The sequence below is a fragment of the Ursus maritimus genome, unplaced genomic scaffold, assembly GCF_017311325.1.
Source record: "Ursus maritimus isolate PB19 unplaced genomic scaffold, ASM1731132v1 scaffold_4, whole genome shotgun sequence".
Classification (NCBI taxonomy): Eukaryota; Metazoa; Chordata; class Mammalia; order Carnivora; family Ursidae; genus Ursus; species Ursus maritimus.
Window position 1 is genome coordinate 80,317,075 of NW_024426552.1, and position 72,089 is coordinate 80,389,163.

Sequence of the window (72,089 nt, forward strand, 5' to 3'; positions counted from 1 at the left end):
AGAACCTCCTAGAAGTGCAAATTCCCAGTCTGCACGTAATGAATCAGAAACGCTGGGGTGCAACCCAGCAATCTGTTTTAACAAGGTCTCCAGGTGAGATTTTAATGCATTGGAAAATTCAAGAACCACAGACCTATAGTTATGCTTGGCCCCTTCTTACTGCTTCTGATCGGAAAGTTATTTCATTTGAGATGAACCATTGCGCATTTCTGATGTGATTCACGTTGTCTGCCTTTAGAAAAGTTAACTGCATTTGGGGTGATACCTTACGAGCTCCTTTGTCAAGTGTTTGGGAAATGTTGGCAAGAAACTCCTCTTCTACTATTTGGGGGGAACTTAGTCCTTGTTATCTTTAATTTGTATTAATACAAGCTAATTGGTCAGAGCAGCGCTCACAAATGCTTTAAAGGACCAAACACTCCGAGAAGTCCTTGAAGTGAAGTGGCAGGGTTTCGGCCAGGAGGTCTGGCTTCAGAAAGCAGCCGGGCCTCGCCTCTACCCAGCAGGCGCCAGGCCAGACGGGAATGTGGGTCCAAAGGAGTCACATCTTCCAATTGCTTACAAGAAGCCAGAAAGCCAACTTTTCACAGGAGATCTCATGATTTTTAAATGTTGGCAAACTCCTTGGATTTGTTGTAAATATTCTGCGCGCCTAACAAGCGAGGCTTCTGTTAGCAACTCCACGTTGTAGGGACTAGTTCGGGAGGTCATCGATTCACCGGCCTGGCTCATAAAGAAGAGAAAGCTGGCTCTGGAGGTCCACTGCTGGGAGACCCAAACCCAAGCCATTTACTATCCTCGGGGGAGAGGCCAGTCAATTCTTCTAAGTAGCTCCTGGAGCAGACACAGGTTTGAGCTCCTAGAAACCTATGGAATATTTTGGAATGTTTTTCATTGGAAAATGGACAGTGTCACATCGTGTGATCCATCCGGAAGCAAAGAATATCTAATAGTCAGGATGGCTCTGCCTAGGGACAGATCCAGATTTCATGAGTCCTGAGGCTTATACGATTTGGTGGGACCCTATTTAAGAAAAATATGTGAAGTTCTGAATACAAAGTTATTTACGAAAGTACAGAGAAATCTTAACCAAGTGTGGGAAATGTTTACTTTTACAAATTTTACAAAGAGCAAATGCCCACTCCCTTGGAAGGGCCCACACAAACAAGGGCCCTGGAGCGTCCTGGGTGTCCCCACATGCCTGCGCTGTCCTGATGACCCCTGGGATGCAGGCAGGGCTTGGGATGGGACTGGAGGGGCTGGCATTCTGGGTGCTGGTGATGTTCCACTTCTTGACCTGGGTGGGAAGGTGGATACCAGGGGTTTATTTTATAGCAATTTGTTAAGCTGTTCCCTTACATTTTTTATTGTTTTATGTGTATTTCATAATTTGAAAAAACATTTGGTCCTTTTCTAAGTCAGCAAAAATACACATTTCATTGGGTACAGTAGTTCTTCAATAAACATTTCTTGAATGAATGCACAAATAAATGAACGATTTCAAATCTATTCAGCCCCTATATATCAAGGGCCTAAACGTGTAAGGATCTTTGCTAGGTATCGCATTATTAAATACATTATAATATTTACTATTTAAGTAGAAGAAGTTAAATTTTTTTTTTTTTTTTAAGGAGAGAGAGAGAGAAAGCTTGTGCATGCACCAGGGTTGGGATGGGGGGTTGGGGGGAGAGGAAGAGAGAATCCTGAGCAGGCTCCGTGCCCAGAGACTCAATCTCATGACCCCGAAATCATGACTTGAGCCAAAGTCAAGAGTCGGATGCTTAACTGAGCCACCCAGGTCCCCCTAAGTAAAATTTAATGAAAGAAATTAAATAGGGGCACCTGGTTGAGTCAGTCAGTAGACCATGTGACTCTTTTTTTTTTTTTTAAATGATTTTTTATTATATTATGTTAGTCACCATACAGTACATCCCCGGTTTCCGATGTAAGGCTCGATGATTCATTAGTTGTGTATAACACCCAGTGCACCATGCAATACGTGCCCTCCTTACTACCCATCACCGGTCTATCCCATTCCCCCACCCCCCCTCCCCTCTGAAGTCCTCAGTTTGTTTCTCATAGTCCATAGTCTCTCATGTTTCATTCCCCCTTCTGATTACCCCCCCTTTCTTTATCCCTTTCTTCCCCTACCGATCATCCTAGTTCTTATGTTCCATAGATGAGAGAAATCATATGATAGTTGTCTTTCTCTGCTTGACTTATTTCACTTAGCATTATCTCCTCCAGTGCTGTCCATGTTGTAGCAAATGTTGAGAACTCGTTCTTTCTGATAGCTGAGTAATATTCCATCGTATATATGGACCACAACTTCTTAATCCAGTCATCTGTTGAAGGGCATCTCGGCTCCTTCCACAATTTAGCTATTGTGGACATTGCTGCTATGAACATTGGGGTGCATATGGCCCTTCTCTTCACTACGTCTGTATCTTTGGGGTAAATACCCAGTAGTGCAATGGCTGGATCATAGGGTAGCTCAATTTTTAACTTTTTAAGGGACCTCCACACTGTTTTCCAGAGTGGCTGTACCAACTTGCATTCCCACCAACAATGTAGGAGGGATCCCCTTTCTCCACATCCTCTCCAACAATTGTTGTTTCTTGCCTTGTCTATTTTTGCCATTCTAACTGGCGTAAGGTGGTATCTCAGTGTGGTTTTGATTTGAATTTCCTTGATGGCTAATGATTTTGAACATTTTTTCATGTGTCTGTTAGCCATTTGTATGTCTTCATTGGAAAAGTGTCTGTTCATATCTTCTGCCCATTTTTTGATTTGTTTATTTGTTTCTCGTGTATTGAGTTTGAGAAGTTCTTTGTAGATCTTGGATACCAGTCCTTTATCTGTAGTGTCATTTGCAAATATATTCTCCCATTCCGTGGGCTGCCTCTTAGTTTTTCTGACTGTTTCCTTGGCTGTGCAGAAACTTTTAATCTTGATGAAGTCCCATAAATTCATTTTATCTTTTGTTTCTCTTGCCTTTGGGGATGTGTCATGAAAAAGGTTGCTTTGGCCGATGTCGTAGAGGTTGCTGCCTATGTTCTCCTCTAGAATTTTGATGGATTCCTGTCTCACATCGAGGTCTTTCATCCATTTGGAGTTTATTTTTGTGTATGGTGTGAGAGAGTGGTCAAGTTTCATTCTTTTGCATGTAGCTGTCCAATTTTCCCAGCACCATTTATTGAAGAGACTGTCTTTTTCCCACCGGATGTTTTTTCCTGCTTTATCAAATATTAGTTGCCCAAAGAGCCGAGGGTCCATTTCTGGGCTCTCTATTCTGTTCCATTGGTCTATGTGTCTGTTTTTGTGCCAGTACCATGCTGTCTTTGTGATCACAGCTTTGTAGTACAGCTCGAAATCCGGCATTGTGATGCCCCCAGCTTTGTTTTTCCTTTTCAACAGTTCCTTGGAGATTCGGGGCCTTTTCTGTTTCCATACAAATTTAAGGACTATTTGTTCCAGTTCTTTGAAAAATGTCCTCGGTATTTTGATCGGGATAGCATTGAAAGTGTAGATTGCTCTGGGTAGCATGGACATTTTAACTATGTTAATTCTTCCAATCCATGAGCATGGAATATCTTTCCATCTTTTTATGTCTTCCTCAATGTCTTTCAAGAGTGATTTATAGTTTCTAGAATATAGGTCCTTTACGTCTCTGGTTAAGTTAATTCCAAGGTAACGTATGGTTTTTGGTGCTATTGTAAATGGGATGGATTCCCTAATTTCTCTTTCTTCGGTCTCGTTATTCGTGTATAGAAATGCAACTGATTTCTGAGCATTGATTTTGTATCCCGCCACGTTACTGAATTGCTCTATAACTTCTAATAGTTTGGGAGTGGCTTCTTTTGGGTTTTCCATATAGAGTATCATGTCATCTGCAAAGAGAGACATTTTGACTTCTTCTTTGCCAATTTGAATACCTTTGATCCCTTTTTGTCGTCTGATTGCTGTTGCAAGGACTTCTAGTACTATGTTGAATAATAGTGGCGAGAGTGGGCATCCTTGTCGAGTTCCTGATCTTAAGGGAAAGGCTTCCAGCTTTTCCCCATTGAGAATAATATTTGCAGTAGGCTTTTCATAGATGGCTTTTATGAGATTGAGAAATGTACCTTCTATTCCTACACTCTGAAGGGTTTTAATCAGGAAAGGATGCTGTATTTTGTCAAATGCTTTTTCGGCATCGATTGAGAGGATCATATGGTTCCTGAGTCTTTTCTTGTTGATATGATGTATCACGCTGATTGATTTGCGAATATTGAACCACGCTTGCATCCCAGGTATGAATCCCACTTGATCGTGATGGATAATCCTTTTAATGTACTGTTGGATTCTATTAGCAAGTATCTTGTTGAGGATTTTGGCGTCCATATTCATTAGGGAAATCGGTCTGTAATTCTCCTTTTTGAGGGGGTCTTTGCCTGGTTTGGGGATCAAGGTAATATTGGCCTCATAGAATGAGTTTGGTAGCTTTCCTTCTGTTTCTATTTTTTGAAATAGCTTTAGGAGAATAGGTATTATTTCTTCTTTGAATGTTTGGTAGAATTCCCCAGGAAAACCGTCCGGGCCTGGAGTTTTGTTATTTGGAAGGTTGTTTATCACTGACTCAATTTCTTCATAATTAATTGGCCTGTTTAAGGAATCAATTTCTTCCGGTTTCAATCTTGGTAGTTTATAGGTTTCCAGGAAGGATTCCATCTCTTCCAGATTGCTTAGTTTATTGGCATATAGCTGTTGATAAAAATTTCTAATAATCCTTCCAATTTCAATGGTGTTCGTCGTGACCTCTCCTTTTTCATTCATAATTTTAATAATCTGGGTCCTTTCTCTTTTCTTTTGGATAAGTCTTGCCAGTGGTCTGTCAATTTTATTGATTCTCTCAAAGAACCAGCTTCTAGTCCTGTTGATCTGCTCTACTGTACTTCTGGTTTCTGCTTGATTGATTTCAGCTCTAATTTTGGTCAACTGCTTCCTCGTGCGTGGATTAGGCCTGTCCCTCTGTTGCTGTTCCAGCTTCTTGAGGTGAGAATATAAAAACTGCATTTTAGATTTTTCTATTCTTTTGAGTGAGGCTTGGATGGCTATGTATTTCCCCCTTAGGACTGCCTTTGCAGTATCCCATAGGTTTTGGACTGTTGTATTTTCATTCTCATTGGTCTCCATAAATTGTTTAATTTGATTTTTGATTTCCTGGTTTATCGAGTCATTCCTGAGCAGGATGGTTCTTAGTCTCCAAGTGTTTGAGTTTCTTCCAAATTTTTCCTTGTGGTTGAGTTCCAATTTCAGAGCGTTGTGGTCTGAGAATATGCAGGGGATAATTTCAATCTTTTGGTATCGGTTGAGACCTGTTTTGTGTCCCAGAACATGGTCTATTCTTGAGAATGTTCCATGGGCATTAGAATAGAATGAGTATTCTTTGGTTCTGGGGTGTAGTGTTCTATATATATCTATGAGGTCCAACTCGTCGAGTATGGCATTCAAAGCCTTTGATTCTTTGCTTAGTTTTTGCCAGGGTGTTCTGTCTATTTCTGAGAGTGGAGTGTTGAGGTCCCCTACTATTAATGTATTTTTATTTATATGTCTCTTTATTCTGGTTAAGAGTTGGCTTGTGTATCTTGCTGCTCCCCTGTTGGGGGCATATATATTTATAATTGTCATATCCACTTGTTGAATACTTCCCTTAAGAATAATATAGTGCCCTTCTGCATCTCTAACTATAGTCTGTAGTTTAAAATCCAATTTATCTGATATGAGAATTGCTACCCCAGCTTTCTTTTGAGGTCCATTTGCGTGAAAGATGGTACTCCATCCCCTTACTCTCAGTCTGAATGCATCTTTGGGTTCGAAATGAGTCTCTTGTAGACAGCAAATGGATGGGTCATTTCTTTTTATCCAATCTGCAACCCTGTGGCGTTTTATGGGATGGTTCAAACCATTTACATTAAGACTGATTACTGAGAGATATGATTTTAATGTTGCCATGTTGCCAGTAAAGTCTTTGTTTGTATTGGCTGTGACTTTCTGTTCTGTATCACTCTTGGGGCCTTTTTACTTTTATAGAACCCCCCGTAATATCTCCTGTAGGGCTGGTTTCGTGGTTACAAAATTGGTTAGTGACTGGCGATTCTGAAATGTCTTTATTTCTCCATCAATTCTGAATGACAGCCTTGCTGGATAAAGGATCCTTGGCTGCATGTTTTTCTCTGAAAGAGCTTTAAATATGCTCCCCCAACCCTTTCTCTCATTCCAGGTCTGTGTAGACAGGTCTGACGTAATTCTGATGCTTTTGCCTTGGTACGTGAGAAATTTCTTTGCCCTGGCCGCTTTCAATACTGTATCCTTGCATCTAATATTTGCGAATTGCACTATGACGTGACGTGGCGTAGGTTTGTCGTGGTTGAGCTTGGGAGGGGTCCTCTCTGCCTCTTGGACACGAATGTTTGTTTCCCTTGCTAGATTAGGGAAGTTTTCAGCTACAATTTGTTCAAATATCTCTTCTAGACCTCTGTTTTTCTCCACCCCCTCGGGGATGCCGATGATTCTAACATTGGATCGTTTCATTGAGTCAGTAATCTCCCGTAACCTACATTCGTGGGCGTGGATTTTTTTAAGACCATCTTCTATTTTCATTTTTTCCTCTATTAACCCATCCTCCAATTCACTAACCCGTTCCTCTGCTTCTGCGACCCTGGCCGTCAGAGCCTCTAGTTTTGCCTGCATTTGGCTCATAGAATTTTTAATTTCTGTCAGATTCGCTCTCATTTCTGTCCTTAGGGATTCTATATTCTCAGTAACCTTTTCGTTAATAGTTTTTTCAATTCTACTCATCATTTTGACCATCGTTACTCTGAATTCCATTTCTGATAATTTGGTTACATCCATATCCATTATTTCTGTGGCAGAGGCCACAGAATCACTGTCTTTTCTTTGCTGGGGGGGGCTTCTCCTTCTTGTCATTCTGATGAAGAGAGGTTGCGGGGTTTCCAGAGCCCAAATTATTGACTGGGTCCCAGGCCGTGCCCCTTGTTTTATAGGGATCTTAGGGATGTGGGCTTCTTCTTTAAAGATTTTATTTATTTATTTATGTGGCAGCCAACCAGCGAGAGAGGGAACAGAAGCAGGGGAGTGGGAGAGGAAGAAGCAGGCTCCCAGCGGAGGAGCCCGATGAGGGACTCCTTTCCGGAACGCCGGGATCACGCCCTAAGCCGAAGGCAGGCGCTCAATGACTGCGCCACCCAGGCGCCCGGGTTGTGGGCTTCTTGATTTTTCAGCCTGCCTTCTGTGTTCTGGGGGAGGGGCCTGCCGCGCCAATACTCAGGCAACCCTGTTTGGGTAGAGTCTCCGTGTCCCCTGCGAGGGAGGATGGGGATGGGCACTCTCTGAGCCGGTATTTCCAGGCTTTTGTTCTCTGGCGGCTTTCCCTGGCGGTTTGCTGTGCCTCTTCTGAGAGTCAGAGCAGCAGCGGCCAAATTTCAGCCTCTGTCACGGAACAGAAGGATTGCGGCCCGTTCTCTACTAATGTTCTGGCCACTTTAACTCTGTTTCTGTTGGTGCTGCTCAACCCTGCAGCGTCCCGGGATGTGCGCCCCACACCCGGCGTCCCAGCCTCACTTCCAGGGCGGCGCGTCTCTGTCCTTTGTGTTTCTAACGCCGCCAGCCGCCAGCCGCCGCCGCCGCGCCCGCTCGGATCTCCCGGTCTCAGTCTGGATCCAGTGGCGCACCGGGATTCCGGGTTGCGAGATGCCTGGTGGCGCGCGCACCCGCTCACGGTCTCAGTCTGCTGTTTTGCGGGTGCTGTCCGCGAGCCCCGCCGCTCTCCGTGGCTACACCTTCCCGGCACCCGAGCCGGCGGCTCCCCTCCCCTTCCGTTTATCTTCCGATATCTGTGCACAGTCTTCAGGGCTCCCCGCTTCGTACCTCAGTACTCAGCGCTGGAGATGTTCATTTGTAGAGATCCAGATGCGTCTTCCTGCGTCTCAGGCTGGTTCTGTGGTTGTTTAGGCTGGTCTGGTACCTATCCAGCTCGACTCGGAGGACCGGCTGAAAACGGTGTCTCCTACTCCTCCGCCATCTTAACCTGCAGAAGACCATGTGACTCTTGATCTCAGGGTGGTGGGTTCAAGACCCCTTTGGGTGTAGATCTTACTTAAAAAAAAAAGAATTTTATTTTATTTCAACATTTTTGAAAGTTCATCTTATTTTTTTACTATTGTTTTATATGTAAAACTACAAATATGAAACTATAAATATTGTTTTATATATAAGCTGGGTACGGGCTTATATATAAATTTAAACATTTAAATTTAATGCCATTAACCAAAGTTCTATTATTTTTAGCTTTAAAATTTTTTAATCTCCAGTCATACAATTTTTTAAAATATTAGGTAGAGGGAACATAAAAACAAAAGAAATTCATTTTTATTTAACATATTCTGAAGGCCAGAGGAATAATATCTTAAAAATCATGTGTAATTCCACACACTAACATAATCACCATTATTATTTTATTTCCTTCAGTTTTTTACTTATAGGTACACTTTTTACATAGTTAGAGTCATAGTGTCCAAGGGCGCTTAGGGTGGCTCCGTCGGTTAAGTGTCCAACTTTTGAATTCGGCTCAGGTCACGATCTCAAGATTGTGAGAGCCCTGCATCGGGCTGTGCTTAGTATGGAGTCTGCTTGGGATTCTCTCTCTCTCTTCCCCCTGCAACTCCCAGATCCAGTGCTCACTCTCTCTCAAATAAATAAATAAATAAATAAATAAATAAATAAATAAATCATAGTGTCCATAAAATTTCAGTCCTGATTGTTTGGACCTAACACATCATTTTCTATGTTGGTACATTGTCTTCATAATTCTAATTTTAAAAACTGCATAATTATTCCTTAGTTATTCCCAGTAAATGGATAGAATATAATTTATATAACCATGCTTCTAATCTTAGACATTCAGATTATTTTTAATTTTTGCTATTATAAAATAACGCAGCACTTAATAATTTGATGTGCATAGCTTTCTTTTCTCATATTATGGTCATATGCCTCAGGATACTTTTTTTTGCATTAAAATTTATAGAACACATTTTTCTCCTATCAGGGATGTTCTTCGACATTTCATTGGTCACCGTGGATACTCTGCCCAAACTGACAGAGTAGGTCACTGTCTGGAGAATCCATTTCTTAGGTTGTCAGAAATTATGATAGCTCTCAAGAGAGATCTTTAGTAGCCAAATGTTGCAGATTTGCAATTGCCTAATTATGCTCTAGATGACATTTCGTTTCCATTTAATTGAGGAAATTGAGCATCTATATTGTTTCTATTTTCTGTATCAAAAATCTGGACAAGTAGTGTGGTGATTTTTTTTCTGATTTGTGAATGTAATTGCGTGAAGAGTCATAAAAAGCTTTTATTATACATTTACTTAATTACCTTTTCTGTGAAATCTGGGCATAAGCATGGGCAAAACACTCAAAGGCAGGCATAAACAAAACACAATCCCTCTGCTCAAGCAGTTTACATTTTATTAGGAAATCAGGGACATAAACCTGAGTCAATTAACCTTCTAAGTAAAGTTTATGTTCTTAAAATATGTATAAGACACCAAGGGAAATGAAAACACAAGCTGGACACTTGAAGATCTTAAGGAATTGTGGTTACTTTTTCAGGTGAGGTAATGGTATTGTATCTTGTTTGTTTGTTTTTCTAAAATCCCCTTCTTATAGTGATATGGAAATACATACAAATAAAATGTATCTGAGATTTGCATCAAAATTGTGCAGGCCGTGGGAATGGATGGTGTATAGACGAGACGAGGCTGGCCTTGAGTTGATAATTGTCGAAGTTGGATGCTGGATACATTTGGTCTACTTTTGCATATATTTGAAAACTTTTACAAATTATTACACCATGTTTAGCTTTCCTTGGACTGTGAAATCAAAGCGCTGAGTATGACTGGAGCCTCAGTGATCCGCCACGCAGCCCATTAGACTCTCAACGTTCATATCCTACCCAGCCAGCCTGCCGGGCCTCTCTTCCTGGGCCTCCCCCCTCTCTGACGGTCTGCTCGGTGGGCTCGCAGGCTCTGCCCTGCATGACTTAGAGGTCCCTACCTGGAAGGGAGATGCTGACAAAAAAGCTTGGTTAGTGGGGCGCCTGGGTGGCACAGCGGTTAAGCGTCTGCCTTCGGCTCAGGGCGTGATCCCGGCGTTATGGGATCGAGCCCCACATCAGGCTCTTCTGCTGGGAGCCTGCTTCTTCCTCTCCCACTCCCCCTGCTCGTGTTCCCTCTCTCGCTGGCTGTCTCTATCTCTGTCAAATAAATAAATAAAATCTTAAAAAAAAAAAAAAAAAAAAAATTAAAAAAAAAAAAAAAAGCTTGGTTAGTGAGAAATCGTGCTTACTTTGACCCCTGCTTGAACTTTAAAATCTATGTTTATTTGGGAATAAAACAGAAATGATTCATCTTATGAATTTCCTCAGGATCGGTGGGATCCTGAACTCTCTTAGATGAGTTTATTCATTCTAAGCTCTAATTGAAAGCACAATGTGGAAACCGGTTGGCTCTTCTCTTATACATTCTATCTGTTAGAAGCGGCAACGTCTGCCAGCACCTCAATTCCTGCCTCCTTGGCACTGGGTTGAATTAATCAATAGAGAATATAACTAACACACACACAAAAAGCCAAATAAAAAATCTTCCAGTAAAGCAAATGGAAAATTACAAAATAAAAGCTTAATTTTCTGCAGTTTTTCAAGTAAGGTAAAAGAGATTCATTTTTCTATTGATTTGAATTGTTTTGAGTTAAAATTGAAACTGATAGTATAAACCTGGGATACTCTCAGGAACGATTTCTTTTGTTGTATTCCCTCTTTGTTGAAGCTGTTCCCCCTTAATTCATTGAATTATATCATGTAATTACCCAAGTCACTGTTATTAAATAGAAAATCTGATGCCACCATTTTTTGATTTTAGATACATAGTAGAGAAGATGATCCCATCAATGAGAAGGGAGTAAATTTTTAATATCTTGAAGCCTCAGTTTCTAACATCTATTCTAATTTAAATATCCAGTTTACAGTTAATCAACCTCTTTACCTTTTAGATTCTTCTTAATTATTTCTATCAACAGGGGCTTCTGGCATTAAAACAATTTTTTCCCTAACAAGCTACATGTATTTATTAGCAAGTCATCAAGCAATTTCTCCATTTTTTTTTAAGGTAATCAAAGGACACATGTAGTTCATAATGAGCTTGGAATAATATGCATTATCACCCTGGACTAAAATAGCCCAGCTAAAAGGGAAGCATTTCAATTTGTTAGCAGGTGAAGCTTTTATTTTTTCTTTAGCTAAGCCATTTCTGTTAGACTTTTTTACATAGTGAAAATGGTCTGTGATCTATATTACTACCTTTGCAAACTGTAGTTGGGGTAATAGCTCTACTCATTAAATTATATCATTCAGAGCTCCTATAAAAGAGCCTTGGTAGCAAAAAAAAATAATAGGTTTTCTTAAAGATGATTTTTCCCCTTCTCATTGGTAGGCATTATTACACATAAAATTGCATGAACTAGTAAATAATCTTTTGGGTATATGCGTCCTTACATTCTTTTCCTTCTGTGTCTTCTTGCTATAAAACCGATGTCCCTGGCTATTGCTGGAGAGGAAAGGCATCCTGAGGCTGACATGTGGACATGGGCTCAGCAGGCAGGCAGGCGGTGAAACAAGTGGTTTATTTGGAAGCCTTTTATCTCCCTATCAACCATCTCTTCTCCCCCTTGAGTGTTCAGCCTGGTTCAATTCAGTTCACTGGGTGGAGTGCTAGGCCAGTAGAAAATACTTTAGGAGACCTACAAATGTATGACGCATGGTCCCTGCCTTGGAGGACATACAGTCTAGTCACCAGTAGAGGAAATGTGACGTGGGCAGAAATACCTAAGACGAAAGGCCAAGTGAGCCAAGTGCTCTGGGGATTGAAAGAAGAGGAAGCCTGTGGAAGGTAAAGATAGGGTGATGGGGACAAAGGTGTTCCTGACAGAGAAGCAGAACCACCAGGAGATCCGTCTTGCCTGTCTGTCTATCTACGGTTCTATGGAATTGGTCTTACACGATTGTGTGAGCTGGTTAAGCAGTCGCTCTGAGCCATTGTCTCCATGTCTAATGTTGGAGCTTGAAGACCACCGTACAGGCAGTTAGGAAGGGACGATGGATGTGAAGTAGGGGGGATCAAGAGAAGGCTGGAAGGCGTAAGCATGAGATGGAATTCCACGAGGATGGACCGAAAGCTCTGTCCATTCTTGTGACCTCTGACCTTGGGGTTAAGGTTATTCTGCAGAAGTGAGGACCCTATGTCACAGAGCCGAACACAAACACCTGGCTCAGGAGTTGGAGAAGCGGAAGGGAGAACCCAGGGCAAAGAAGAGAAGCTGCAGGCTTAGTTGCTGCTTCATGCCAATGAGGTGAATCAGCACGTCAGCCAAACTGTGTGTGAGCCACAAAATGGCTGCTTCCCTTCTGCCCTCCAAATCTCCAAGAATCTTCCTTATGGCCCACCCTAATAGAAAACATACAAGAAAGAGAATTCAGGGAAATACAGATCAGATGCATTCCACGCCATCACAAGTTGTATGCAGAGTATGGAGCTTCCAAAAATTAAGCTAAAGAGTTAAGATGATATCCACATAAATGGCCATTGGAATTTTTTGAGCCAGAGGAACAGCGTGAAGCTGACCTTAAGGACAATGAGGTGGGGAGCAGGACAGATTGGAGGGCCTAACTCGGGAGCTCGGAATGTTGGTGAGTGGTAGTGAGGCAATTCAGGAGGTTGGAGTAGAAGGGGAAGTAGCATGGGACCCCTGGGTGGCTCAGTCATTGGGCGTCTGCCTTCGGCTCAGGGCGTGATCCCAGCGTTCTGGGATCGAGCCCCACGTCAGGCTCCTCCGCTGGGAGCCTGCTTCTTCCTCTCCCACTCCCCCTGCTTGTGCTCCCTCTCTCGCTGGCTATATCTCTCTGTCTGTCGAATGAATAAATAAAGTCTTTAAAAAAAAAAAAAGAAAGAAAGAAAGAAAGGGAAGTGGCAGAGCCATGCCTAGAAAGTTTGCTGCTGCAGCCAGTGCACAAGGCTTGCTTCTGTGTGTTTGGGAAAGAGAGCAGATCTACATACAAAGCATTGCCTGCTCTTGACGTTGGTGCACTTGTCCCATCCATTTTTTTGAGCCTTAAACATTTCAGTGCCCTGGGGCAAAGTCCCAAGTTTGTGACTCTAGAAGTCTGTGGTCCTAAAGAGAGATCTGTGGATACTTGTCATGTTTTATGACACCCAACGATAGCAATTGAAAATCTTTTTGTGTTTGGGGAATTTTCCACATTAAGGATTCTGCTGGAAGCCAGTACATCACTCTCTTAGCTTACTTTTACCCTAGGGACACTCCAATTTGTAAGAGAACAGGAAGAAGCAGGCGTCAAACAGAATCACTTTTTTATTACCGAATAGTATTCTATTATATGGATATACCACATTTTCTTTATCCATTCACTAACTGATAAACATTGAAATATTTTCTAGTTTTTGTCTATTATGTACAATGCTGCTCTAAACATTGTTGTACATGTCTTCTGGGTAAACACCTAATAGTGTAATTGCTGGGTCATATGGTAACTTTAAGTTGTAAGAAATCACCAAACTATTGTCCAAGTTTCCATTTTACATCAGCAGTGCATGAGAATCCGTTTTCTCTACACACTCGCCCAAGCTTGGGAAGGTCCATCTTTTTAATTACAGCCATTCTTGTGGATGTGTAGTGTTAGCCTGTGGTTTTAATTTGCATTTCCCCAATGAGCAATGATGTTGAATTTCCACATAAATTTTGGGATCAGCTCATCAACTTCTACCAAGCCTACTGGGATTTTGATAGGGATTGCGGTGAATCTATATAACAATTTGGGGGAGATTTGCCATCCTACCAATGTTGAGTCTTAGAATCCATGAACATGGGATATTTCTCCACTTATTTAGATCTTTAATTTCTCTCAGCAATGTTTTATCATTTTCAGTGTACAAAGCTTTCACTTCTTTTGTTAAATTTATTCCCAAGTATTATTTTTTGATTCTATTGTGAGTGAAATTGTTTTCTTAATTTTAGATTGTTTGTTGCTAGTATATAGAAACACAACTGATTTTTAAAATATTGATCTTATATCCAACGGCCTTGCTGAACTCATTTTTTTGTTCTGGCTGCTTTGGGCAGGGGCAGGGGACTCCTTAGAGTTTTCTATGTAGAAAACAATATCATCTGAGAATAAAGACGGTTTTACTTCTTTTTTCTAATCTGGATGCCTTAAAAATTTTTTTCTTATTGAACTGGCTAGACCTCAGTTCAAGGTTGATTAGAGGTGGAAAGAGCAAATGTCTTTGCCTTGTTCCCATTATAGGGAGAAGCATTCGGTCTTTCATAATTAAGTATGATAATAACACTAGGTTTGTTTTGTTTGTTTTGGGTTTTTTTTGTAGATGTCCTTTATCAGGTAAGGAGCTTCCCTTATATTCCTGGTTTATTGAGAATTTTCAACATAAATGGATGTTAGGTTTTGTTAAATGCTGTTTCTGCATCTATTGAGATGATTGTATTGCTTTTTTAAAAAATCCTCTTTTTCTCTTCCATCACTTTTCTTTTTTCTTTTTAAAGATTTTATTTATTTGTCAGAGAGAGAGAGAGAGAGAGCACAAGCAGGCAGAGCAGGCAGAGGGAGAAGCAGGCTCCCCACTGAGCAAGGAGCCTGATATGGGGCTCGATCCCAGCACCCTGGGATTATGACCTGAGCCAAAGGCAGATGCTTAACAGACTGAGCCACCCAGGTGTCCCTGATAGTATTGTTTTTTTCTTTATCCTATTAATATGGTACGTTACATTAACTGATTTTCAACTATTAAACCAACCTTGCATTCCTGGGTACATGGTCATGGTATATAAACCTTTCATACATTATTGAATTTGGTTTGCTAATATTTTTAAAGGGTTTTTGCATTTATGTATTAGTCTGTAGTTTTGTTTTCTTTGATATCTGTTTTTGGTTTCACATCAGGAAAATACTGGCCTCATGGAATTGACATCTGCCTTCTATAGACAGGTAAACAGAATTTGCATTACAGTAATTTTCGCAATTATTTGTTTCTTTTTCCTTTTGAGAAACAAGTTTCATAAGTTATTTTTATTTTTATTTTTATTTTTTTAAAGATTTTTATTTATTTATTCGACAGAGAGAGAGACAGCCAGCGAGAGAGGGAATACAAGCAGGGGGAGTGGGAGAGGAAGAAGCAGGCTCATAGCAGAAGAGCCTGACGTGGGGCTCGATCCCAGAACTCTAGGATCACGCCCTGAGCCGAAGGCAGAGGCTTAACCGCTGTGCCACCCAGGCGCCCCATGTAAGTTATTTTTAAAACAGAAACTAGATCTTATCTACTGGTTTGACCACCAAAATTTAATAGATGTTTCATCTGAGAGCCCATTCAGGGTCCTCTATTCACACTATCTGTCTGTAGACTGCAGACAAGGGCAGAGACAGATGGTATGACAGAACCTAAGTACCTCAAAGTCAAACTTCCCAACTGATCACAGACAGAAGAGAAAGTTGCCATCTTCATTTTCTCTTCTGTAGCATAGAGGGATAGAAAAACGTCTCCTGAGTAGTCATTGAACATTGTTGTAACTTCTTATTGTAGCCCCTTGGTATTGGGGAAGAAATGTGATAATTATATATATATAATCAGTCAAGCCCACTCTACTGATTAAAGTGTTTCTATTTTTTTTTTAAGATTTTATTTATTTGAGAAAGAGACAGAGAGAGCCTGAGCAGGAGAAGGAGCAAAGGGAGAGGGAGAAGAAGGACAAGAAGACTCCCTGCTGAGTGGGAAACCCAACACAGGGCTCGATCCCGGGACCCTGAGATCATGACCTGAGCTGAAGGGAGACGCTTAACTGAATGAACCCCCCAGGCACCCTCAGAGTGTTTCTAGATGCCAAAACCATATCAAGTATCAGAAGAATCTGTGTGTTGATATAGTGTTTGGAAGGAATTGACTATCTAGCCAGCATTTGCCTCATCATATAACCTTAATATTTGTTATGATCATGGCTGATTTGGGTTATTTTTCACAATCACAATACTCTACTTGAGGGCGCCTTTTGATTAAAGAGGCATCTAAATGTAACAGGAAAGAACTGCTTTTTTTCCAAACATCACTTTAAGCGACTTTCTTTTTCTGAAAATAAGTCACCTCAGACTGAGGCTCACTGGTGTTCATTCTTTAGAAGGCCGCTCAAATGTAACCTCTTCTAGATTGCACAAGCGCCCGCCACAGCATTACATATGCTGTCCCATTTACTCTCCACACGAGCCTCTGAGCTGTAGGTATTTTATATATGAAGAAACTGGGGCTCATATTAAGAAATATGCCAGCATCACCTTTTTTTTTTAAAGATTTTATTTATTTATTTATTTATTTATTTGGGAAAGAGAGACAGAGATAGCGACAGCACAAGCAGGGAGGAGAGGGAGAAGCAGGCTCCCGCAGTGAGTCCAATGTGGGGCTGGATCCCAGGACCCTGGGATCATAACCCTAGCTGAAGGTAGATGCTTAACCGACTGAGCCCCCCAGATACCCCACCAACATCACCTTTATAATAAAATGGTAGAGTCTGGTTCCTGGACAGTTCTAGGTAGCTTGAAGCCCACCCTCTCCTGCTACACGTAGCCGCCCGCCGCCCACATTCCTGCTGGGCTTCTCGGCTGCAGTACTGTGCACAGCCGTCTCAGACCCCTTTCCCCAACCCCCAGAGTTTCCCCATCATCTGATCTTGAGTTCCTGGGGTGGGGGGGGCAGGGATGCCAGGACTGTTGGTTCTTTCTTTGTATTTCTAGTACCTCATACTGTGGCTGACGTGCAGGCATTCAACAAATGTCGAAATACGTGACGGAGTGAGAACAATTATACCTCCTAGACTTTTGAGGAAAGCTCAGATTTGAAGCTGGAAGGAAATCAGGAAGTTATCTAATCCAGACTTGCACTCAGTGGAGTTGAGGCTCCAAGAAGACAGGTGTGATTTGCCCAGTCATCCGGTTAGTCCGCGGCTCTTTCGCGGAACCCCTAGGCCAGTTTCCGACGTTTCAAAGCTGATGCCGCCCCTCAGTTTGTAAGGCATATAAAGGTAATACACATGTGAAAATAAAAACAAGGGATCTGAACTTTAATTCATGTAAAGATAACATTGCAGGAAAAAAAAATTCTAACTACAGTGACTTCATGAGGGACTTAACACTATTCATTACTTCTTTGGAGAAATCATCCATCCGAAGGATTAGAATCAAATCTTAAGACTCTTTTCAGCCGAAACATCAGCCAAACCCCTGGCTCTGGGGTGATGGACTAAGAACCTGGGCTCTGAGTCAGACACTTCACCCGAGGTGTGTGGCCCTGTCATATGTGCCCAGCCTGAGCGAGTGCTCTCTTAGGCATTTCACAACTCTGTTGTTACTCAGCGGGCTGGAGCCTATTGATCAGGAATGAAAATAATCCCTTCGTCTCTCCTGCCCCTCCCACTGGCTGTTCCTTCCAGCCAGACCTGGTCTGCCAATTGTGCTGTCACCAGCGCTCACCCACCAGGCCTCACCCTGGGCCATCATGCTTCCGCCCCACTCAACCCCCCTCCCCCGCACTCCTCTTTCAGGTCAGGCTGTCAAAATCAGGGGACCTCTTCAAATTCTCTAAAATTCATTGTTTTGTTTCCAAGTGGTGATATGCAGCCACAACATTTTCCTTACGTTCGGGTGAGAGTGGCCTCATCACATTTTCTTCGGAAGAACTCTGCCCAATTGTCTCCTTTCCCAAATGTCCTAAAGGGTCCTCACAACACATTAACCCATTTGGGCTTCACTTGCAGATTCCTTCATTGACTTTCTCTTTCTGTAGATTTATTTTCAAAATGATAATCTTACAATAGGAGCTTCCTTGTGATTTTTATCATTTTTTCTCTTTCATAGGGCTGTAGGCTAATCTGACCCCGATATTAATTTGTTTTAAATTGTACAACATTTGCACAGAAATCTTCTCTTTCACCAGCGCTTCTCTCTCCACCCATCCCAAATAATGCCTTTGCAAAGGGTAACCTATCTGAACAGAAATGGAGAAAATGGCACTTACTTGTTTACTGGGTACCATATTACTGGATAGCCCTGAAAAAAAATCCCTCAAAACTCTAAAGCCGCTGTGAGGTGTGTTTCAGTGTTTCATATGTCTTACTTTGATAGAAAAATCCTTATACAAAAATCACATTTAAGAGGATGACGTGGTCAGGGCCAGGGCAATTATTGGTGTGTGGTAGACATTTATAAATTTGTACGGGTGATTTTCCTAGTTTGCTCTATGTACTGAAAACATTTACTTCATGTCTGTAAACATATATACTTGTTATTAATAATTCATCGATTACTTGTATATTTATTATTTTTATATAATATAAAGAATTCACATTGCCCTCTTGTCAATTTTTTTTCTAGTTGAACTACATTAGCTTTCCCAATGCTAAATATTTTTGTACTACTGTTGGTTATATACAGATATAACAAATTTATTGGGTTTTCATTTATTTCCTGGAAGTACGAGTACTTATTTCTCCCACTTGTCGAGAATCTATTTCCAGGACAGACACTGTCTGGACCTGTGCTGGCCAATGAAGTAGCCATCACCATATGTGGCGACCAGACACTTGAAATATGACTAGTCCAAATTAAGATGTACTTTAAGTATAAAATACAGATCAGATTTTAAAGACTTGCTCTGAAAGAAAGAATGTAAGCTATCTCAATATCTTAGATCGAGTACATGTTGATACGTTGATATGTTGCCTATCTTAGGTTAAATATTAAAAACAAAATAAGGGAAGCCTGTTTCTTTTCACTCTTTTAAATGTCACTACTAGAAATTTTAAAATTTCACAAGTGCCTCACATTTGTAGCATGCATTATATTTGCCATACAGTGCTAGTTCAGGTAGTTCATACACTTAGAAATGAATGAATGAGTGAACGGATGAGACAAGTTATACTTTCCTGATCTTTGAGGACAGCTCATGATGGTCTACCAGGAAGGAATCAAACAAACTCAGGGTTTGATTGAAACTACTATAATTCAACCCAATCTTCTCATTTTGTAATTGAGAATACCCAGTCCCAGAGAAATATGTATGCTTTCCGCACCACCCACTGACTAAAGACAGGAACGCAAGGTGTTGATTCAATACCAGCATTTTCTCTGTCGTCATCAGTGGCGAATGCCTTAGTGAAGATACCCAAAGTATCCAGGGACGAACACTCTGGATTCTAGAGGACTATCAACTGTACCACCTGCAGAACTACTTCAGCCTTTATGATTTCCATGAATTTACTCTCTGCAACTGACCAGAGCTGTCTAAGACAGACACGCGGGCTGAGCTGCAGTCTCATGTGGGAGGGACCATGCTGGGCGGGGCGGGGAGGTCCAGGATGGACACCTTAGGACAGTGGGACATTGTGACATCATCAGTGACGGTCTCAGATGGTTTCCCAGTGCTGGCCCTCCAGTCTCAGCTGTTACTGCAAGTCCATTCCTCTACCATGAGTGTGGAGCAGCTAAAATCAACAGCTCCACATGTACCTTGAGGCGACAGACTGGCTCTGGTGAATACTTCCTTCTTCTCTTTAGAGGTGACCCTTCTGTTGGCTCTCTTGTGTGAAGAGGCCAGTGGTGCTCCTTTTTCTAAGGACAGTCCTTAAGGTTTATCCTTTTGTCCGGATTAAGGATTCATATTCCAATAGTTCAGAATGTGGGGGAAGGAGTCCCAGGCAATCATTCATTTCTTCAGCCGCACTGAACACGCTTACTAGGGAAAGGAGAGCCAAAGCCTTCCATTTCTTCCCCTACCCTGGCGAGCTAGGCATTAATTTGGGGCTATGGCTCTCATGTTAGGTTCCTTGCAGCTACGCTAGGGCCCATCCCTGCCCCTGAGGCCTAATCCTGTCTGCTTCACCCTTTAAAATATTACCATTCTGGATCAATAAGACTGAAATGCCACGTTTTACTCAAACAAAAATAAGATGCATTGGTCAGTCTCATTTACTCCTCTGTATTTATAAATAGGCGGGCTTGAATTCAATAAGCACATTTATGTAAATGTTGGGCAAAATTGAGTCCACCCAAGTGCAGTGTGGGAGGGCGGCGGCTGTGCGTCCCAGACTAGTGCTTTTGAACTGTAACTATGTATACATGGGTAGCCTGCAGGCTTAATTTTAGCTAGATGAACTACCAGAAATGTTAGCAATCTGTCTCTTCAGATTACTTTTGCTCTTTCTCTTTGCTAAAAGACAGATTTTAAAAGTATGGAATCCTTGGTTTCACATGTTTCTTTAAACGGAACTGTAACAATTTTATCAGCAATTATATTTATCTTAACATGAATTTTTAAGCATCTGAGGCAACATTCATTTTCAAATAGTTGCATGTTTTACCTTGAAAAGTTATACTATCTATAAATACTCTATGTTAATTTGTCTATGTAGCTATAGCTGTACAGGGAATATATATGTACGCATGTACTTTCTCGCTGCGTGTGTATATATACACACACATATGTGTTATATATAGAGATGTGTGTGTATATATATATACACACACACACACAGACAGAATGAGGATAGTGGATTTCAGCTGGATGGTTCCATCTTATTTCTTATTTTATATTGAGATTGTCACTCAGGAAATAATCTTACAAATTCTGCTCTTAAAAAAACCTCCAAGTCTTAACTTAAATATCTGAAACCTCATGACAAAAAAGTAACATGAACATGTTAATGAATATTCCTTAGTTGATCGAATATTGTAATTTATGCTTTATCTTCAGGACTTTTCCATTTCAAAAATAATCAGGACAATTTTAACAAACATGTTTCTCTCAATAATGATGATTGAGTAATAATCCTCCATTTCACATTCAGTTCTGTAGCTTGTAAGTGCAGTAATGGGTACAGTTGCTACTACATTTACCATCTGACCATATGGTGTAACATGTATTTGCCAAAGAGGACAGACATTTCATTACAATAACAAACAACATAGACATAGTCTTAAGGCAAATGGACAGACATCGGATAACTTTTTTTTAATTTATCCAACTATTATCACATAACACATATGTCATATATGTCAGATACTTGTTTTGACACTGAAAACTCAAAGATGTGTGCAGCTGGGTCTCTGACCTGGAGGAGTACACAGTCTGGCAGGGGGGGTGGTCATGTAGGCAAATGATTATCCTATGATGTCACGATATCCTAAGTGTAATAGAAGCATATACAAGGTGTCACAAGTGAAGAAAGAAAAACATGCCTAACTGCTGGAATCCGGGAATGAATGAGGTCAGGAGATAATCACAGAGAAGACGGTCTTTGAATTGAGTATGAGGTCTTGGTAGGAAATACAGTGTGGTGGTTTCAAGAATCATCTGTAGCCAGACTATATGGGTTTAAATCCCAGCTCTACCGCTTACCAGCCAAGGAAACTTAGGCATGTGATTTAACCTTTCTGTGCTTCAGTTTCCTCCTCTGTAGAATGGGCATAATCACTGGGCACGGTTCATAGGGCCGAAGGGAGGATTATGTGAGTTAGTGTGGGCCATGGCCTCAGGACAGTGCATGACCCTCACTCAGTCATAGCTCCAATGCCAGGGATAGCAGAATGAGAGAAAGCAAGGAGACACAAAGGAGTATGGCAGGCTTGGCTTGTCAAAACTGAAATTTGAGGTGTATTTCTGTGGAAGGTGGTGGGAAATGGTCAGATTATGGCGAGAGAGCCTCCTATGCCACACCCAGGAGGCTTATGCTTATGGATCCTGTAGAGAATTTTAAGGAACAAATTCAGGTTTGTATTATAGAAAAGTAACTCTGGAGCAATGGGGAATGACTAGAGGCTAGATTAGTTAAGCGGTTACTGATGAGAAGAGATATGGTCAAGGCTTGGCTGGGGGATGGAGGGTAGAATGGAGATTCAAAGTTAAAATTGATAAGACTTAGTGAACGATTAGATTAAGGGGTTGAGGTAGAAGGAGTTGTGGATGAATCCTGGACTTCCAGTTTGGGTGATTTGGTAAAAAGACTGGAGGAAAAGCAGGCTTGGGGATAAGGTTTGGGATTTGTCAAAGTTGATGGGCCTGTGATGTGACCAAAATTAGAATTTAGGCCTGCCACTCAGGAGCTGGAAGTCAAGATTCAGTACTCCTCAAGATCGAGGTAGCAGCTGACATTGTGGGAATGTGAGGGAGAACATGATACAGATTGTATGCAGGAAGAGATTCAGGGATGGTTCAGGAACATTTCAGAGCCAAAGAAAGCTGAGCCAGCAAAGGAGAGTGTTCATAGAAGAAGGAGGGAAATGTAGAAGAAAGTGGAATCACAGAAAATGATGGAGAGGAAATTCAAGGAGGAAGTGTTCAAATGGAGGAGAGAGGTCAAGTAGAATGAGAACTGAGAATTGTCCTTTGGACTGGGCAATTAGAAAAAGAGCTTAAGAAAACCTGTGAGCTATTACCTCAGTTAAGTATAACAGTGTGGAGAAAGAGATACAGTGAATCCTTTTCCTTAAGACCCTAGGTGTTAGTTAGTATTTCAGGTCAAACGGAGGGGAATTCCCGGAGAACATCCAGGGGTGTGGGCCAGCTTCAGGCTGGCTGCATGAAGCAGATCTGGCCTGTCCTCACAGAGCTGTTTATCCAGAACCTAGCAAGGGGCTGTGGTGGCCAGAGTCTTAGTAGAGGTCTGGGAGCTCCTGATAAAGGGCTGGCTCCAGAAAGTGTTAAGCGGCCCTGGGGAGTTGCCAAAGAAATTCTGTGGCTTTGATAAGAAGTTCAAAGTCATAGGGTTGATCTGGTAGCTTATGCTGGCGTTGGGGGGAAAAGGGTGTTAGTGAGGATGGTAGTAACAGGTTGATTCAAGTTGGTTCTGTCCTGGAACACATCCAAACTCTTGGCTCAGTCTTAGATGTGATTTTTCTGACTAGGTTTGCTTCATTACCTGTTTTCTTATTTCCTTTGTGTATGTAAGTGTCCCATCTCTCCAATCGGATAGTCAATTTCTTAAGGGCAGGGGCACACTCCAGCGTTTTGAACTCCCTGTGAGCACATTCCTGTCCAATTGAACCCCCCTCAGAATCCTGGTATCCTCAGCCTCACCGGACTTAGAACCGAGAATAGGTGAAGCCCGTACGGTGCACCTGGAATGACGTCAACCATCAGGAAAAACAAAACAAAACAAAACACAAAACGTTCTACAGTTACTTCCCAAAACTTATCCTGGTAAGGTTGAACTGAGGGGATATTTAGAGCAAGCAGGTGTTGATACTGCCACTCGTTGGATGTGTTGGGCCTTGACTCCTCCGGTCTCCTGGCCAAGAACTCCAAGGCCAGCACACTGGTCTCCCAGCGGACACTTAGGTCTGGGAAGAACCTGTGCCATGCTAAAGGGCATTACGGCTCCCACGTGGCTAGACTAAGGTCTCCTCTGGTATGACCACACAGGGGACCTGATGCAGTCCGGATATTGCAACCGAGGGGCAAAAAAGAAAACACGGGGTGGAGGTGTTTTCACTTTTTTTTTTTTTGTATTGATGGGGAGGGGTGGTTTGGGATGGATCTAGCGCCTCAGCCCTATCCCTTCCAGTCTCCCTCGGCTGCTCAAGTTATTGGCCACCGCTCGTCCCCTCCTCGAGACGGTGTAGACACGGCCGGCACCTTCCCCACGGCGGAAGGAGCGCATAGGAAGCGGAGGTGGGTGTCCCCGGCCCCCCACCCCGCCGGAGACCGCCAGGCGCGGCGGGAGGATGTCGGCGCGCGGAGGGCGTGCGTCGCCCCCCTTCCCCCGCCCGCGCCCCCCGCCCTGGGGGACCCCGCGCCCAGGGGAAGCCCCGCGCGGGGTGCCGGACGCCCGCCCCAGTCCCTCCGCCTCCCCGAGGCCCGGGGCTGCCTCCTCGGGCCGCGCCGGGGCCGCCCCGCACTGCGCATGAGCGGGAGCCCGGCAAGCCCGTGAGAGGAGCCGCCGCCGCCGCCGCCGTCCATTCGCTGCGGAGCCGGAGGAGGAGGGGAGAGGCCTGGAGGACACCAACATGGTGAGGCACTGCGGCCGCCCGCCCGCCCGCCCCGCCGGCTGGGGGCCGGCGCAGCTGCGCACCCCCGCCCCGCCGCCCTCCGCCCCGTGGCGACCCCGCCGCCCCGAGCCTCGGCCCGCGGCCTCCGTCCGCTCCCCAGCGGGGCTCTCCTCCCCTCCTCTCCCTTCCTCCTTCGCCCCTTCCCGCCCGGGCGCCGCCGCTACGCGAGAGCCGAGGAGGCGGAGCGGAGCTGGGCCTAGTCAGGAGCCCCGGGGAGTTTGGGGCGCGGGGCGCGGCCTCCGGTGCCCCTCGCCGGGCCCGGCGCGGGTGGGGGAGGCGTTGGGGCGGGGGGAGGGGATGGGGCAACGGCCCTGCCCCTGCCGGGCCCCCTCGCCGGCTCCATTGTGTCTGGCCGGGGACCGGGGTCCGGGGTTCCGGGTGAGAAGCCTCCCCCCGCCCGGGAGCCGGGGCTTCCCCCTCCGCCCCGCCGGCGAGAAGGAAAGACTTTTCCGGCGCTCCTCTCCCTCCTCCGCTCCCGGCTCCAACACCCCTCAAGTCTCCAGGCAGTTTCGCTTGGGGCGGGGTTTTAGCCCTTTTCCTTTCTCCCATCACCTCTAGATGCGTCCCATGCTTTTGGAAAATGAGAGTTTAACTGGCCAGTTGGTGGAGGTTATAGTCGCCTCTCCGCTGAGAACTGAGAATATGGGAAACCGCTGAGCTTGGGGGACTGGGGGGGGGGGCGGGGAGTACGGAAGTGCAACCTGTTCTCATTTCGTAAAATTAGGAGAAACAGACTTGCTACCTTTTGAGCACATGTTTAATTTGCTTGGGGTGGGAGGAGTAATTGCTTTATTATGTCAGTTAAAGACCATTTGTGATTTTTAAAAAACAGTTTGTTAAGTTGTTCCCCTCTTCTTTTTTGTTTGGAAAAAAATAGAGCAACAGAAACAACAAAAACAGTCGTCTTACCAGCTTGAAGAAGTGGTAGTCAAGTTAACTGTTTACATTTTGGTAATCTTGCACCTGACTCTTTTGGGTTCTCTTTTCTAGAAGTGATGTTTGGCATTATAGTTTGAGCATGAGTTGAATTCCATGCAGGTTACCGTATGAATAGACAGTAAAAATGATATTGTTGTCCTTTTGCTCATGAGGAACATAAAGGCCTCTTTGAGGAGGGTGTGTGTGTGTGTGTGTGTGTGTGTCTGTGTTAAAAGGAATGCCCCAGTATCTTTGTTTTTAGTTGGGTTTATTTCTGCTGAATAACACTTATCTAGCTCCAGCCTCTAACTTGGCAGAATTTTGGTGTCATGTATGGATATGTGGTTTGGTTTGTCATATATTCCATGGTAAGTTTCATGAAAATGTGCCATTTGTATTTGTAAGAAAACTTTGCCATAAAATATGGGTTAATATTTGGATTGACATTGCAGTGTTCAAAGATCTAGGGCATCTAAACATTTTCTAAATTTTTAAAAGTATTTTGAGGGTCATAGACACTACTCCTGAAGTTTTCAGACTCTTGGCATGTAGATGAATAGTAAGTTTGAAGTAATGAAATGTGATTCCCTGGTAAACACTCTGTGAGAGCACTGAAATGTGCACTGTTCATAATAGTCTGTAAATCTGCAGCATCCTCCAGAAACCAGGCTCTCGACAGTGCTCATCACCTGCTCAGGAATTCAGGATTCATGTGGTTCATGCAAGAGTTCAGCTTGGATTGGAGGCTGTATAAGCTTCTGTCCTTTTGTTAATATTAAATTAGCTAGTTTTGGAACTTAGCCATAACTCATCTAATGATACTAGTAGTGGCAACATTTCACTAATTTAAAACACTTTCTGTGGCTGAACTCAGATCATGTCACTAGAATTGTCTTGGTATGCTCTCGTTAGTTTAGAAACTAAATCACCATGCACTCTAATAGAAGGTAGGCCATATGATTTTTTTTAGTTAAGTTTTTCATCATAAGTTTAATTGTTCCTTGACATAATTTTGGGGCTAATATTTCTCAGGATGTGTAGCTCAGCCTATTTCTAGAAGACATGTTGTTAATTCTAGGGTAGGCTTAAATGATGGGATATCTGAAATATTTTGTATAAAGAAAAGTTCAGTTAACCTACCTGACACATACATGGACCAGAGATAACTCCAAAACTAGACAATATTCTGTTATTCCTGAAAATCTTTTAAAAAGTATTCAAAATTCCTGGGTTGTTTTCTTACTTGTAAGATGACAGGATTAACTTGATGATTTCTAAAGTTCTATTCAGATAAAAATTTTGACTCTCTAATTTCATCTAATAGATGTGTGAGGCGTGTGTACCAGGTAAGCTACTAAATTTTTATAGGTTCATGGCATAGGATTTTTTGACCAGAAATGGTTTCAGAGAACATCTGTTTTACTCCTCTTCCCTTTTACAGAAGAAGAAATTGAGGATCAAGGAGGTTTTGAGGTTCAAATTTGCAAAATTGTTTGTTGCAGAACTGAAACTTTTTCTCCTGGTTTACTATTTCCGCCAGTATTTGTGGTACATGTTATCTCTTAACTCACATGGAATCTAGAGAAATTGTTGAAAATTGGATTTGATGTTAAATTACATTATTCCTTTAAGTAGAGGAAAACCCATGTGTTATTAATGAATATGTTAAATAAATTTCAAATGGATGACTAATGATGTTAATTACAATGCATTTAATGGCTTTTTAAAAAAAGTGTGTGGACTTTGAAATTTAAGTTGTTCTTTCAACAAATACAGAGTTTATAAGTCCAAATGAATGTAGTCCCGTTTGTCTCTTTAGAACTTATTTCACAGTCTTTTGCATATCCACAAGTAAATTAAAGGAGGGCCGTAATTCATTTCAGTAATTATTTATTAAACACTTTGTGCCAAGCACTGTTCTGGGCACTGGAAATGTGTGTGTGTGTGTGTGTGTGTGTATTTTTTGTGTTTCACTGAAAAAATGAAAATCCCTCCTCTTGTGAGGGCTACATTTTAGTAGGGAGACACAAATAATAAACATAGTATATGTTTTTCTTCTACTTTGTTAGAAGGTGTTAAATGCTTTGGGAGAAAACAGTGTTAAGGAGGGGTACGGGGAGAGGGGTGGGGGCACAGTGGTAGTGGGTTTGCAAAATGGTGTCTGTGCCACTGATGAGATGAATTTTGAGCAGACTAGGCGATGAAGGATTAAGCCATGCAGAAATGTGGTAAGACCAGTGTGGCTGGAGCAGTGTATGTGGGGACGAAGGGTATTTGGGCATTAGAGCTGATGAGGTCTGAGTGGTAAGGAGTAGAGATGGATGGGTGTGGGTGGGCATTGTAAGGATATTGAGTTTTTACTCCTAGAGAAATGGGAAGCCACTGAAAGATTCTGAGTGGTATGACAGACTCTGTTTCTGTTCACCTGCAGTGTCCAGTTACAATATTATAGGCAATTATTTTTTAAAGCAGTTTTTAAAAACAACAAAACCCTTGCTATAGTTTTCTTTACCTTGCAGCTTCTGTGTATAGGGTTTTCAATTCTGGTTAAAATGACTGTCTAGTATTCAGTAAAAACTAGTTGACCGTTGAGTTTACCGTTAACCATGCTAGTTAATAAAAACAACAAAACCTCTTCCATAGATTGCTTTTGAATATGTTCTAGTAGTTTGTACATAGTTTAATAGCTATATGCAGGAAGTTGGGCCTTTGGGGAGAAAGAAGGACCTTAACGTTTATTGAGAAGATACAGTCTGCTAGTCAGACAATTTACAACTATTATTAATCTTCAGTCTTGAGATGGGTATTGCTATGTCCTTTTAATGTTTCTGGAAATGGAGATTTAGTGGTTCTAAATGATTTGACCAAGGTTAAAGAGCTAGTATGTGGCAGAGCATGGCTTAGAAGCCTGGTCTCTGATTAACACACTTTACTCCCCCCCCCCTTTTTAAATACCCAGCAAGTGCTCTTTCAGTAGGTGTGGAATTTTTGATTAGTTTCACTCTTGTTTCTTCCTTATCATATTTCCTAGTGACCTAGTTGTTTTTGTATCAAATGAAATGATCTGATGTAAACATTTAAGTAACTGAAAAATTAAAACTCTTTTGGTACATATAGTAAAAAAGTTGAAAGTAAAATTAACTCTCCTGGTGGTGGTGTTTTGTTTTGTTTTGTTTTAAGCTTTAAAAAAGCTGAGCTCATTTGAGTCAAGTTGCTGTTTCCATTATGGTCTTATAGGTTGGGTCAAGCATAATGAAAATCTGTGAGAAAGCGCCTTTTTAAATTTCAGCGTGTGTTGTTCAAGTTGTGATAGTATTAGCCATGACATTTGATGAAGAGAAATAGTTCCAAATAGGATTCGGTTGCTTTGTGGACACAAATAAGCTCTTGAATAACCTGCTGACTATCTAGTTTACCTAGTCATTTTAGGTATACACACACCACCTAAGAAAAAGCAAAAACAGAAGAGAAGAATGCTACTAAAGGATTTTTCATCACTTTGTTGAATCCCTTTTATATAATTAGCACCTAATCACTAACGGTGATTAGGCCGCTTGTTTGCATTGTAAAATTTTAAGAGGGATTTACTTTTAAATAATAATTCTTTTCTAAAGAATTCTGTTGCATTACACTTTTGAATCCTTCAACACTGAACATGGTGTTCAGCAACAGAGATAAATTGGTGAAGTTCATGGCCCATATTTTTGTTATATTAGGATATTTTCATTTCGGTAAACATTTAGAGTGCTTATTTATTATTCATAAGATTCTAATATTTTTGGATTTAGGATTTGAATAGATACCAGATCTTAGAATTAGGAGATTTCATTTTTCAAGGATCATTTATTCTCTTTATGAAACAAAGATCACATGACTTTTGAATGCTAGTCATTACTATAAGTTATTTAACTATGAAACTTCAAAATCTCATTAAATTCTTTGGTTTTTTGTTTTGTTTTTGCCTGAGTAATCTCTTTGTTAATTCTAGATTTCTTTAGAGAAGATGTTTATGGAGGGGAGAAGCAAGTTTAAATTAGTTACCTTGACTGCTTGTTAAAAGTTCAAAATTAGTTTGGGGGAATCAATTGAAATATGATGGCTAACACAAGTGTTTTAAGGAGGTTATTTCTATCCTATTATAGAAATCAGGATTTAGCAAAAATAACTTTTTAATAGAACAGTCTTGCTGAAATCAAACCATTTATTCCATTTACAGTGGGAGTCATCTTTTGAATAATCTAATAATTCTTAGGGTGAGGAGAAGAAAATCCATTAAATTTCTGTCAACAATACTTCTTTTAATATATTAAAAAATTTTCTTTTTTTTAATTTTAAGTAGGCTCCATACCCACTGTGGGGCTTGAACACACAAGCCTGAGATCAACAGTTGCGTGCTCTGCTGACTGAGCCAACCAGGCACCCCGGGATACTTCTTTAAAACATGTGAGGAAAACCATACCGAACCAAACAAAATTGAGAAACATACGAAACCAGTTTGAATCTTACAAGTATACTTTCTGTAATATTTTTTTCAGGTGAATTGTTGTTATATAAAACATCGTTGACTACAATAATTGCATAATGTAGTATGGTATAATTCCACATTCAATTTAGTATTGATACAACACCTCTTAAAGAAGAGTTTGTCATTGAAAGTACAGGAAGTTTATGGAAGAATGATAAGAGGCACTGGCCTAACCATAAAAAATTATTCTAAACTGCAGATTATAATTTAAAATAATACTGAGTGTTTTTTGTTTTGCTTAATATTTGAAATTGTACACATTTGCTTATATTTTGGGGGCATAACCTACAGATGTGTTTGTATTTTCTCTGGGTTTCAGGCCTTCTCATTGGAAAAGGAAATCCTGACTTTAAATATCCCCCAGTTTTCCATCTTTACATTTAAAGCTATAGATTGTGGACAGCTCTAAAAATAGACTATGACATGACAATAAACACATTTTTCTTCCTGTTGAATTACTTTTCTTAAAATATAACCTATCTCCCTTTTCTCCCCTTCTCTTCCTCCCAAAAACCCTAAAAGGGAAGTTCCATCCCTAAATTAGCCTTTTAGTTAGGTTGTGAGGGAATGCTTAATGGGCAATTTTTAGTCAGAGTACAGATTGTTTACATGAGATTGGGGAAGGGTCAGTTGATCACTTAACTTTTCCATAAAAGTAGGTGAAGAAATATTGCTCACAATTCCCCCCTCCTCCCAGTTCACACATAATTAGTCAGTGGTTGCACTTTTGCCCTTTCTGTTTTCTCATTCACTTGATGAAAATATAGAATAAATGGAAAGACTGAGTGCCCTAAAGCCAGGCATCAGTGTTTCATTCCTAGCCCTGCTACTTTTTGTCTGTCTTTAGATAAATGGAGCTCTGAGGCTTGGTTTTCTCATTGGTAAAGTGGAATCAATGATAACCACCTTTCAGGATTGTTAATAATTAAGTACCTAGCACAGTATTGGCACACAGTAGGAGCTCAAATGTTAGCTGCTAGTTTTCTGATTATGATTATTTATTTTACTATTTGCATAAAATTATTTTTTTCTTCTGGAATATTCTTTCCTTCACGGACTTGAAAGGAGGCCTTACTATGTGCTAGGTACAGTTCTAAGAGTTTAACCTGAATTAATTCCTGTAACCTTCACATCCTGTTTACAGATGAGGAAATTGAAGCACACAGAGATTAAGTAATTCTCCCAAAGTCACACAGCAATTAAGAGGCACAGGTGGGATTAGAATCCTGCCAGTCTGGTTTGAGAGTCACACTAATCATGTATTACCTCTCTGTGCAGGTAGAAGGGAAGAGGATTTTCAACTTCTCTTACCTAGATTCTTAGTCTGGCTTTCCCGAAGAGCTTTGCCGCTAGGTGAAAGTCTTCTCTAGGAGTGGGTTGAATTGACTTTTCTTCCCACTTTTGACTTCAAACCTGTTATCTTATGGGACTCTTTTATAGATGAGTGGTTTGGGATATTGGTAACGTTTGGTTGTATCTGCTGAATACTGTGTATCATATATGGACAGTATGATTTCTCTGGACTTAAACTAGCTCTTCGAAGTTTCAGGTAAAGTTAAACTGTTAATCATGTGGTAAATACATGAGAATCAATATACAGAGATTTTAGTGAGAATTATGGGTGATCATTACAGTGTTTTGATTTTTTAAATATGGCCTTTTGTGAGCTAGAGTCATCAAATCCTGAGAGAACTAGAATTGAGTTAGAAGATTAATTCCTGGGACGCCTGGGTGGCTTAGTCGTTAAGCGTCTGCCTTTGTCTCAGGGCGTGATCCTGGCGATCTGGGATCGAGCCCCGCATCAGGCTCCTGGGCTGGAAGCCTGCTTCTTCCTCTCCCACTCCCCCTGCTTGTGTTCCCTCTCTCGCTGGCTGTCTCTCTCTGTCAAATAAATAAATAAAATCTTAAAAAAAAAAAAAAAAAGAAAATTCCTTTAAAAGTGTATCTTTTTTTTTTTTAGTTCAGACTGAATTTGAAACTTAAGGGTGAGAAGGTGAAAATTCAGAAAAATAGAAATAATAAAATGTATCCTTAATTTTTTTGCTTTAAAAATATTGTCCATTGAAACTATTTCCATTTTGGAATTAATAGGACTTAGTTGACTAGAAAATAATTTTCCATGTTCATTATTTTTCTTGAGGGAAATATGTAGTAAGAGGAATTTCATACCATTATGATCATTATTTTTATTGTAGAGCCTAAGTCCCCATTCTTTTTGTTTTGTTTTGTTTTAAGATTTTACTTATTTGTCAGAGCACAAGCAGGGGGAGCAGCAGGCAGAGGGAGAGGGAGAAACAGGCTTCCCGCTGAGCAAGGAGCCCGAGGCAGGACTGGATCCTAGGATCTCAGGATCATGACCCAAGCCCAAGGCAGACACCCAACCAACTGAGCCACGCAGGCTTCGCAAGCCTTTCTAAGTCCCCATTCTTCTATCACAATAGGCTATAGGTTCAGTGGTAAAATGTACTTGACTGTATGTATGATACTTGGCTACATCCAAAGTATTTTGTTTTTTTCCAGATAAGATATTTTACTTTTTTAATAATTTTTAGAAAGATGTTATTTGGGAGAGAGAAAGTGACTGAGAGAGAAAGCACGAGTGGGGGGAGGGGCAGAGAGAGAAGCAGACCTTCCACTGAGCTGAGCAGGGTGCCAGATGCTGGGCTCCAGTGATGCTGGGAGCCCATCCCAGGATGCTGATCATGAACTGAGTGAAAGGTAGACGCTTAACTGACTGAGGCATGCAGGAGCCCCATAAACTATTATTTTAAGTGTGATTCATAAATTTCTTGAGTGAAAAAAATTGCAGACATGATAGATACAAGTATTAAACAATATGTGTTGATAACCGGATTTTTTATTTTGGAAAGATGAATAAGTAAGTGTTTTTTACTATCCAGATTATAATAGTATCTCTAACTTTGGTGACCATACACAATCGTAATTAGCTTTCTGTTACAAAAGACAACACTTCTCTCCTTTTTTCCCTTCCTCTCACTGTCCTACTCTTCCTCTCTCCCCCTTCTTCTGCTTCCCCCCTTTTTTGCTAGAATTAAAAATAATCAGAATATATTCTGTATTTTATACATTTTACATATTTCAATACTGAATTTCCTTGAAAATTTGATAACATATTTGAGTACTAAAGATTGTATTATATAATCTTATTTAATGATTGATTTAGTTTAAATAAATACGATTTATCTAAAAGGAACAAACTAAAAAAATCTGAAAGTGAATGACATATACTTATTTGAGTGCTGAATCATTGTAGTTGTCACATGTTTTTGCTCTTAGGAAGATCCCCACTGTGTTTGTAGTAGAAATAGAGAAAATCCATCTGTTTTTGTCTTCTACTTCAGTTTTCTATCCACCCTCTCATCCCCTGTAAATAATATTTTGCTGGCTGGATACCCTTTTTCTCTTCCTTAAGTTGATAGAAATTTAAACCTTTGATGCTATACTTTTAAAATCAGAAAACCTTGCCTGATGTCCCTATGTAGCCTGGGAAAAGAGGGTGGGAGTGTTAGAGGTCTCCTAGAGACTTGGGGAAGGGACAACTCTATGTAGTACTCTCCAGCTTTATTGTAGGACAGCCTTTGAGATTACAGAATTGAGTACATCCTCCCTAGTAGGGGAGCACATGGTTAAGATTGATTCTAGGCACAGATTGCTGACAGAAAAATGGTAAGAGTGCATTATCAGTACAAGAAGGGGAGGGTTCTTACTAGCCTTTGCAGGAATGGAATTGCTTGTTACTTCTTGGCCTAGCTGAAACCCATCCTGTCAGTTCTCTGCTAGGTTTCACTCATTAGCCTTTATGGTGTTGGAAGTGGGAGCTACAGCCCTTTTCCTTAAAATATATTGATATTGCCCCATATACTGGAAACTTAACCAGTTAAAATAGTTTAATTTACATATACATAGACATTACTTATTACATACATTTTTTCAAGTAAGATAATAGAGTTAAATTATTCATTTGTATAATTTTGATACTGATTTGTGTGGGTAAGATGATTTTTTATCTTTGTTCCCCAGTTTTCTCATCTGGCACTGTGACAAGAAGTCATTATAGACTGAACAGTTCTTTTGGCTTGCATAAGTGACTTAAGCTATATTTTTCCTTCCTCTTTACAATAAAAATGATTCAAGTTTCAGGGAATAGAGCACTGAATTTAGTATCGTATGGTGAAACCCCAAATAATTCTGATTGTTTTTCTGTCTCCAAGTTTTAGGGGAATGGGAAAAAGTTAATACAAAGAAGTTAATTCAGGCTTAATTAAAAAGTAATTTCCAGGATGTAGCCTGTAGTTGGTATACTTCAGATTAATCTCCCAACATCTTTTATAACCTTATACAGGGGTCACTGGTGATCATAGTGACCATCAGATACTTCTCTGTTCTTCACAGAAAGATTAAAATGTATGTCTGTGTACTATCACTCTCAAGGGAAAAGGTATATGAATTTTAAAAATAGTATTTAATAATACAAGTTGAAATCAAAGTGGGTTTCTTTCAGTTAAACAGTGTATTAAAATAAGATTGGTATCTTCCTTGGCATTTGATTTCATTGTGGGTTTGTTGCAATTGAATAATAAATCTTGAGGAGATATTTTTCAAAAGGGAAGAATCCTAGATCTCTGAGAGATGTGTTGTATAATGTGGTATGGGTTATCTGCTATCCAGAGGTGGTAGAGTTATTAGTGAGGTAACATGAGGTTAGTGAATTTGTAGTTTCTCAATTTTAATGGAGAACAGAGGTTGAAATTTTAATCCATAATCCTAAACAATAACATATTTACAGAGAGTGAAGAGTGTGGCTGACGAATCAGACTCCAAGGCATAAACATTTTTCATAGTTCAAGAGATAGGGTTGGTTTTCATATTTGATTTTGCATATTCTTGTTTTTATTCTGAAATAGGTAGAAATATTTATATCTTTGGTAGTCTATTTCTTGAAAATCTCAAAAGGCTTATAACTATGTACTGCACGCAGTGTGGTTTGTGGAAAGATTACTAAGACTCAGATTCATGAGATCTTTTTGTTCTTGTCCCATTTCTACTAATAATAACCTGGGTGATTTTTGAACAAATTCCTTAACTTTCTGTGTGTCTTCTCTCATCTGTACAATCAGGGGATTGAAGTTTATGATCTGTCCGTTTGGGCTAGATCAAAGATGCTGGGGTTCAGAAGTGTTGCTTAATCCACAGAACGGTTTCTGTCTATTAAATGTGTGCCCTACTCACGTGCTTTTTTCCCCCCTTGCAGTAGTAGCTCAGCAAGAACCCAAGTACTTTGCTGAGAGATGGTGTTAGGACCTGGTAGGGGGAAGACTAATAGGGGGGAGGCTAAAATTGCAGAGGAGACCAGGTTGGGTGGGAAGAGAGGGAGAACACGGTCCTTGATCCTGGGAGAGTAGAGGGCCTAATTGCCCTGCTTTGTTTTGCACAGGGTTCAGGTCAGATGAGAAATGAATCTGTGTCAACATAAGGCAAGTAAGAAGAGGTTATTACAGCAGAGAGCCTGTTTGGGGAGAGCCTCTGTTAGGCTCGGGCCAAGGGAAAGAGGTGATGCTTTCAGGGGAAAAAAAGAATTATATTAAGAATTTCCTTCGTTGGAAGGATCCAGGGTACTTGTTCGTATTGCACTGCTTTCTGTTTGAAAGCAAATATGGGGAAATTCTGTTGATAATTATCTTGGTTCCTGAACACCATCGGGAGAAATGTAGGGTACTCATTTTATTTCTTTTTCACATTTGGTAAAAATAGCAAGAAAACAAGGGGTGGGGGTGGGAGAATTGTGCCCTATATCCTTTAGAATGGGTTTTAAGACTGCACTTAACACCTGTTAACCTCATTGTTCCCCTGGGTCATTGACTGTTCTGGCTGGCTAGATAATGTCACTTCTTCACCACCACTCCTTATGCATCTCTTTAGAGCTTCGTGCTTGATCAAGGTTTTGAGAGTAGCTGTACTTCCCTTTCTAGAGCCTTTATATATGTGCTCAGGACCCACTTTTAGGAGAAATGCGGGGTGGTCGAAACTCCTTTACCTTTTAATTTCTTCTGTAAAATACTAAATTTTGTGTTTTACATTAAAAACTTTTGTCTTTCTGAATAATAAAAAAAAATTAGTCTTGACTTAAAATATTTTAGTATTTTATGAGGAAAAAATATTGCTAAGAATGATTAGTTGGCCATATAGATATAGTCATCTGATTTTACGTAGTTTCAATTTATTTTCTGGTTTCAATAGAACAAGTTGAAATCATCGCAGAAGGATAAAGTTCGTCAGTTTATGATCTTCACACAATCTAGTGAAAAAACAGCAGTAAGTTGTCTGTCTCAAAATGACTGGAAGTTAGATGTTGCAACAGACAATTTTTTCCAAAATCCTGAACTTTATATACGAGAGAGTGTAAAAGGATCATTGGACAGGAAGAAGTTAGAACAACTATACAATAGATACAAAGGTGAGTGCTTGTGACTTTAAATATTTTGAGCTAGGTTTTCCACAGTTACATGCTTATGAGAAATCAGGCATACATAGAACATAAATTGGGTGAATGTGTCCAGCAGAGCTCTGTAGATCTTAGTATTATGTCAAGAGATGTGAGGGGCGCCTGGGTGGCACAGCGGTTAAGCGTCTGCCTTCGGCTCAGGGCGTGATCCTGGCGTTATGGGATCGAGCCCCACATCAGGCTCTTCTGCTATGAGCCTGCTTTTCCTCTCCCACTCCCCCTGGTTGTGTTCCCTCTCTCACTGGCTGTCTCTATCTCTGTCGAATAAATAAATAAAATCTTTAAAAAAAAAAAAAAAAAAAAAAAAAAAAAAAAAAAAAAGAGATGTGAGAGAAATTCCTTCCCTCTTTTCACTAAAATTTCTTCTTAGCCTCTTTATTTCTTCCTCTCTTATCTTTTCCCTTTTTTCTTCCCTCAAGCTCCAGTTTTTGAATAGTGACTGGGGGCCTGGATTTCCCCCCTCATTTTCATAAAATTCAGCTGAACCAATTTTAAGAAAACCTGCATAATAATTTTAACAACCTTTAAAGAACTATGAAGTAATACTTTAAAAATGTTAAACAACATATAATAGATGAATAAAGAAGAAGTTAATAGCTTCTCCCTCTTAATTCTCCTGAGGGAACCTATATTTAATAGCCTGGTGTGGATCCTTCCGTATCTTTTATGTTTATGCAGAAATAGATAACACAGTTTCTTTCAAAATTTTTCCTAAAGTGGGATTACATTTTATGCTTAACTCATGCCCAGAAGCCAAAAGATGGGCACATTTTTTATTTCTAGAGAATCACCCACAACAGTGCACAGTATGAGTGCCTCTTTCTCCTTGTATTTGTCATTACTTTAAATTTTTGCCATCTAATGAGTGAATATATCGATAGTTGGGTTTTTTCTTTAATTTGAACAACAGATGTTTATGTTGTTGAGATTGGGATTGAATTGCAGAGTTTTAGTTTTTCTGATATTAAGAAATGATTGCCATTATAAAATGAACTTTGCTGTAAGAAAACAAATTCTGTACATATGTTCAGAAAAAAAATCCTTTTTTTCTATGTAGGAATGTCTGATTTTCTGAGTATATGGGCATGGCACATTTTTCCCATGAATAAATAAAACTTAAAAATCAAGTCCCCCCCCCCCTTTCATCTCAAGAATGCCATTTCAGGGACAAAGTGGCTTAAATATTATAGTGGGAAAATATGTTAGAGTATTACCATTTCATATCTCTGATCTTTTGTGAACATTTTTTTTAATGGAATATAGAGCATTACTTTCCTAGTTTCAGGCATAGCATAATAAAGTGCAGCACTAATTTAATATTGTACTGTTATTTTTAAAGATCCTCAAGATGAAAATAAAATTGGAATAGATGGTATACAGCAGTTCTGTGATGACCTGGCACTCGATCCCGCCAGCATTAGTGTGTTGATCATTGCGTGGAAGTTCAGAGCAGCGACGCAGTGCGAGTTCTCCAAACAAGAGTTCATGGATGGTATGACAGAGTTAGGGTGAGTATCTAATTACCGCAGGAAATTAGGTACATTACTATGAGATTTAACCGTGGAACTGAATTGTGTTATGTATTTGTAAATGTCAGTTTTTAAATTTACCAGCCTACAAACATTGGTATAAATAGAAATGAGCTAGTATGCTAGCTCCTTCCCATGTTACATAGTTTTCTGGGTTTGTCAAGGTTTCTGTGTAGTTTAGCCTATTCCATTTGCATTATGCTTTTATCATTTGTTTCTAAGGGAGGTTCATTAGTATTAAAATAAATTACTATGCTTTAATATTTAACATGGATAAGTGAAATGAGCAAGCTTTAATTTATTTCTCACTGTGAGGCTGTGAACTCTGAATTTATAAACAAACTCCTAGAATGTAAAATCTTAGAAGTTACTAATCACTTTTTGTTCCACTTAAACCTTGAACAGCTGATTAGCTAAATGACTTGGGATAAATAAGTTAAAAAGTCATGGGTAGAGATTTTACCTATGGCGTCTAGTTGTCTGTAGTTAATGAGAATATGAAAAAGTATTCAGTCTGTGGATAGGTGTTGGGTTGCTACCCTTTCTGTTTTTAGTGGGTGACCAGTAATAATAGCTAACATTTGTTGAACATTCATTTTTATTTCAGGAACTGTGCTAAGTAAGTAAGTATTTCACCTACACAACAACTTTGTGAGAGAAGTAGTGTTTACTCATTTTAGAGGTGAGAAAAGTAAGATACAGAGAAATTATGGAATTAGGTAGGATTAGAGCCAGAATTTGAACCCAGGCATTCTGATTCTCAAGCCTGAGGGACATTGTAATCAGTCGGTCCAGAAAAGACACAAAAACCATGTCAGTGATTTGAACGGGGAAAATTAAAAAAGTTGTATTGTGTAAAAAGAGGTAAAAGAAAATTCTGAGGTATAACAGAAGTGGGAGATGCAGGAAGCTGCCATCACCCTTGCAGCTGCAGGAAGTGAGCAAGGAAGAAACCTGGAAACGAAAGAAATCCCTGCAAGGCTGAGATTCAGGAGTTCAGAGGAGGGGTGTAGCTGCTGCAGAAACACTGGGCCTGTGGTGCTTGCTTTGCCTGCCGCTCTGTTAGAGAAGAAACTGGCTGGAGGCCGCTTGCGGCCGGGCCTGTGAGTTGCCACCAGTTGTGAACACTGCTCGCTGCAGAAAACAAGCTAGGATAGGAGAGGTTCCTTCTTCCTCTTCCAGCCTCTTGTCGCCCTCTATTGGTAGAACCTAACAGTGAGTCAGCTGGTAAGAAAAACAAAGCCTCTTGGTAGTTGACTGCAGATAGTCACAAAGTAGGGCAAAGAATGGTAGGTTTAAAGCAGAGGAGCAATAAATTAATAACTGGCCTGGACACTGTATTCTGCCTCCCAAGCCAGATGTATGCTGAACTTGCTGGAATTTACTGTACTAGGATAGGTTCCACTAGAACTTAACTTTTTTTTTCATTTGAAACTGAATTCGTATAAAATGTAATGAACTTCCAAATCAAAATTTTAGTCTACAAACTAATGAGCTAGAAGGTGTTATGAAGAATATAGAAGGGAAATAAAATCAGAAACGATTAGAAGAAAAATGGAATGATGGTTTGTGGAATCTATAAAAAAAAAAAAAAAGATTTCTGCCTTCAGGCTGTTATGTGGAAAGTAAGATGGGTACATAGACCCTTTCAATTCCTTGGAAGTTGAATGCTTTGCAAATGTAGAAAAAGCTTAATACTGATTTGAGATAAGCAGTTGGAGATGGTAGGGGGCTCAGGTGATATTTCTTATTATACTTTGTATAACAACACCTTTTCAAGGGGAATGGTTCCTCACCTAAGCAAGAGACCATGCTTTGAGTTAGTTTGAGAGCTAGACATGTGACTTCTTACCAGGTAAGGAGTATCTACTACTGTTTAAACTGGTGATTGTTATGGTGATTACTATACATTCTATTCACTGTAGCTGACTTCTACAGTTTGGGTGTGTTGATAGTCCAATGAATTACATAATTAAAAGTAATACTCCATTTCCTTTAAAAATGGTAATTCTGACGTTTAATCACTCCAGACTGTTACTTCCTCCAGCTAACCCTATACTTGCTTATGTAATGTAAAAAGATAAAATTTCAACTAACTGATTTTTTAAAAGGTTCTATGAAATAAATATAAGCTATCATAGGAATAAGTAAGTCTTTATAGTGAAAAAGTTATCTTTTATAAATTTTAATTTTACAATATAGATGTGACAGCATAGAAAAACTAAAGGCCCAGATACCCAAGATGGAACAAGAATTGAAAGAACCAGGACGATTTAAGGATTTTTACCAGTTTACATTTAATTTTGCAAAGAATCCAGGACAAAAAGGATTAGGTAAGAATTTTTTTAATTATATTTGATGTTTCAAATATATTAAAATACATTGACTGTCACTTTTGTAATAGAAAGTTTTGCGTTTTGAGCGTAAAGTCATCATGAAAATACCAGTTACTGAAAAACAATGAGAAACAATGAGCTTTCAGTTAATCAGAAAATACCATGCACCTTGAATAATAAGGTTATCCTGGATACCATATCTGAACCACTGATTTTTTTTAAGAGCTATAATATAGAAAATATAGAAATATAAATATAAAAATATAGAAAATATAGAAATAAAATATAAATATATAAATTATATAAATATAAAATATAGAAAATAAGTAGTTGTTTCACTGGCATACATATGTACCTTTATTTACTTGTGTATATTTATGTATATATATTTGTATATATTTATTTATTATTTAGAAGATATTGTAGGACCATAGGACCATAAGTTATTTCACTATGGATCTGTAGCAATAGCATTGTAAGATTTCTGAGTCATAGAATGACAAAGAAATCTATTCTTTTTGGTTATGTTTGTTTGGAAGCTGTAAGAAAGAACAAAAATGAAGATTATCAAGTATATTCTTATCCAGAAATCCTATCCATGATCATCCACTCTTAATGGTTTAGCTCAGTTTGTGCTGTATGTAATATCCATACACTTGCTTTGGGGATGGTTAGAGGATATGGAAGTAAAAGCTACAGTGTAATTTACAGTTTACCTAGAAAGATCGGGTGATAGCAGGTAATACACAATAATAAACGTGTGTGAGGGTTTTAGATCAAAGGAGAAATGAGTAAAAGCAGGAATGGTTGGGAAATGTTTCCTGGGCAAGATGGGATGTGAACTAAAGGATATGGTACTTGACTGTACAAGGGAAGATAAAAGATAAAAGGTGCTGGAGAGAATAGTTATGAATGAATATCTGAAACTTCAGAAATAAGCTTGGCTTCTTTGTAGAAGAGAGAAAACATTGATAGGATTTTAGTGGGAATGCTTATTTGGAGATTAAGTTGGTGAGACATTGTCAGGCTTGACAACCAGAGGCTTCCTTTAAAAACAGGGCAGAAAAGGTTTAAATTAGAATTTGTGGGCAGTAGGGATGCACTGAAGATTTTGGTGATGGCAATATCTTCCATTTACTATGTGCCTGGCAGTGTGCTAAGTACACGAACTGCTTCATTTCATGTTTAACAGTTTTATGAGTTACTCATTTTTTCGTTCAATAACTCATCACCTGCCTTGTGCCAGATATGTAGTAATAGAGTGCTGGCCATTTTTCTATCCTGATTTTGCAGATGAGGAAACCTTCATGTGCCTACAGGAAAGTTAAGTAACTTACCAATGATGGAAGTGAGTTTGTTTTTGATTTTGAAGATATAGCAGTTGGAGAGGCTAATAGGGGCCTCTTGAGCTAATCCTTCTTTATATTTTAAATTAGAGGGGAAAACACATTGAGAAAAGGATTATGTGACTAGGGATTAAACCAAGGAAGTGGTTGAAAGCTAGTGAGGAAGGGATAAGTGTACATTTGTATTGGAGATTTGGCCTAAGAAGTGACTGAACGTGGTTGAAGAATTGATTGAAGATATACAAGATACCTGTAAAGCAGAATTACAAATAATGAAACCTCTTTTCCAACTGATTGTTCAGTTTAGTTTGGATTTTCTTCTTGCAGTAAAATTCCTCATTTTGCAGGCAAAGTAAGCTGGGATGGATGATACGTTGGGTTAGTTTCTCTACTATCTGTGGCCATCAGTTAACTGGGCTACTTTTTTCTGGTTTCCTCCTTCATTCCCACAAATAAAAACTGATTAACATTTTTGAATTTATATGTATACACTACAATAACTATTTTTGTTGTGTTTAGAAATGTAGCACAATATTTTGATAAGATTAAACAAAATGTTATGAATATAAAATGTTGATTTAAATGGGCTGAATCTATTTCCTTAGTTCTATCCCTATCCCATATCGGAGCATACTACTAAGGATATTTTGGGGTGAATATATAGTTTTGATATTGAATCTTAGTTTTTATTATATGTGGTGAAAATAAAGCAAAATTAAATTTTTATTAGATGTTGGATATATTAACATGATAATAAATTGGAATTTTGGATTATAGGGAAAATTGCAAAAAAGATTTTATAGAATTAGATTTAAAAATTTATTATCTAATGTAGAGTACTGAACTTAAGAAAATTGTAATATTGTTTAATGGGTATAGAGTTTCTGTTTTGCAGGATGAAAAAAGTGTTCTGGAAATTGGTTGCACAACAGTGTGAATGTACCTAATACTAACTGAACTGTACAATCAAAAATGGTTTAGATGATACATTTTGTTGTGTGTATTTAACCACAATTTTTAAATTGTTTTAAAAAAACCCCATAGAATGTACAGCCCAGAGTGAGCCCTAATGTAAAATATGGACTTGAGTTAATAGTATATCCATATTGGCTCATCAGTTGTAAGAAATATACCACACTAAAGCAAGATATTAAAAATAGTAGAAACGGGGGGTGGGGAGGTAAATGGGAACTGTCTGTACTTTCTGCTCAATTTTTCTGTAAGACTAAAACTAAAAAATTCTTAATTAAAAAAAAACATAATAGGAAAACAAATCCTAGTTTCTCCTTCTGTTTTGCATTGGTGTTGGGTGTCAGGAAATGTAATGACTTGCTTAGTTGAAGAACTTAATTAAAAGGAAAACCATTTTCTTGACAGCCTTTCTAAGGGCTTACAGGGCTCTTAAATTACAGTATTTGGCAGAGAAGAATTAGAAGATCATAGGAGAGGAGGTGAGGCCCAAAACAAACTGGCAGAGTGACAGTGACAGCACTGTGGTTTATTTATAAATAGCTCTGCTAGTTATAATGAGAGCTGGTGTTTTCCATATTTTCTCATTTTCTGTGACTTGATTTCCTTTGACACCAGGATAGGGTGCTTCCACTATCACCGTCTGCTTCCGTCACCTGGCATTTCTGATAGTCTTCTGAATCTTAAATTTGAGAGGGATTTCATAAGTTGTCTAACCTGTCCAAAGTAGCATCTGTAGCTGATGCTCGTTTAGTTTTTACTTTGGAACATCCAGGGATTGGACACACATTGTTTTAGGAAGTGGTCTGTTCTCGTCACAGAATACTCCTACTTCTTATCACACAGTTCTTCCTTATGAAGAAGTGAGCATCTTTGCCGTGCTCACTGCTGCCACTGCTCGTATTTGTCCTCCTGACAGCACGGAGGAAGTCTGACCAGTCCAAAGACTGCTGTCACGTACCCTCTTCTTTTTTTTTTTTTTTCCAGGTCAGCATTCCAATTATTTTAACTGTTCTTCATTTGAGAAGACCTTTGTTATTGCTATACTGTCCCCTACCAGGCACATTTCCAATTTCTCATATTCTCTCACAATAGAGCTCTTAAAGCTGAACATAATACTCCAGAAGGAGGTCGTTTAATGTAGAACGCCATGAGTCCGTTATTTTTTGTGAGCCTGTTCATTCTGTTTGGTCAAAAATTACGTTTGTTCTTTAGCAACCATGCCATTTTTAGGACCATCCTGAACTTTTAGTATTCTAAAGATCGTAGGTTATTTTCTTGTGAACTGTGGTTCAGCTATAATCTTACACCTGTGCAATTGATTTAAAAAAATTTAAGATTATTTATTAGACATTTACTTTAATAAATAATTTTATAGAGTGTTTTTAAGGTGTATTTTCATCTATGTAATCCCATTTGGTTCTTCTAACAACCCTTTGAGCTAAGTAAAAAACCTATTATCCTCTTTGTCATAAAGATGGAGAAATTTGTGGGTAGACATGTTGACTTACTAAGGTCATGTAACTTTAGAGTTGGTAGAACTGGGACTCAGTCTCAGATCTTCTGGCCCCACATTCTGTATTTTTTTTTTTTATACTATGTTGTGCTAACTGTGGATATTTCTAAGTAAATGAAGACATTGTGAATAGGATTGTTAATCACCATTCCATCCTCCCTAGTGAGTTGGCAACATTTTGTTTTCTTTAGGGACAGTATTTGGATCCAGTCTCAGTTCATTTCCATGTTCATTCTGCACTTGGTTCATTGCTTTTTATGAAATCCCAAGTTGCCTTGTTGATTTTGTGTGACACTGGGATTACCTCACATCTTTAATTTTACTATAAGGGCTTAAGAATTCATTCTGCAAATATCAGTTTTAGGAGATTCTGTTATTTGCTTGTCTCTTTTTCTCTGTATTTTCCTTCTATTTATTCTATTGTTGCCACTTGTTACCTTCTTGTTGAATTTACTCTTTTCCAATACTGCTTCAGAATCTATAATAATACTTTTAAAAATTATTAAAAATAAATAATAACGAGAGTAAGGACTCCTATATTATTTACCAGTCACTGTTCTAAATGTTTTATGTGTATTAACTTGTTTGATCCTTACAGCAAGTTGAGAGTAGGTACTGTTATATTTATTTTAAACCCTGTGTGAGTAGGTACTGTTATATTTATTTTAAACTGAATTATGGAGAGGTGAATTCACTTACCCAGATTTCCTTAACTAGTAGTAGGGTTGGGAGGCTAAACTACTGTTTTATTTATTTATTTATTTTTATTTTATTTTTTATAATTTTTGTTTTATTAGTCACCATACAGTACATCCCCAGTTTTTGATGCAGTGTTCCATGATTCACTATTTGCGTATAACACCCAGTGCACCATGCAATATGTGCCCTCCTTAAAACCATGAGAGACTGTGGACTCTGGGAAATAAACTACTATTTTAAACCACTTCTGTCTAGCTAGGCTCTTCTCTTTGTCACCCAGACATTTCTATCTAAAGGGCAGTTTTTCATATATGTGTGGCAATTGCCGTTTTATCCCTGTACAGTCTTATGCATTTCAACTTTTTTTTTTTTTTAAGATTTTATTTATTTATTTGGGAGGGGAGGGAGAGAGGGAGGGCATGCGTATGCACACAGGCGAGCCAGGGTGGGGTGCACGAAAAGGGGAAGAGGGAGAGAATCTCAAGCAGACTCCTCACTAGGTGCAGAGCCCGACGTGGAACTCAATCTCAGGACCCTGAGATCATGACCTGAGCTGAAACCAAGAGTCGGACACTAAACAGCTGAGTCACCCAGGCGCCCCTGCGTTTCAACTCTTAATTATTACTCATTTTTTTGAGTATTCCTTTTTCATTCAAAAAATATTTATTGACTCCTTACTCTGTGAGCATGGAGCCAGGAATGTCTTAAGTCTGTCTGGGTGAGTTTGCAGAGTCTTCACAAAGATGATCAATTTTTTTCCCACGCTACAGTAGTTAATTTTATTTGTTCAAGGGCTCATATGGCAAGCATTAAACCAAGCATGGGCTTTGATTCTGTGAGACCAGATTCACGTATTTAGGAAGATAAAAGCAAATTGTGATCCATGTATATGGATGAAAAACTAAAGGCTCACAGTTAATCACATTGTAGTTTTAAATTTCTACCGCCTAGAAGCCAGAAGTCACAGATCTTTTAGGTCTTTCTGGATGTCCCTCAAGGTATCTACACTTTTCTTGAGCTGGGCAACCTCATCATCCTTCAGCTTCTGGTTGATCATACTGGTTAAGCCCCGAGTGTTCGGGATACACGGAAGGCTCAGGAAGTCTTCGTTCTCAGTGCCATAAATCCCCTTCACCATTGTTGACACTGGATGAATCTTGGATAGATTTTTCAACATGGATTCAGTGAGATCAGCCACACTTAATTCAGTAGCCCAGTTGGTATATCCTTTTAGCTTGATGACTTTGTAGGCACTTTGTAAGCACCACCTTATGCACTTCCTTCCAATTTTCACTGTTGTTGTCTATTCCCATTTCTGGATTCAGTTCCTGAAGAGAAACACTCGTAACATTCACTCCGCTCCACACGGCCACACTTGAGTCGCCATATTCTCCCAAAATCCATCCATGGCAGCTGCTGGGATGACTGCCAAGTGTTTTAGCCATAAGATAGGAAAACCTAGCGGAATTCAGATTACACCTACTTCCAATCATACGGTGCTTGCGTAGTCCACTCAGTTTCCAGGTAACATATGTGAGAATATCCACTGGGTTGGAAACCACGATTAGGATACAATCAGGACTGTACTTGACTACCTGCGGAATAATGAATTTGAAGACATTAACATTCTTCTGCACCAGATTGAGCCAGCTGTCTCCCTGTTGCTGGCATAGTCCTGCAGTCACCACCACAATCTTAGAATTGGCAGTCACAGAGTAATCTTTATCTGCCACAATTTTAGGTGTCTGAGGAAATAAGCTCCCATTTTGCAGATCCATCATTTCTCCTTTGAGTTTATCTTCCAAAACATCCACACGGGCAAGTTCATGAGCTAGAGACTTTGCCAGAATGCTGATGGCACATGCCATTCCAACTTGTCCAACACCCACTAGAGTGATCATATTGTTTGGGATGGTTGCCTTCTGCAGCTGGTTCTGCAGCTGGTGCAATCAGTTTTTTCCTTAAGAGTTGCCGCTGTGCCCAGAGAGAACCGGCTGTAAGAGTCGAGTGAGGAAGACAGGGTTAGCTGCGTGCACCTCCTCCAGTGCAGGATCTTCAAGCAAAGATATGAATTTTTGAGCCTTGAAGAATGAGTATATGTATTCAAGGCCAAAAAAAATAGAAGCCATCTCTTGTGGGGAGATTAGCAAGTTCAGTTGCTCAGAGGTGAGAGACACAGCACCTTTAAGGAACTGTAAGTAAGTTCATTTAACTAGAAGTGTAGATTTTATCTGAAGGCAATAGGAAAATCATTGCAGATTAAAAAAAAAATTTTTTTTTTAAAGATTTTATTTATTTATTTGACAGAGATAGAGACAGCCAGCGAGAGAGGGAACACAAGCAGGGGGAGTAGGAGAGGAAGAAGCAGGCTCCCAGCAGAGGAGCCTGATGTGGGGCTCGATCCCATAACACCGGGATCACGCCCTGAGCCGAAGGCAGACGCTTAACGACTGCACCACCCAGGCGCCCCTAAAAAATTTTTAATAAACTTTATTTTTTAAGCTGTTTTAGGTTTACAGCAAAATTGAGAGGAAGGTACAAAGATTTTCCATGTACCCTCTGCTACCACACATACATAGCTCCTTCCCCATCAACATTCCTCACCAGAGTGGTACATTTCTTACAGTTATACCTATATTGATGCATCATTATCACCCAGAGTTCAAGTTTACATTAGGGTTCACTCTTGATGTTGTACATTCCGTGGGTTTGGACAAACGTAACAATAACATGTATCCATCATTATAGCATCATACAGAGAATTTTCACTACCCTAAAAGTCCTCTGCTTTGCCTATTCATCCTTTCCTTCCTCCTAAGCCCTGGCAACTGCTGATCTTTTTACTGTCTCCACAGTTTTCCTTTTTCAGAATTAGCCTTTGCAGACTGGCTTCTTTCACTTAGTAATATTAATATGCATTTGTTTTCCTGCATGTCTTTTCATGGCTTCATAGCTCATTTTGTTTTAGCACTGAATAATATTCCTTTGTCTGGATATACCACAGTTTATATAATCTATCTACTAAAGGACATCTTGGTTGCTTCCAAGTTTTGGCCATTATGAATAAAGCTGCTGTAAACATTCATGTGCAGGTTTTTGTGTGGACCTAAGTTTTGAGTTCATTTGGGTAAATACCAAGGAGTGCGATTGCTGAATCATATGGTAAGAGTATATTTAGTTTTGTAAGAAACTGCCAAACTGTCTTCCAAAGTAGCTGTACTATTTTGCATTCCCACCAGCAATGAATGAGAGTTCCTGTTGCTCCACATCCTCGCCAGCATTTGGTGTTGTCAGTGTTTTGGATTTTGGCCATTTCAAAAGGTGTGTAGTGGTATCTCATTGTTGTTTTAATTATTGAAGAATTTTAACATGGAAGTGACACCAAATTTATATGCCTGAAAGGTCCATGTGAAAGCATTGTGGTTCTTTAAAAGGAGTGTAGTCAGAACTAAAGGAAGAGTGATTGGTTATGAAGCTGTTGCAGTGATTTAGCTGGACTGGAAGAGGACCCTAGGATAGGTCCTGCCAGTAGGGATGGAGAAGAGAGAGATTTAAAAAGTGCTTAGAAGCCAAAATGAAAGTGCTTCGACTGAAAGTGCGTGATGAGGAAGAAAGGAGTTTCTCTATCAATTCTGAATACCTTTAGGGGACATTTGGAAATGCATGCAGGCGTTTTTTGGTTGTCATAATGACTGAGGGTTTCTTCTGGCATTAGGAAGGTGTTACATACCCTGCAGTGCATAGGGCAGTTCTTCACAATGTGAAATTGTGTTTCATTGAAAAACACTGTAGGGTGAGGACATTGAGAGAACGAATAGTGGGTCTGTGCAGAAAATGAGGTCAGTTTGAGCTCTGTTGAATTTGAGCTGCTTATGGATATCCAGTTGAAGATGTCCTAGGCAATTTGATATATGAATCTAGAACATAGAGCTAAAGGGTTCAGGTTTAGGAGTTGTTGAGGACAGTTGAGCGTATGACGTGGAAAAAGTTAAGGTTTGAAAAATCTGCAGGGAGTAGAAATGGTTATTGCTGACATACAGTATTACAGAACACCAACATCGAATGGATGAATGGAGGAAGGGAAGCCAATAAAAGAGAAAGAGAAAGCCAGAGAGGACAGAGAAAAATAATAGAGCGCTATCAGTAAAAGCTAAAGGAAGTGACAGTTCCATCTAGGAGGTGTATTCAGTTTTGTCCAATATGGCAGAGAGCCAGGTAAATTAAGGACATAAAAAGTGTTTATTTGGCAGAGATTACTTTCAGTAGAGTGACAGAGGTACACGCTAGTTTATAGAATTAAAGAGTGTGTGGGAGGTGAGGAAATGGGGCAATGAATGTAGATTACAAAGAAATTATCTTCTTTTACAACCTAAACCTTCAGACGAGATCGGGCGTGTTCAGGGTGGTATGGCCGTAGACTACAGCCTAAACCTTCAAACATCATGCACATACGCTTCCACCCTTGTCAGATTCTTTAGTGTATCGGCTGACAAATGGGTATTTATAGGTGTCTCCTGGTTTGTAGTTATTTGAATATCTCTGTTGTTTCTTATCCTTATTTTGTGAAAATTAGTTGAAAAGGAAAAAAATGCTAGCACTAGTAATAAGCTTAGTTATAAATTTCATGCATTTGAAGGGAAGGAGATCATTAAGCATGCTAATAGCAGCCGTCGTACTGCACTAGAGCCAGGCAATTAACATGTGTCGTCGTTTAAAAAAAAAACAAAAACCAAAAAAACCACAAAATTAACCTGGAAGGAATATGGGCTATAGAGCCTTAAAGGCTGCAAAGATTAAAAAGGTATTATGATTAGGAGTTGGTGTCATATTTCCAGTTTTCTTAAAACCTGGGGCTCTGAATTTGACTTTCATACTTGCTTTAGGCGCACATTACAGATAAAAGTAGAAGACTCCATCTAGTGTTTCAAGATTATTCGTGAAGGGAAAGAGAAAGAGGATAGCTAGTTAAGGGGATGAGAGATCCAAGAAGGGTTTTTTGTTTTTTTTTTAAGGTAAGTGCTATAACTTGAGCATATTTCTTCGTGAGGGGGGAAAAGCCAGAAGACGACAAAGTTGAAGATGTAGGGAGAGAGGAAGGCTAAGCAATAGATGAGATTCCTGAAGAGGCAGGGTGGTACTGGCCTGAGAACACTGGTGTTAGGGGCTTATCTTTAGATAGAAGAAAAGTGACACTTTTTCCTCTGAGTTTGAAGGAAGACATAATGATGGATTCGAAGGTAAGTAGTGCATTTGCACATGGAACTGTAGGAAGCTCATTCATTCAGCAGTTTCGGAATGCATACCGTGTGTTTCAGTCTGCTCATTTGGGGATGTGCAGTCCCTGTCCTTGAAGAGGTGAAGGTCCAGTGCGGCAGAGGGATTTTTTGCCTTATGGCCTATATATTGTTCTTTGAGGTAGGATGTGAGCCTCTTTGGAGTCTTCCCCAGTCTCAGGATTCTTCAGATTATCAGGAGTGGTTTAGAGATCATATCTGAAAGGACTTTTAAGTTACTTGGGATGTAATTTTTCCTGACCTAGAGATGTAAATTTACTCATAAAAGCTTGATACCTTCTTAACAGGTTTAGTTCCTTGAAAGAGATAGCTCTTTCTCTCTGTCATGACAGGCATTGTACTGTGTCATGTAACAGTATGGCTTCACTCTGCTCCAAACCCAATTAAATAGTCATTTATATCGTCTTCATCAAACTTTTCCAAAAGCAAATCTTAGTTGATGAATTTTTTCAATCAGTAGTTTTAGTAGTCTCCGAAGTCAGGGTCAGCCATTGTGGAGAGCAGTCGTTTGCGTTACAGCCTGTAGTTGTACATCGGTGGTTCTCAACTCGGGGCAGCTTTGCCCCCCGCCCCCCCCCCCCCCAGCTTTGGCACTGTCTGGGGACAGTTTTGGTTGTCACCACTGGGGGTAGAATGGAGCTGTGGGTGGAGGCCAGGGATGCTGCTAATGTTATAAAATAGAGGACAGTCCCCCACAACGAAAAATTATTTAGCCCCAAATGTCAAAAGTGCTGAGGTTGAGAAACACTGACTTACATTAACATTTCAATACTTTTCTAGTCAAGTGTGCTTCTTTGCACTAACCAATTTAGGCCTCAGAAACCCACTGTGAGGTAAGTGATATTCTTCTTGCCCTAAGGGGCTGTTCATTAGTGAGGGAGGCAGGATGCAAACCTTGGTCTTATCTGTTTGTGAAAATTTTACGACATAAGTAGTCAGGAAAAAACCTTTTTTTTTTTTTAGGACTATCTTTGGTCTTACCTGTGTTTTTTTTGTTTTTTTTTTTTTTTTTTTTTTTTTTTGCGGGGATAAATATTCATGGAATTTGAAATACATAATTTATTTTTAATATTACAGATCTAGAAATGGCCATTGCCTACTGGAATTTAGTGCTTAATGGAAGATTTAAATTCTTAGACTTATGGAATAAATTTTTGTTGGTAAGTTCATGTTTTCTGCAGCTCCATCTTTTCTCTATATTTTTACTTTGAAGATAAATTAACATTTTTTAAAGCATGACTGACTCATCTCAGAGTGTGTAGTGGACATAGAATGAGAAATTTGATTACCAGAATTTCATTGCACAATTTATTTTGCATTCTTGAATTTAGCATCATTTGGGTGATATTTGGGCTGATATTTTGAAACTCTCTTTGGTGATTTGGATGTTTTTTACTTATTTTTTAAAAATAGGAACATCATAAACGATCAATACCAAAAGATACTTGGAATCTTCTTTTAGACTTCAGTACAATGATTGCAGATGACATGTCTAATTATGATGAAGAAGGTAATGAACGTTTTTGCCTAATTTTGGTTTTGCTTTCGTTTTACTTTATCACATACTCTTGAACTTCTTATCTACTTCTGTTTTTCTTGGAGTTGGATTTCTGTCCTCTGACCTATTTGTGTCGTTCTGAATGTGTAAAATGCCTTTGTCCTCTTTACTAGTCTATATTGTTCTGTTCCTTTAAATACCAACTCAGTAATCCTGTCTTCCAGAAAGGCATGAATAGTTTTCATCCATGTTTTAGATTTTCAGTTTTCTCAGTACTCTCTTAATGTACTTTATATTTGTGTTTTTATTGTTATCTGTCTTGTCTGTGAACTTGACTGTAAACTCAAGTTTAGTGACTTTGTTAAATTTGAAATGTACTTCAGCTGCCTACTGTAGTACTGTTGGCATTCAGTAAATGATCATCAGTTGATATCTTTTTGATATTTTTTCATGTATGTAAAAAGGTGATATTACTGTCCACTACGAGGATATGTGCTTTTATTTTTTGAGAAGTGGTAGTGGTTTATATTGACTTCCTCACACATCCTTACCTGGCCTCCCTTGAGAGTTATTAGCAGGATGCATTTTTGACATTGTCGAATAGACAGAGGTACTCTTTGAAAAATCTCCAATGACCTTGGCCTCCTTAAAAGTGTCCTGGAACTATTAATCTAACCAGAGATGATGTTATTTTTTTCTCTTTGTTTTCATTATAATGTACAGCCTTCACTAACAAGTGAGAAATGTCTAATCCTGCATATGACTGATAATAATTGTGCTTTCTGTTATGCCTTACACAAAAGGAGAACTTCCTGATTTGGAGGTTGGCATGTGGGTGTGTAGAGGCATGCATATATGCAATTTAAAATCGTTTAGTAATTTATTATCATGAAATAGGATGGAATTTGATACTTGCTGTTGATTTCCCTTGTGAGTTTGCCACAAAATGCCTGGGAACTTTTTTTCCTCCTACCTAACTATGCTCTCAGTGCTGGCAGCGTGCCATTAGAGCATGGCCATTTCTTGGGCTGCCAGTTCAGTGGCCTTCAGAAAACCATGGTATTATTGATTGATTGCCAGAAGAGTTATTATTTATTATTCAGGGGATAATAAAGTTTTAGAATAATAGCACAGGGAGAATACAAGGAATATTTTAGGTTGAAACTCTGAAAAGTCAGAATTTTGGAAGTCTTATCAGTGGGAATATTTGTAATGATATGCTTTAGCTGTTGTGGGGAAGGTATTTTAAAGAGTAAAGGATTCTCTTTAAAATGTTTTATTTCTGCTTTTCTTCCTTTCTTTGTTCCCATACTGTTCCCCCCCTCCCCCCAGGAGCATGGCCTGTTCTTATTGATGACTTTGTGGAATTTGCACGCCCTCAAATTGCTGGGACAAAAAGTACAACAGTGTAGCACTAAAGGAACCTTCTAGAATGTACATAGTCTGTACAATAAATACAACGGAAAATTGCACAGTCAATTTCTGCTGGCTGGACTGAACTGAAGATCAATCCTCACAATTCAGACTGAGGGTTGTGTCAAAACTTTAAGGATACATCTTGGACCATATCGTATTTCATTCTTCTAATGGTGGTTTGGGCTTGTCTTCTAGTCTGGGCCGCTCTAAACATTTATAATTCCAACATTGTGGATTTCATCTTATATCTGTGGACCATCCTAGTTTATTCTCCCATAAGTCTTAGAAGCTTTATGGTGATTATTTTGAGGTTTCCATTCATGCATAAAGCACAATGCTGTCTTCATCAGAAAACAGTTTGGCATAAGAATTAAACATATGAACATCACAAACAATTTATAAAAACTTCTTAAATATATGCTTTGGGCTAGTTGCAAAGACTATGCTGATAGCACTTCCAATGAGAGTGATATATTTAAGTGTACCAGATCTGGAATGGTGTTTTGGTTTGGGGGGATTTTTTTTTTTTTCCTGGCAAATCACATGTATTGTTGATGTGAGTAGAGTAACTGATGTCAAAATAACCAACGTGAAAAATTTTTAGGATAACTTGGTGTGCCTACCTGAAAAATTTATTGTGTTTCAGACCCTCGATTTCAAAAGGTTCCACAGAACTAGTCTGCACTTACCTTGCCCCTGTTTATATATAGTTGTCTTACAGGGAACTTTTATTTAGGAAATGTCTGCATAATGTTAGATTCTACTCCTGTCTACATTATGCACTATGTAATTGGATTTCATTATGATTTTGAAATGCTTATATGCCTGTCGAATAAGTTAAACTATTTAATTTGTTTTGAATGTTTTAGATTGCTACACAATACAATATTCTAAATTTTAGGCATGAGGGTTTATTTTTGTTTTTTTTGTTTTTTTTTTTGTTTTGTTTTTGTCAGCACACTATGGAACACAAATGAAATTCTCTTAATTTATAAGAAGATAGTAGGAATTAAATTTTGAAAATGGTCATGATGAGCCATGAAGTTCAATCCTTATAGGTACTGCTTTCAGACAAATAGTCCATTTTTGATGACTTCTTATTTTGTTGAAATTGCTTTAACTGCTAATCACTGTGGTTGCCAAATACTTCAGGAGCAAAAATTTTCAAGCAAGCATGTACTTGATGCAAAATACAAATCTGGCTTTTATTTTTGTAAATTATTTAGTTTCTTCACCTTTTTTGTTTCGTTCAAATTAGCTCAGTTTTCACATCAAAGCAGAATTCTATCTTGTATGTATTTTTTTCATTTACAAGACCCATGACCTGCTTTCATGCGGAAGATGCCTCATTTCTCTGTTCACTTCCTGACATGTGAAGGTTTTCTTGCTTTCTTAAACATTTCTGTAAGGCAAGTAAAAAAAAAAAAAAAAAAGGAAAACTTCATATATTGGATGACTTTGGTCTTTAGCAGGAATAGATTTTGCTTGGTATATCCAGGCAACTCTCTAAGGTCCAATGTTAAAATTATCAAAGGAATGTACTTCAGAACAGCAGTACGTTTTATGTAGATGTGGAAATGATTTTAAGAAACGACGACATCTTACAACTACTTTTTATTTACACAGTTCCTGAAATTGAGCTTTTCCCATAGGTATTATATTAATATTCCAATCATAACTTCAACTCAAGAATATAATTCTACCAAAAGAATATTTTGAAAACTTCTATTCAGGTTACTGGAATTGGTTATTTAAAAAAAAAAAAGAGAAAAAAAGAATCCTGCTGCTTTCAGTATTTCCTGATTTCATATTTGTAAATATAAAGAGGAACTTCAATTATGAAAAATTTAAAAAGATATATATATATATGTACTATTTTGTTTTTTGTCTTGAAGATTTTGAGTTATGGTATTGTTTTCGGATTGATTAATTCGAGTATGCTGTGTTTTAAAATGAGATCCCGTTAGCTTTTTTTTTTTTTCTTCAATATTAATGGTTTTTCTTAGAAGTCTGATACTGGTTCATGGCTTAGTGCCTTGGGTTTACAGACTTTTCCTTTTAAATGCAAGACCTTTTTCAACAAAATAGTGTTTGTCATCATTTTGGTACTAAACATTTATAATTACTGTGTAATTATAAACAAAAAATACATAAAGCTTTGAATATAATTATGTAGCATAAAAGTTAAGGTTGTTCACTCTATGATGGCATCTTAGAATTAAACAATACTATTACTAGGGCTGAAAAGAGAAGACTGGTTTAATGTGGTGTGATTATTTTGAGGATATATGTCTGGTTACAGGGAATATTTTGTACTAAAAAAATGCTTATACATATGGCCATGTATGTGTGTGAGTATGTCTGTGAGAGAGATTGACAGAGAGAGGTTGAAAGAGACACACATGCTCTCACACGCACACACGCGTGCACACACACACACACACACACACACACACACAACTTGAAATGCTTTAATTCATTAGTGTTTCAGTCTTCATTTTGGTAAACTCCCCAGGCTGATTTTTTGTTTTAAATTGAACCACAGGTACAGTTTCCTTTTTGCCAAATGTCAAAACAGGTACACATTTTAAAATGTAATGCTTTTTAAATAGTAAAGTGTATAAAATTAGAAGTGCCCACATATAAAAATACTTGAGATCAAGATTATCTTTAGTGACTATCATCTGCATATCTCTGTAAGTTCAATTGTGCTTCTTACAATCCCTGTCATATTACCAACAGAGGCAATAAAAGCTTCAGTGAAATTGCCATGACTAAATCTTTTCACATATTATTTCAGTGTAATATTTTTAAAGACTAAAATATACCTTAAACTTTTCCAGGAAGAATAATTATTCATGGAAAGAGCATTGTAATGGCAAGTTTTGGGAAGAAAAGACATGCCACGTCTTGTTTACTACATTTTTAAAATGTTTACAACTATACTGGGCTGCTTTATTTAACAGTACTGTAGTTGTGTAATATGGCATTATAAGTGTGTGTTCTTCATTAGACTTTTAAAAAGTTTTAATGAGAGAAAGTAAATAAAATAACATGGGAAATCTTTTATATAATATCCTTACTGGGGAATTATTATTTAAGCAAGGTTATACTATTTTTTTTTCTTCCTCAGAAAGATTTAAGTGAATGAAGTGTTCATCTATTTTTATTTGATGATAATCAAGGAATTTGAGTAGTTGTAGCTAGTGTAATGTGCACTTTGCTTAGATTTTTTAAAAACATGTTACTATTAAGACTACGTATTGTAAACCTTCTGTAACTTTTACGTATGAATGACAGAAGAAAGTTAAACCTAATGAAAGAATTTTGGAATGGAAAAGGAAGGTGGTGCTGGGGAAATTTATTATAGTTCACAAAGTATGCCTTTGTAAACCTGATCAACTTTTAGCAAGAATTAATTTATGAGTTCTAAATGTTAAGTTGTATATTTAATAGAAAATAATTATTTGGCACCTCAGCAGTTTTCTTTAAATGTTACTTTATAAAACTTTTAACAATATGATTTATATTGAATACATAGATGTTTTGATAAAATTTTATCAAATTTGATTATGTAATGATAAAATGTTTTTAAAATGTGAACTATTTAACATATATCTTAATAACTGAGGACACAATACCTGAATTGTGATTTCTACATAATGTGATAATTAGGGTTCAAATTATGGCTCATCATTTAATTGATTATAAACGAGTATATTTCTAAACTCTTTACTTGCCTCCATTTTTACAGTCATAGCAATAATTTATTTTCTAGAAATGTGGTGAAGTTACATATCATGATACCTTTACCTTTGATTTCTGAGGGGAAGGGGTTTATACTTTGTAGTTAATATAAACTTGAAATTCTTAATAGTACAAGTCCCCTTTTCCAGGTTTATCCTTCCTTACTATTTGTTGCCATTTTGGTTGAATTATTTGCTTGATTTGTATCTGATTCTGGAGGCATAGTGCTTTTTTTTTTAAATTCATAATTACAGATACATAAACGGTTTTACCAGAGCATTCTTGCCATCTTATTTTTCCTTTACTGCCTGTTGGGTAATTGGCATTTCCTGCTGNCCAATTTATTTATTTAACCACTTTCCACTAGGCTCAATGTTCTGTGTTACTGTGGCTTTTGGCTTTTCTTTGGTTGATCTTTTTTAAAAATCTGTCATGAATAAGGAAATTATGGTAAAAGGTACACAGTCTTTGTAGTAGATGGAATTCCTAAAAAGTAATGTCTTTATGGAGTTTTAAAGACATTATTTTGGGAATTATTTTATAATTACCCATTTTTAAAATTGAGGTCCCAAAAAGTCTATTTTTTATTTAAGTATATCCAAGTTTTTCTTATGAGTATTAAGTATTTTCAGTTCAATTTTTTTGTATTTGTGCTGTGCTGAAATGTGACTTGTAACGTAGAGCATTGGTTTTTAAGCCAAACCTCGAGGCTGCTATATTCCATGACGTTGGGTCATGGAGGCAAGGTGCCTCTTCTTCCACTTTATCCATAGCTTCCTACTTTATCTCTTGTAGGTTAATGGCATTTCATATGAAATTTGGTTTGGGGAAAATGTTTGGTTAAAAGAATTTTTTTTTAAATGCCTGGCTTAAGCCAGAACATTACCACTTTGGCAGATTCTTCAGTGGCATGGAAAGAGATGGAGTTAGACCAGAATTAAAGCAGGTCTGATCATAGAAGACAGCAACTGCTTTGAAAGGAGAATCCATCAAATAATTTTAAAGCAAAGAAGAATTTTGAACCAAAGTAGTGAAAGCAAAGCTTGATTTGAAACAGTGAAGTTTGAAACTTGTCAGGGGCAGTATGTGAATGACTTAATGATGAAACAAAACAAAAAAGGATAATATTTTATATTTAAAATGTATATATTTAGAAGCATGTTCAATATAAATATTTAAAATTCTAGTTCAAGTGATGAAATATGCTGAGAAAACTTTGTTTTTAATGGAAAACTGGGGCAATACCAAACAAGATTTTTACAAAAAGTAATAGTGTTGGGCATACGTTTAGGGGGGAAAATGGCTAAGAGAAAATGCTAGTGTAGGCTGTAGACAATGATTTGTCTTATAGTTAACATGGCACATAGCTAAAAGAGTAATACTTGATCGGTAAAGTTTAAAGATGCATGTACTTGGAATCCTTTAAAAATAGGTTTCAAGCAAATGCTAATGCTATTTTTAATCCTGGGAGTATGTTAGAACTCATTCTATTGAAATTATATGAAATGAATAGGCTGTCAGCCAGAGCTTTAAAATAGTCGTTCCTTAGACTTTGGTGTAATGGTACTTAAGAAAAAAAAAAGCTTTATTGAGATATAACTTACACATGATAGAATTCACTCATTGTAAATATAGTTTGATGGTTTTATAGAGTTGTGCAACCATCTCACAATCCAGTTTTAGAACATTTCCATCAGCCCATAAAAGTTCCCCTCATGGTCCTTTGCAGTTGATTCCCTCTCCTGCCCCCCAGCCCCAGGCAGCCACTTTCATCTGTTTCATGAATTTTCCCTTTCTGGAAATTACACATAAATAGAATCATACAATTTGAAGTCTTTTGCTTTCAGGTTCTCGGCATGATGTTTTTGGGGTTCTCTCATGTTGTAGCCTGTGTCTGTACTTTGTTCATTTAATTGCTACGTAATCTCCCAGTGTATGGCTAGACTACATTTTGTTTATTCACCAGTTGATGGACATTTGGATTGTTCATATTTTTGGAGTATTATGAATAACGATGCTATGGACATTCTACATATTTGCCTTTGTGTGGACATACGTTTTCATTTCTCTTAGGTAGATTCCTAGGAGTGTAATTGTTGGGTTGGTTGGAAAATTTTTGTTGAATTTTCTAAAAAAATTGCCAAACTCTTTTCCAGAGTGGCTGTACTATTTAAAAATATTCCTGCCACAATGCATAAGCATTGCAGTTTCTTCACATCCTTGTGAATACTTGTCTTTTTATTATAGTCATTCTGGTGAGTATTTTAAGTGTGCAAATTATACCTCACAATCCTAACTCGTGTGTGCGTAGATTGGATATGCAGTTTGGGTGAGTATAAGGTGGCCTGAGGGATCACTGTAAAATTACTATAGACATATACTTAGTTGAAGGTAGTATTTTCTGTAGCCAGTGAGAAAAGTGACTGTAGCCTTCCAGGGGGAGTGCTCTGGTCGCTTAGAGCTCTGCTGAGGAGATCAAGTGTGTGGGTGAGTAGTGCTCGTGGCTGGTGCTTGGTGCTATCGTGTGGATCATAGTTGATAAAGCTGCTTAGTTAGCCTGTGACTGGTGGTAATACTTAGAACATTGTACAGACATTGCACTGCACAGATATGCCACAGTCTCTTTAAGTTTCCCAGAACTCTTTTGCTTTAAGATAACTGGGAATTTCTTAAATTTGTAAAAATTTAGTTGGTATCATTTAGTTGCCGCCAGCTACTGTGCTCTTATACATAGTGGACATTGGAGTAGAAAATTTCAGATATACACAAAAGTACAATAGTATAATGAACCTGCTTCAACATGATCAATTTATGACCAATCTTGATCTATCTATATGCCACCCATCTTTGCAACCCTGATTTATTTTGAAAGCAAGTACCACATAGCAAATAATTCCATTTATGTTTCAGTATTTATATCAAAGAGATAGGACGCTTAAATATAACTACAATACTATTATCACTCTTGAATGTTAACAATTTCTTAGTAATTATCCAGTCAGTATTTTAAATTATCTCATAATTCTTTTTCCAGCTCAAGTCAGAATTCAAATAAGGTCCATACATTTCATTAATCTCTGTAAGTCTTTCCACCTGCGGGTTCCGGTATACCTCCCCCCCGCCCCCACTCCTTGGCTTGGAATACATATGTTTGAAAATGTTGTGGTTGCTTTAAATTTTTAAGTATCTATGCAATTTAAGGTGACATTTAATGTGCTTAAAGAATGTGTTCTAACTTGAAAATATTTTTGAAAGTTAATGAAGTGTGATATAAAAAGCTATAATAAATCAACAGATGTTTCCTTAATTTAAAAACATAATGGGTCTTGTATCCAGAATATATAAAAACCTCTTACAATTTAACAATAAAAAGACAACCATTTTACAAATGAGCAAAGAATCTGAATAGACATTTCTCCAAAAAAGATAGACAAATGGCCATTATGCACATGAAAAGATGCTGAACATTATTAGTCATTAGGGAAATGCAAATCAAAACCACAGTGACTTCACAGCCGCTAGGATTGCTTTACTCAAAATGATAGACAATAGCAAGTGTTGATGAAGATGTGGACAAACTGGAACCCTTGTATATTGGTGGGAATGTAAAGTGGAGCAGCTGGTTTGGAACACAGCTTGGCTGTTACTCAAAAAGTTAAACAGCATATGATCCAGCAATTCCACTTCTACCAATATAAGAGAATTAAAATATATATTCACACTCCAGCCCCTGGAAAGCACCTACTTTGTCTGAATTTGTTTACTTCAGATACCTCATGTAAGGGAATCACGTAATTTGTCTTGTGATCGTCTTTTATTTCACTTACCATAATGTCTTCAAGTGTCATCCATGTTGTAGCATGTGACAGGAATTCTTTTGTTTATCACTGAATAATATTGTAGGTATATACAACATTTTTTGTCAGTGGACATTTGGCTGTTGTGAATAATGCTGCTATGAACTTAAGTGCACACATATCTCTTCGAAACCCTACTTTCAGTTCTTTAGGATAAATACACAGAAGTGGGATTGCTGGATCATATGGTAGTTTTGTGTTTAACTTTTTGCAGACCCCCCCCCATACTGTTTTCCATAGCAATTATACCATTTTACAACCCTACCGACAATGCACAAGGGTTCCAATTTCTCCACAGCCTCACTTTTTTCTGTATAGTAGCCATCCTAGTGGGTGCAAGGCAATATCTATGGTTTTGTTTTGCATGTCTCTAATCAGTGGTGTTGAACATCTCTTTATATACTTGCTGGCCATTTGTAAATCTTTGGAGAAATGTCTATTCAAGTTCTTTGCCCATTTTTGAATTGGGTTATTTGATTTTTTTGTTGTTGAGTTGTAGTTCTTTTGATATTCAAGATATTAACCATCTGGTCTAACATGTTAAGTCCATTGTTTCCTTATTGATTTCCTGCCTGGATGATTTACCCATTGATGAAAGGGGGATATTGAAATTCCCTACTATTATTGTATTGCTATCCATTTCTCCCTCTAAGTCTGTTAATATTTGCTTTTTAAAAAACTGTGGGCATCCTTGTGTTGTTTCTTTTCTTAGAGGAAAAGTTTTACATCTGTCACCATTGAATATAATGTTAGCTCTGGGTTTTTCAAATATGGTGTTTATTATGTTGAGATAGTTTCCTTCTATTGCTAGTGTGTTGAAGTTTTTTGTTTGTTTTAAATCAAGAAAGGGTGTTGAGTCCTGTCAACTGCTTTTCTGCATCAATTAGGATGATCATGTGTATCGTGTAACTTCGTTCAGTTAATGTGTATTAGAATGATTGAGTCTCATGTGTTGAACCATCCTTGCATTCCAGGAATAACTCCCACTTGTGGTGTATAATTCCTTGATGTGCTGTTGAATTTGCTTTGCTAATATTTTATTGAGGACTTCTGTATCAATATTCTTCAGGGATATTGGTCTGTAGACAGTCTTGCATTTCCTTGTTTGGCTTTAGTGTCAGCATTGCTAGCCTCACAGAATGAGTTTGGAAGGATTCCTTTTCTTCAATTTTTGGGAAGAGTTTGAGGAGGAGGATTATTGTTCTTTAAATGTTTAGTAGAGTTCTCCAGTGAAGCCATCTGGTATTGGGTTTTCTTTGTTAGGATGTTTTGATTACAGATTCAGTTTTCTTACCAGTTATTGGTCTGCTGAATTCAATTTTGGTTATGGTCGTATGCCCATTTTTATATTGAGTTCATATTATTGACGTGTAAGTGTTCTCTATATATTCAAACTGCTAGATCTTTACCAGATATATGATCTACAAATATTTTTCCTTTTTTTTTTTAAAGATTTTATTTATTTTTGGGGGAGAGAGAGCATGCAAGTGAGCACACAAGCAGGGGGAGAGGCAGAGGCAGAGGAAGAGGGAGAAGCAGACTCCCAGGTAAGCAGGAAGCCCGATGTGGGGCTTGATCCTGGGACCCTGAGATCATGACCTGAGCCAAAGGCAGATGCTTAAACTGACTGAGCCACCCAGGCGCCCCGCTGCAAATATTTTCTATTCTGTGGGTTGTCTTCACTTTTACAGTGCCTTGTGGCACAAAAGTTTAATAAGGTCCAGTTTATTTTTTTCTTTGCTTGAACTTTAGATATCAAATCTAAGAAACCATTGCCTAATCCAATGTCAGAAAATTTACATTTATGTTTTCTTGTAAGAGTTTTATGGTTTTAGATCTTATCTTTATGTCTTTGACCTGTTTTGAGTTAATTTTTGTATGTTGTATGAGGTAGGGGGGCAGATTAATTCTTTTGCCTGTGAATATCCAGCTGTCTGCTTACCACTTGTTGAGAAGACTTTTCTTTATTTCCCCATTGAATGGTCTTGGCACCCTTTGTTGGAAACCAATTGCCCATAAATGTATGGGTGTGTTTCTGGATTCTTAATTCCCATCAGTCTGTATGTCCTTCCTTATGACAGAACCACATAGTCTTGATTCCTGTAACTTTGTAGTTAAGTTTTGGAATCAGGAAGTAGGACCCCTCCAAATTGTTTTTCAAAAAATATTTGGCTATTTTGGCCCCCTTTCATTTCCATACAAATATTAATATCAACTTGTCAATTTCTGCAAGAAAATGCAGCTGGGATTTGGATGGTTGTGTAGAATTTGTAGATCAATTTTGGAGCATTTATAAGTTTTGTGTCCATGTGATGTTCTTGATTCCCAGTGTCACTGTCTTTAAGTTTTCATCAGGGGATTGCCTAAGTTCCTGTGGCTTCCTATATACTTTTAGTCTGTTTTTCTTCCAATCACTTATTCTTGCTGTTATCAGGATGACTTACCTGAAAGGCTTAAGTTAAGCTCCTTTGGTGACTCCTCAGAGCTTTCAGAATTTATTCATTCATTCAAATAAATGTCTGTAATCCCTTAATGTGTCAGGCATTATCCTAAGAATACAGCAGTGAACAAAAGAAAAACAATTGCCCTCATGGAGCTTACATTCTAGTATAAAATATATATTGTGATATATAGTGAGAAGTGCTATGGAGGGGGAAAAAGGAGAGGACAGTGGAATGTGCCATTTTAAATAGGGCAGTCAAGGAGAGCTTCACTGAGATAGCTGAATACCTACAGAAATGAAGTCCTAAGCCATGCATAGATCTAGTGAAAGCCTGCAGTCATTGCAAGTATCAGCTATAAAGACTGAGCTGGCAGCACATTTGAGGAACATCGAGGAGGCTAGCCGGCTGGAGAGGAGGGTGTGAGGAGAATAATAGGAAATAAGATCAAAGATAACAGTAGTGTGGTGCCCGACTGGCTGAGTCAGTAGATTATGTAGTTCTTATTGCGGGGTTGTAAGTTTGAGCCCCATGTTGGGTGTAGAGATTATGTAAAAACTAAAAAAAAAAAATTTTTTTTAAAGATTTTATTTATTTGACAGAGTACAAGCAGGGGGGCACCAGGCAGAGGGGGATAGAGAAGCAGGCTCCCTGCTGAGCAAGGAGCCTGATATGGGACTCAGTCCCAGAACCTTGGGATTATGACCTGAGCCGAAAGCAACTGAGCCACCCAGGAACCCCAAAAAATAAAATCTTAAAAAAAGATAACAGGTAGCAAATCTAGTGGGGCCGTGCGGGCCGTTGTTAGTGCTGTAGCTTTTACAGGGAGGTGGGAAGTCATTGGAGAGTCTGAGCTGAGTCATATCAGGCCAGTACTTGAGATTTAACAAAAGTGCCTTAGCTGGTGTGTTGGGAAAAGACTGTGTGTGTGTGTGGGGGGGGGTGAGTGAAAGCAGGAGACCAGTTGTGGTAGGCAGCCTCTAAAACATCCCCAATGATCCCCTGCCTCATGAGCTTCACACCCTTCCACTTGAGTGTGGGCTGGACCTAGTGATTTCCTTCTAATGAATAGAGTATGGCAAAGTGATGGGATATTATTTCTGAGATTAGGTTATAGTCTCCATTTTGCATGTTCTCTCTTGCTCTCTCACTTGCTCGCTGTTGGAAGCCAGCTGCCATTTTGTGACCTTTTAGATAGACCCATGTGGCAAGAAACTGAAGGTGGCCTCTGGCCAACAGCTGGTGAGGACCCAAGGCTCTTGGCCCAACAACCCACGGAGAACTAAATCTTGCCCATAACCACGTCAGTAAGCTTGGAGGCTGATCCTCTCTCAGTTGCGCTTTCAGATGGGACTGCCGTTCTAACAGCTTGACTGAAGCCTTGTGAGGGGCCTTAAATGTGAGGTACCCACATTGACTCTGCACTCAGATTCTGGATCGGTGGGTAATGTGGGTAATGCCTGTTGTTTTAAGATGATAACGTTTTGGGATAATTTGTTACACAGCAATAGATAATTAATATGTCAACCAAGAAGTTAATGCAAGTATCCTGATGACAGGTGATGGTGACTTAGGGCAGGGTGATAACAGTGGAGCTGTTAAACAAAATAGTAGTTACATTCTGGATATATTTTAAAGGTCGATCTAACTGGATTTTCTGAGAAACGAGGTGTAGGTGAAGGAAGGAGTGATGTCATAGAAGAGGAGATATTGTCACTGTATAGCAAGAAGGAACTCAAAGATTATTCTAAGGTTTTTTGGCCCGAGAAGTTGGAGGGATGGAATCGTATTAAACAAGACTTAGAAGATATGAGAAAAACAGGTTTTGTAGGAAAAGATCAGGGGTGCGGTTCAGGGTACGTTTATGATGCTTATATGAGCCAGTGAAATTCGGAGTAGGTAGATGAGATCACCAAGAATGAATATGGACAGAAAAGAGAAGTTCAAGGTCTGAGCCCCGAGGCACCCCAATATTAAGAGATCGGGTGAGGGGTGCCTGGGTGGCTCAGTCAGTTAAGTGACGAACTCTTGATTTCAGCTCAAGTCATGATCTCAGGGTTGTGAGATTGAGCCCTGCGTCTGGCTCCTCACTCATCAGGGAGCCTGCTTGAGGTTCTCTCCCTCTCCCTCCTCCCTTCCCTACCATGTGCACTCTCTCTCTCAAGTAAATAAACCTAAAAAAAAAAAAAAAAGAAAGAAAAGATCAGGTGAGTGTGGAGGAAATAGCAAAGGAAATGGATGAGCTACCAGTGATATAGGAGGAAAAACAGCAAAGCAGTGTAGGAGCCAAGTGAAGAGATTATTCTAAGGAGGAGGGAGTGATAAACTATGTCAAAGGCCGCAGATAGCTCAAGAAAAATAAGAATTGCAAATTGAGTATTGGATTTAGCAACATGAAAGCCATTCTTGACCTTGATGAATAGCTTCAGTGGAGTAATGGAAGGAGAATGCTTGACTGGAGTGGGTTCAAGAGAGAATCGGAGAAGAGGAGTTGGGATAACGGGTACGGACAACTCTCAAGTAGTTTTGTAGCAAAGAGGAGCGAAGAAACTGTGGTAGCTGGAAGGGGAAGAGTAGATTTTGTGGAGACGGGAGGAGAAACAAGATGGTTGTATGAGAAAGAAGCGCTAGGCAGAAGGATGGATGCTGTAGGAGAGGTTTGCGGTAAGTTGTCCTAGAGTAAGCACGATACAGTTCTGACTGTCCACCTTAATGTCCGACAGCCTCTGCCCACTACTCTCTGCCTGCTGCCCAGCTCGTATGTGCCATTTGTGTAGCTGGGTTTTGGAGGCTTTTCATGTTCTTTCCCCAGTGTGCAGTAGTTTCCACTTTCTATACTTTTTCCTTTAAATAATTCATATTGATTTTTAAAATAACGCAGGTTGAGTGTCATCACCCTGGGAGGCTTTCTCTGGTGCCTCAGTCTGATTTAGATGGTTTTCCTCTGTGCTCCTATACCCTTTCCCTGTATTTATTCTTTCTTTCTTTCTTTCTTTTTTTTTTTTTTTTTTAAGGGAGAGTGAAAGGGAGATGCAGATACCCTGCTGAGCAGGGAGCCCTACGTGGGGCTAGATCCCAGGACCCTGAGATCATGACCGGAGCTGAAGGCAGATGCTTAACCGACTGAGCCACCCAGGTGTCCCTAAAGTGTCTTTAAAGAGAAACACAAAACAAGTTTATGTATTGATTGGTTGATGAAAATGTGACCAGAGGCTTGTAGGAACCTAACCCCGTTTTCTCTAGGAGCAATGGTTTAGTGCTTGCAGCAACTTTATAACATAACTACTGTGAACGAGAATTGACTGCAGTTTGGCCTCATGCCAAAGTTGTGGGTCACAGTCTTCCCACTGCTCCCTACAGACGGGAAATAGGTGAGGTTTTATTAGTCATTTTTAAAAAAAATTTTAAGTTCAATCAATTAACATATAGTGCATTATTAGTTTCAGAGGTAGTAGGTAGTCATTTGTGAAGTAGCCCAATCAAAATGACTTTTCATTTAGAACTTTCTATCATGAAAATCTGGTCTGAAGCTACGGTACTCGGGCTGAGGGAGAAAGGCAGTGCAGTAATTCCAAAGAGATCTAATATCCTGGAGATACACGCGGTAGCCATGACGTTCTCTTATTACAGGCAGGTCAGACGTGAGTGCCTAAGACGTTCTCAAGTAAAGTCGCCCAGAGGCTGTGGTTATCTTTGGCTTCCCAGACTCTAGAGAATTGGAGTCATCACATGCCTGAAGAATGAATGACATTGGTAATTACTTTCACATAAAAAGAGAATTAGTATTAGTGTTGAGATTTTGAAAAACATTCCCAGCATTAAAAATACAGCTTTTCTGGTGAAGTGCCCCTCCTCTTTTGTGTTTCGCCTCCATTTTTTGAGCACTCACTAAGCTTCAGTTGTGCCGAGCGCTTTACTGACACTCTATTGTCCAGCCTTCACAACACTATGAAGTGCAGGTATTCTTCCCCCATCTTACAAGGAGAAAGAGGGGGCTCCAAAAGGTTAAGTAATTTATAACTAGCTATTAAATTGAGGAGCCAAGATCTGAACCTGGGCTTAATTCCAAAGCCTTTAAACATCGTCACAGTTTTCCAGTTTGTAAAACCTGATTTCTACCTTACAATCAGCACAGGAATGAAAAGTCCAAAAAGTCCTGAAAGAACCGGAACTCTACTGCCGAGGGACTATTTCACGCTGCATCTCGTAGACCATTTTAATTTTTGAATTACTAAATCCTCAGTACTTTTTTTCTTTTAAAGGAATGGTTGGATTTACTTTTTATCAGGAGGATTTTTATGAATTCAACATAGTGAGAACATACTGCTTTTGATATACGGAATAGAGACATCATGGGATGATTTCAACTATTTTCCCTAAGCAGCTTCACAGGTGGTTATATGAATAATCATTTATTTAATGTGTACATCTGGATATTAGCTTAGCAGGGGTGGCAACTGTTGAGAATGTGGTTGTCTTTCCATGGTTACGTCCTGGCAAGTATCAGAGAAACAGATATGGCCTTGATTCCTCTACTGATCATTGTGACCTTGAGGGTAAGTGTGTTTCAACTGAATCTGTTTTCACATCTGTCAAACGAGGGTTTCTTCTCTATCAGTAGACTCTGATTCCATGATGTCTTCACGTGAGACACATGTAGCAGACTATCTTCAATCTGTTGGATCATTCTCTGGTGGAAAGGATGTAATTGAGTAACTTGAAGTATTAAATAAAACCTAGTTCCAAAAACACTGTGACAAAGCCCATCCACATCAGTTCTTCTCTGCTTCCATAGTTAACTTGTAGCTGGTACATGGTTACCTGTCTGGGACATTGCTTGGTTCCTGCCTGTAGTTAGGTGGTAGTTATGTTGACTAAGTTCTTACCAATAGAATAATCAGATTTGATGTGTCTTCGTTCTGGATTAGTGCCTTAACCATCATTATTTTTCCACATATTCTCTTCCTGTCAATTAGAACCCATGTCAACACAACCCCACACATTCTGGTGGTGACAATGCCCTAGGATAGAAGATCTAAGGACAAAAAATGCAAATCCCTTGCCGGAGCAGGGCTGGCCGCTGACTGGAAGTCTCCATGGATTGTAATCACAAAATGTTATACCTCTGCTCTCTAATCCTCTTTACTGTTGTTGGGTGTCTGTTGCAGCAATATGGCCTTATATAACCGCTACACGTGCTGAATGTGAAAGAAATTTTTCTAAGGGAAACAAGAAAAATTTTGAATTGGATACTCCTATGCTTTGTATTTCCAGATTTATTAACAAATCTGTAACTTGCTTATAGACATGAAGAAAAGAATGTTTAGCTCACTTGTTCACAAAATTCAGTGTATCAGAGTTATTTTAGCTTATTTATTTTTAATGTAATCACGTAGTCCTACTTCTAGAGATTCTGAATTGGTTCAGCAGAGCTGGAGCTCCAAACGGAAAGGACCTGGCCACATGAAGACCTAGCAGAGAACATTCCATGCAGAGAGAACAGGAATGCAAAATCCCTGAGGCATGAAAGGATTTGGTAAGTTTGAGGAGCAGAAAGGAAAGCAGCGAGGTGGAGCTCAGTGGGGGAGAGAGAGAGCGGCAGGAGATGAAATCAGAGGGGCAGGCAGGAGCCACATCAGAGATTATGATTTTGTGAGCCAAGGGGTCTGAGATTTTTTTTTTTTGAGTCTGAATTTCTTTTTTTTTTTTAAAGATTGTATTTATTTGACAGAGATAGAGACAGCCAGCGAGAGAGGGAACACAAGCAGGGGGAGTGGGAGAGGAAGAAGCAGGCTCCCAGTGGAGGAGCCTGATGTGGTGCTCGATCCCAGAACGCTGGGATCACACCCTGAGCCGAAGGCAGACGCTTAACCACTGTGCCACCCAGGCGCCCCTGAGTCTGAATTTCTAAGTGTATTGGGATACCTTTTGGGATTGTGAAATAAGGAGCAAAATATTTGAGTTTTGCTTTTAAAGTATGACTCTAGAGGTGGCCTGGCCGGCTCCTCTAGAATGTGCCCACTCTGATCTTAGGGCCATGAGTTCAAGCCCCATGTTGGGTGTAGAGCATACTTAAATGAAAGAGGACGGACTCTTGCTGTGTGGAGAGTGGTTCCCCCGTAGATAAAGAGATTGGTGTCTAGACTAGAGGTGATGCTGGTTTGAACTGGTGACAGTGGTAGAAGAGAGGTGGGCAGATTAGGGATCTATTTTAAAGGTGGGATCAAAGAATGTGATGATGGATTGTATGTCAGGGGAGAGAAGGAAAGAAATTTTTAATTGGAACAGTTGTGTGAATGATGGTGTCATTTACTGTGATGGGAGAAAACTGGATTAGAAATGGGAAGAAAATCAAGAATTTTGTTAAGGTTAGACATGCATGTTTCTTATTCTTTTCTCAAAACAAACAAGTCAAAATAATGCCCCAAAGTACAGCCAGATCTTTTTAATGTTTCTTGTCTGGATGCTGTGAGCACTCTTGGACAGGACAATTTTTTTTTTTTTAAAGATTTTATTTATTTACTTGAGAGAGAGAGAGTGCAAGCAAGAGAGCACAAGCAGGGGGAGCGGGAGAAGCAGGCTCCTTGCTGAGCAGGGAGCCGGATGTGGGGCTCGATCCCAGGACCCTGGGATCATGACCTGAGCCGAAGGCAGATGCTTAACTGACTGAGCCACCCAGGTGCCCCTGGGCAGGACAATTCTGCACTGGATCTGAGTCCTGCATGTTTTACCCCCAGAAAATGAATTCCTAGTAGATTCCTTCCTTCCCAGTGTGACAATCCAAAATGCACATATTTATTTCATTTCATTTCATTTCATTTCATTTCATTTCATTTCATTTCATTTCATTTCATTTCAGTAGTTCTATGCCCAATGTGGGGCCTGAACTCAACAGCCCCAAGATCAAGAGTCTCGTGCTGTACTGACTGAGCCAGCCAGGCACCCCACAAAATGCACACATATTTTAAAATGCACTTGCAGGGTAGTTGTATTCCAGGTTTTAACTCTAGTGTACCTTTGCTAGCGCAAGGGGTCTTCATATTCCTTGATACCATAAATTCTGTAAATTTTTTTACATTAAACTTCTTTTGCATTATGCCTATGGGCACTTTGTCCAGGCCAGTTCATTCTATTATTGTCATCCTTAATTATCTGTCTTATGCCACCACAATTAATTATTCATTTTTACTAACAAATTTAAAGTATTAGAAAAGGAACCATGTAAGAATCACAATCTGTTGACATTTGTTAGTCTTTGAAAGTACAAATCTAGAAAGAATGAAGACTGTTGGAAATGGTTAATGTGGATAAATATAAAAGACTTCTTAAAATATTAATTTCTTAAATTGTTTAAAAGCAAAAAATGTTTTGTTGGGTTTATAAAATGTAAAAGTAAATATATATGACAATAATAGAAAGGATTGGAAGAGGGGTAAATGGAGTTATACTGTTGTAAGATTCTTACATTATAGATGGAGTGTTGTAATAAATCAAGATAGACTGGTTCAAAGTAAGGACAGTATGTTTAAATCCTAGGAGTGACCTCTGAAAATAGAGGCATAACAAGAAAGCCGAAAGAGGAGACTAAATGCCGAAAACTACTGAATCCAAATGAAGGTAGGAAAAGAATAAGAAAAGCCCAAAGTAGAGATGGAATAAATAACAAATAAGGAGCAAGATGGAAAGTTTAAAGACAAATATATCAATATTTATAGTGAACATCTATGGGCTAACCGCTCTAAAAGAGATTGTTGGAGTAGATACAAAGGAAGACCCACGCAAATGCTTTTATGTGAGGGTCGTGCTTAAATATAGAGACACAAATGGGTCAAAAGGATAGAAAAGGATGTACCATGTAAAGAATAAGCATAAGAAAAGTAGTGTGGCTATATTAATATCACTAATTAATAAAGTTAAAAAAGAACATTTCATAATGATAAAAGGAACAATTCATCGAAACATAACAATCCTAAATGTGTATGTACCTAATAACAGAGCTTCAAAATATATGAAGCAAAAACTGACAGAAATGGACAAATCCACAATTACACTTGGAGATTTTCTCATTCATCATGCAGAAATTGATAAAACTGACCAAAAACAAATCATAAAAATAAAACAACCAAAACAATAACAAAAAAAACTAGCATAAATTCAGAGCTGAAAATCACTGTTACTCAATAAAATCAAGTTTTTAAAAACGTTTCAAGTTTTTATTTAAATTCTGGTTAGTTAACATATAGTGTAATGCTAGTTTCAGGAGTGGAATTTGGTGATTCATCACTTACGTGTCACACCCAGTGCTCATCACAACAAGTGCCCACCTTAATGCCCATCACCCAATTAACCCATCACCACTCACATCCCTCCCATAACCCTCAGTTTTTCTTTAAGAGTCTACTTTATGGTTTGTCTCCCCCATCTTTTTTTTCTTTCCCCTATGTTCATCTGTTTTGTTTCTTAAATTCCACATAGGAGTGAAATCATATGGTATTTGTTTTTCTCTTGTTTTGCATAGCATACTACACTCCAGCTTCATCCATGTCATTGCAGATAGCAAGTTTTCATTCTTTTCTATGGCTGAGTAATATTCCATTGTATATATATAGTTCTTCTTCTTCTTCTTCTTCTTCTTCTTCTTCTTCTTCTTCTTCTTCTTCTTCTTCTTCTTCTTCTTCTTCTTCTTCTTCTTCTTCTTCTTCTTCTTCTTCTTCTTCTTTTTTTTAAGATTTTATTTATTTATTTGACAGACAGCCAGCGAGAGAGGGAACACAAGCAGGGGGAATGGGAGAGGAAGAAGCAGGCTCCCAGCGGAGCAGGGAGCCTGATGCGGGGCTCGATCCCAGGACCCTGGGACCATGCCCTGAGCTGAAGGCAGACTAATGACTGAGCCACCCAGGCGCCCCTACACTACATCTTCTTTATCCGTTCATCAGTAGATGGACATTTGGGCTCTTTCTATAATTTGGCTGTTGTTGATAATGCTGCTATAAACCGTGGGATGCATGTGCCCCCTGGAATCAGTATTTTTGTATCCTTTTGGTAAATCCCTAGTAGTGCAATTGCTGAGTCATAGGGTAATTCTGTTGTTAAGTTTTTGAGGAGCCTCCATACTGCTTCCCAGAGTGGCTGCACCAGTTTGTCTTCCCTCCAACAGTGTAAGAGGGCTCCCCTTTCTCCACATCCTCCCCAATATCTGCTGTTTCCTGTGGTGTTAATTGTAGCCATTCTGACAGGTGT

General features: G+C 39.0%; 2 protein-coding genes across 9 annotated transcripts; one reads left to right on the forward strand and one right to left on the reverse strand.

Moving 5' to 3' along the window:
* Positions 1-23,743: 23,743 nt before the first annotated feature.
* Positions 23,744-55,573, forward strand: DCUN1D1 (defective in cullin neddylation 1 domain containing 1). 8 transcript variants are annotated; one of them, XM_040621547.1, is made up of 8 exons: positions 24,151-24,196; positions 29,493-29,596; positions 35,937-36,153; positions 37,541-37,709; positions 39,933-40,063; positions 50,968-51,050; positions 51,304-51,400; positions 52,721-55,573. In XM_040621547.1, exons 3-8 carry the CDS (start codon positions 35,979-35,981, stop codon positions 52,798-52,800), a joined length of 735 nt encoding a protein of 244 aa, XP_040477481.1. In that variant the 5' UTR covers positions 24,151-24,196; positions 29,493-29,596; positions 35,937-35,978; the 3' UTR covers positions 52,801-55,573. The 8 variants fall into 8 exon arrangements, with proteins under 8 accessions (XP_040477483.1, XP_040477480.1, XP_040477481.1 ...); XM_040621548.1 differs by having other exon boundaries at positions 24,181-24,196; positions 29,490-29,596; XM_040621551.1 differs by lacking the exons at positions 24,151-24,196; positions 52,721-55,573 and adding exons at positions 35,134-35,173; positions 47,836-47,917 and having other exon boundaries at positions 51,304-51,330.
* LOC103676165 (L-lactate dehydrogenase B chain-like) lies at positions 45,173-47,242 on the reverse strand. Its single transcript, XM_008705354.2, is given in 4 exon segments — positions 45,173-45,857; positions 45,859-46,521; positions 46,523-46,590; positions 47,221-47,242. Coding segments are annotated over 4 exon segments (1,053 nt in total). The 3' UTR covers positions 45,173-45,557.
* Positions 55,574-72,089: the final 16,516 nt, after the last annotated feature.

Coding starts and splice junctions, on each gene's coding strand:
- DCUN1D1 (XM_008705281.2), top strand. CDS start 35,153: ATGAATCTGTGTCAACATAAG. Junction 40,064..50,967: donor TCCAGGACAAAAAGGATTAG/GTAAGAATTTTT, acceptor TTAATATTACAG/ATCTAGAAATGGCCATTGCC. Junction 51,051..51,303: donor TATGGAATAAATTTTTGTTG/GTAAGTTCATGT, acceptor TTTTAAAAATAG/GAACATCATAAACGATCAAT.